Raw genomic sequence first — 72,089 nt, 5'->3', positions numbered from 1 at the left:
TTTATTCGATTTAGCTATTATCGGTTTATCAATCGGTCAACGTGGAATTCACCGTTTGATTCTGCTTTATAGATTTAGCGAAATTACTATAATGTGAAGGTAATTTACGGATTACGCACGAATCACTTTTAGTTATAACGATCGAATCGTTGGTATTAAGACTTTTTCTACGTAAAGAATGTCTTGGTGGTACACGAGGTAATTTCTCCAAAAGTACTATGGGGAATGTACATTCCGTTTGCGTGGAAGTATAGTTGGTTGTTCTTCTTAATATATTAATGTTCATTATTATAGTAAACGAATCAGTGGTTATGACAGGTGTCAAAACAGATTTGTCAATTTTGATGAATAAATTGTCAATTATTGTTGTAGAACTACATATTAGAATGTGGGTTTTTTTACCTAAAAAACAAACACAAGCTTCGAATAAATTTTGAGTTTATGTGAAAAAAATTTTGAAATAAATGTTTCAATTTTTTACAACTTCGTCATTTAACTTTTTTCTATGAAACTTCTATAAGACTGCCAAAAATCGTTATAAACCGTTTTTCATCGAACTATTATTTTTTTTGTTCCAAAAATTATCAACCAAGATTTATGTGCTGATGAATTGTAAACTTTTAATACGAGGGCGGTTCGAATATGAAGTAATAACCTTCACTGGTTACATATTTTTGGGATTTCTTCAGAAGGTTTTTGATCCTTGGACAACTTGGATAAACTCCTACATCAAGCTTCAACTTATTCACGAGCTCTTAAGAGTAGATTCGGAGAGAAGTTTGGAGTTTTGTCAAATCTTTATGAGGAATTATGATGAAAATCGAATATGGAATTATCTTAAATTGTTTTTGATGTAATCATTCAGACAAGAATCCTGAGAAAAATATCGTAGATGAACTTGAGATTTTTAGTTGGAATTCATCGAGTTTTGTTGGTTTTTATTGGAAACTTTTTGGTGTGAAAACTCTCTAATTGCCGTGGTTAACAGACGCCGCGTTTGGGGTAATACTTAGGTAAATAGTCAGACCGAAAATTACGAAGTTTAAAGAACGAAGTATGTTTTCACGGCAATTACAATTGTCTACAACATCATATCATAATCTAAAATGTTCATTATTTAGTTATATCTTTTCACTTTTTACCGTTCTGTAAAGGAAAAAAAATCCTATTCTGTAGGATTAATTCATAGAAGTTTTTATGTAATTTCAATATCAAACAAACTTGTTTGTTTAGACCGTTCCATATATGTATGCAAATCAAATTAGTTTTTCACATAAAAACACAGACAACTACTTTATTTTCATTTTTCTTTAATATCGAACAAGTTTATTTAAATTTTTTTTTTGAAAATAATTTTTAATATTTTCATAAATTTTCAAACATTACATCTCTAAATCAATTCAGAGCATTTTATAGTTTTCATTTTTCTGTAATTACTACAACTGATGATTAAAACATATACGTATTTAATTAGATCATTTCCACGGACGTTTTTCTATAAAACGAGGTTATCAATAAGAATGATCTAACGAGATAACATCTGCTATAATTCAGTTCCTACTAAAACTTCTATCCTCTACTCTAATTATTATTTTCCTATCAAAATCTATCAATGTCTCCAACAACAAACAACACAATCATTTATTATTTGTTTGTTATCAAATAATATGTCGTTAGATCCAAATTTTAATATAGTTTATGAAAAATGTTTACACCTTTAGAACTAACCGTTTCTTCTCAAAATAGGCGATTATTAATCGCAAGTGAAAATTTACATCTTGTACTATAATCATTTAATTCCACTTAGAAAAACGATTATTTAAGTTGAACGCTACTCACATGTATTTTCTAGTTGTAGGGTATGGCGCCATGCAAATTGAAGAAGTATATGTCATGTAAAATTGAAACTAGTTCTACATTGTCTTTTGCTGACTGAAAAGGCGGTTCGGAGACGTGAAAAAACTTTATGTTTATATATCAATATCCTTGAATTTCTTTACTAAAGTTTAGAAAAAAATATTCTTGAATACGACATCCTAAGAATTGAATTACAACGTTATGTAGTCAACCAGAACGTTCAGAGACGGAATTAGCAAAAAAATAACCAAACCTGAAATATGACTTTAAGGAAACTATTAATGTATCAAATACTCTGGAAATCTGGGCAAAACATCAAGTATTTTTCAATCAAGCAGCGATTAGAGCTCTAATATCTAAACTACTACCCTGCAATGGATTCCGGTACACAATGTATTAGAGGGTAACGAAATAACTGACAGAATCTCTAAATTAGTAGCAGGCATACACTTTATAGAACCTGAATCCGTCTGTGGTATTAGCTACAGAACCATAAAGAAACCGTTGAAGATGGTGGTAGATAGATGTTACTGGAACAATCTACGCAGGCAAAACTCTTCCGGAAATTTAAAATCAGAGAAAATATGTCAAATGTAAAAAGAAAGACACCTAGAAGTTGCTTGATGCTCTATCTATATTCTCTGGAGGTGTCAGATACCACCAGGAAGCGTATGTAACAGAAGACGAGGATCTGTAGAAATCCCACATAAAGATTGGGTTCCTCAGTATGTACTTACATTAGTTATCTCGAAATCCGGAAAGTGGAGGATTTCAATACATTTATATAGCTTTTAGACTTTTGTTACTTTTTTTTTGGAGAAATCCATTTATTTTTATTAGTATAAAAAAGAAGAAAAATATTTCAAGGTTATAATAAGTATGTTGGATACAAATAATCAATTGTAAAAAAAAAAGTTATTTTTTGGGGGGGTTATGTTAGGTAAATTTGACATTAACGCGTTTGATATAAATTGAAAACCGATATGTCTAGGTTAAGAAAAAAGAAGCGTTGCTTTTGCGATGCAATTAAACCGGGTTCTTTGAATTATAAACGCAAAATTATGGAAAATTTGAGAAATGATACACCCGCTACGGATAGTAATACCGATTGTAGTAGCGTCCCAACGAGTTCGAGCGCTCGAGATAATTCCAAACCAAAACCCGAAGCTACCAAAGAAGAAAACATCAAACATCGAAGTATGAAGAGATTTAAAATGCAATCGGACGGTGTTATTACATACGTCTGAAGATAATGAATTTTCTTATAAAAAAGACAATGTTAAGGATAAATCTAAGAATAGCAAAAGAGTTTTGTTAATTGAAGCACAAAATGTAGATATTCAGAATCATTATTATACAATTTCTTAAGCAATTACGATTATTTGTATTTACTAATAACTCCGGGAGTTTTTTTTCAAGCCCTTTTCAAGGTAAGTTTATCCTCAAACTTAAGATAATTTACCAATACCTTCCATTTGTAACTATTATTATTATTATACATATTAACCCCTAATTGCTCATCCCTTTTCTTTCCAAATCAATCTTCACACCATCTAATATCTTTGGATCATTATTCTCGATCATCCAACTTTTATTTTCATTCTCTTTTTTCATTGTTTCTTACATAAATGTAACTTTTGACTTTAAACAGCCCCTCAAAAAAATATTCGCTGCAATTAAATTTGGTGACTTGTAACCTATTTCGTATTTTCCAAAATTTTAAAAAAACTTGGGGGAGGTACATGATAGATTTTTGCTTAAAATTAGATTATAAGAGACTTAAAAAATATTTTCCGTACGGATGTTTGGTACAATGAACTCTATTTGTAGAAAAATCTGCGAGACTTTGAGCCGTAAGAAAATTCCTTTAAAAATCACGACATCGCCATTCAAAAGTATCTTTCTGCTATTCTCCTTATACTTCGTCCACGTTCTCTTCTTTATCCTCCTCTAGTTCTTGCTTCTCCTCTTCTTCTTGTTCTTCGTAGTCTTCGTTTGATTGTAACAGTGACAAATTGACAAGTATAAAAGAAACATTAAGAAAACGAATGACAATACCAATACTGACCACTCCACATCAGATAATACTTCGAATGACTAATGAAAATGCTTATAGAAAACAAAATGGTTAAAGTGAATCGAATAATAGAGGTAAATATTTAAATACAATAAATATATGTAAAAACTTATGGTATACATGTTGATTGGTTGATTGTACAAAGAATCGACACTGAGGACATACACACAGCTGCCCAAAATTTGTTAAAAGAACATATCCCGAAAGTAAAAGAAGATAAGAGAATACTTACATCGAGAAATCCAAGACATGTACTACTAGTTTTACCACACTGACTATTACACTGTCTGACGCCTGTTTCGATGTTCTCCGTTAGTCTCTATTGTTTTGTACAAAACAAAAAAATATTACCGAGTATAATTTGATTTAAGATCGACAGTTGATTGAATTAGTAAACTCACTAAAGGCATTGAACAAAATATGTAATTTGATCCATTTGGACTATTTCTTGAAAGAAAGACTATCATTACTCAGATTGAATTAGAACAACGTCCTAATTCAGTGGTAAGTTCAATAATTACTCATCTTGTTCTGGATAGTGTGGACAATTTAAATTTTGGTATGTCTTAAATAAATCGAGTAGATAAACTCAAATATTTGAGATCCCTTAAATCCTTTTCCGCTCTAACTCCTTCATAGTCGAACAACATTACTAACTAATTAAACCATACGATAGGATCGGGAAATATAAAAAGCTTTTCTTGGGTGATGGGATGGTTAAAAAATGTTTTTAAGAATTTAAATTTTAAAAATCTGTCCCCACTTTCATGAATAAATTCAAGGAATTTTTTTGTAAATTAGTTTTTCCTTGTCCTTGCAAAATGAAGTACCCAATAAGTCCCTTGAGTCGGGTAATTCATCAGTATTCATGTCTGTTTCCTCTTTTTATTTTTTATTGGAACCTCAATATCAGTGACATTATTAGAACATTTTTCTTATTGGTTATAAGAGAGTCTCACTCTTGGAAGCACTTAAAGTTTCAGATGAGTGTAATAATTCAATTTATGAAAATTTAGATGAAGCAGATCTTTCAGACTGATGTTAAATACAGAATATGCAATTAATATGCATATTGATGAGTATGATTTACACAAGCTAAATGCTTTTAACCTTCCATTAGGCGCGCGGATATTTCTAACGTATTTGGTCGCGTTGTATCTAGCAGATACATATATCAAATAAATTTTTTTTTCTTATTATTATTTTTAATATATTAAAACAGCAAATTTTATATGAATACTTCTTTTCTCCACTTTTAATTTAACATTTTTGCAAGTAAAAAAAATAATTATTTTATATGTAAAATGTGTAAAATTTTAATAAGGTTATCGCCAGAACTAGGTTTAAAGTTACATTATTTATTCAAAATATTTTACAAACTTCAATTTCTTTATTATAACATTTATTACAAATCATATTTGTATGAAGTTTTATACATAAATGATTTCCACTTTTTTTACAACAATATGCAGACACTGACGTTTTCTTATTTTCTACATATCATGGTTCGCATCGCTTTCTTTTACTTGGTCTAGGAGTTGCCTCTTGAACTTCTTGTTGTGCTTCCAAGGTTTTGTAATTTTTGAGCAAATCTTTGGTTTTTAGTGGAAGAATTTTTATTTGGGCCCTCACTTTTAGTTGTTCGTCTAGCAAGGCTAGTCCTAATTTTTTCAAATATTCTCTTCTTGTGACAAACGTATTTTTGTTTCCAAGAAATATCACCCGCGAGTTGATTCCAGCTACGTTCAGTAAATGGTAAAAAATTACCATAGACCACCTCTTAGTTGATCTAGCAACATTATAAGTAGCGCAAAGCTTGTCGACCACATCAACGCCGGATTTTGTGTTGTTATAAAATGATATTATTTCTGGCTTTTTTGAAGCATCTTCTTCCACTTCGTTCGACGCCACATGCATACTGGAAATAAGGAGTACGGTTTTTCTTTTTTCGGGACATATGAATCTACCGTTTCATTTTTTGTATATCCAAATAAACACTTAAAAACAATAAAATTTATGTTTGAATAATTACAAAACGTCGAAATGAACGAGAACTTATCCCAACTAAATCTGAATATAAACTGCCGCTTTTGGTCGCGCTGTATCTAGCAGGTACAAATCCGGCGGTCGGACGGGTTTAGGGTGTACAGGGGTTGTAAAAGTAAAATCAACCCATTGTACTTCTAAGAAAGGCTTCGAGATACATCTGCCGAGAACTACTGCAAATCTCCATTTTCTAGAGCTATTACATAAATAAATATTTAGCAAAAAGTTAGCCGTGTATCTCGTAGATACACGCGCGACTAATGGAAGGTTAAGAGGTTGACAATATCTAATACTAATGAATCACCTCTTCTCAAATAGTACTTACAAAGCCAGATCGATAAGTCCATCACTTTTTGAATTTAATTTCCCACCTGCCAACTGAATCGGCAACACTGCACATGTCAAAATGCAGTGTTTTTTTATTACTATATTTATACACCAAAAAATTGCTAACAATAATTTATTCAAACTGCTTAAGTTATTTAAACAACTTTTTTATAAACACTAAATATATTGGTTAAATCTGAATTAACTATCTGTCAAAAAAAACTCGCGTGAAGAACAGCAAGGGCACGGAGGTAAACATATCAATAGTTTTGGAGCTCAACAAGATTTGAAATTTTTATAATAAAATTCATGTATATCTTATATGAATGAATATTCTACATAACTTCAATTTCAAACACATATATAAACATTTTTCTTCAAAACAATTAGAAAACACAATTAAGATTTTTACTTCACCAAAGGGTTTGTGATAACCTTTTCAGAATGTAAATAAATGATTATGTTAATGTAAAACGGTCGGTTAAACTTACATTCTGGTCCTCATTTCTCAGAAGCACATTTTAAGCATTCTCCAAAGCAACCATAGCATATTAAATTCAAGCAGTCACAAAGATCCATTTCTGATTTACTTTCATAAGATGTGGAAGGCATTGCTGCGTCAAACGGGATTGATGTTCTTCGTGGAAGAATATCGTTATTTTTTTGAAAATTGTATACTAGTGTCTCTGGATGGCGATAGACATGCGGAGCCGTGTCGAAATGGTTTTTTTCATTTATTTCAATCGATGTCATACTGATTCGATGTCAGTTTGCGGTTTTGCTGTAAGTGAATATAGACATATTTTTGAGATCAAATCACACTTTCTTCTTTTTTGGACGGCTAACGTTTTCATTCAGTGCTCTGACTCCACTGGATATTGACGGTATTGCGGAATTATACCGTCATTTGATGTCTGAGTTTTGAACTTAATATACCTATACATACTTGTGTATTTAAAAATACTCACGTACACACCACAATGTTTTATGTATGATGAATATGATTTAAACAAGCTAAATGCTTTTAAGGTAATTGTTTAGGAGTTGGTGTTTGTTCTTTCCTTCTTTTATTATAATAATAATGATACACTATTGTATTTCGTAAACGCACAACTTTAATTACTTATATTATCCTTGCATCTCATATATTGATATTGAATTATTATACATTAAACGAATTTTTATAAATTTTACGTCTGTTACTCTTGTGGTGTGTATCTTAAATGCCCTGGGTTTTTGCTGTCTCTCTTCTGGGTCCTCGTGGTCGAAGCGTTGTCAGGTTTAGCTTCCATATAAAATTTAGAAGTCGGCCTTAAAAGCACCAGCTTTTAACAGAGTATATAACAGTTACTTGAACTTAGGCACACACGTTTATTTTTTTTTACGGCAAAGGGCACAGTTTGGAAAAATCTCTGATGACAGTTTCATTGTTGTGGAGAATTTCTGCAGCTCGCGAGATATTGTCACTACCCCGGAATAATTTTGTTACGCGACCCAATTTCCAGTTAAGAGGTGGAAGTTTGTCATCCTTTATAAGTACCAATATACCTTCTGCCAACTCTCCATGGTTCGTCTTCCATTTAGATCGTTGCTGAAGTTCGGAAATGTATTCCTTATACCATCTCGTCCAGAAGTGTTGCCGAGCATTTTCGATTTTTTGGTATCTGGATAACCTGCTTTCCTTTTCTAAAATCATAACTGGCTCCAGAATTGAAGTTAGTGGACGACCAATGATGAAGTAAGCTGGTGTTAAAGGAGAAGGATCTAAAGGGTTAGTAGATAGCGGACAAAGAGGACGGGAGTTTAATATGGCCTCTATCTGACAGAGCAAAGTCGTGAACTCTTCAACAGTAAAGTTAGATTTACGAGAAACACGTTTCAAGTGATATTTCATTGCCTTAACCCCAGCCTCCCATAATCCACCAAAATGTGGAGCTTGGACTGGATTAAAGTTCCAGCGTATGCCTTGATAGAATCACTAATTAAACATTCATTTTGAGTGAGAAAATCATAGAGTGCTTTCAAGTTTCTATTTGCACCAATAAAATTTGTACCGTGGTCTGAATAAATTTGAGATGGTTTTCCACGTCGACTGATAAAGCGTTTCAGAGCCAAAAGGAAATCTTCAGTTGAAAGACTACTTACAAACTCAAGATGAATGGACTTTGTAGCCAAGCATATGAACAGACAAACATAACCTTTCATGATTTTTAAGCCACGTCCCCTTTTATTAAGTACATGAAAAGGTCCGGCATAATATGTACCTGTGATTTGAAAGGGGAAACCAGATAAAAAATACGTTTCGTATATTATATAATAATTGTAATGGTCCTGCATGTAATAAGTTTTTATGCTCTTGTTCAAAAAGAAGTTTCGTGAAATGGTGTTTCGACGACAAAATCATTGGATGTTTTTTATTGAAATGAAAATTTGAATTCTGCAAACGACCTCCAACTCTAAGTATACCGCTCGTGTCCATAAACGGGTTTAAAGATAAAAGTTTACTTTTTTGTCAATTTCATTCCCAGCTTTTAAATCATTATACTCCTTATTGAACGAAGATATTTGGGATAGTTTTACAAGCAACTTCAAAGAGATATCTAATTCTGTTGTTGTAAAAACACCAAACGATCGATTTTCTTTATTACTTGAGCAATTTTTTATAAATCTTAAAATGAAAGCCATGCACCTCCTCAATCGATTCAAATTACAAAAACCTTTCGAATGGAAATTTAAATTCAGACACAGCTACCAAAGTATTTTTTATTTCTGGAAGGGGAATAGACGTCTTGTTGTCTTTTGGCCAAAGGTCATGGCTCTCTTGGAGCCAATATGGACCCTGCCACCATATATTTGAATTATTCAAACTACTAGGATAAGAGACTCTTGATAAAATGTCTGCAGGATTTTCTAAACTTGGAACATAACGCCATGAACAGATATCAGTTAATTCCTGTATTTCAGCAATTCGATTACGAACGAATGGTTTTAACAAATGAACTGGAGTTTTAATCCAACCCAACACTATTGTGGAGTCAGACCATAATGTTACAGAATTGAAATCAAGCCTCAAAGAAGTAGTAACCTTATTAACAAGTTTAGCCAGAAGATGGGCTGGGCTGCACATAATTCTAACCGAGGGATTGTTAGTGATTTAATTAGCGCAACCTTAGCTTTAGAGATAAACAAATGACAAAATGTTTCACCATAGCAATTTTTTGATCTGACATACACAGCTGCACCATATGCTACCTCAGACGCGTCTGAAAAGGCATGTAATTCTATTTGTGTGGAATTATCACAAGTAACATGTCGCTGAATTTTTAAATAATTTAATGACGGAAGTTCTTGTATAAAATTGTTCCATTTAACTTGTAATTCATGGGAAACTGGACTGTCCCAAGATAGATTTTCCTTCCAAAGTTGTTGTAACATTACTTTAGCAATTATAATGCAAGGGCCAAGTAAACCCATTGGATCAAATATTCTGGAAAGGGCCTGAAAGCATAACTCTTTTTGTTAAACATTCACCCTTCATTCCAACATCAATATGAAATATTAATTTATCCGTTTTACTCATCCACGATATACCTAGGGTTTTTGCAACATCATTTTCGCCAATGACTAGACCTTCCGAAGAATCAGCAAGTTTACCTTCTTTTAGATCATGCATTATGTCCGGAAAGTTTGATCGCCACTTTCGAAGTGGAAAGCAGCCTGATCCAAGAACTTCACATAATTTAAGACAACTTTCTCTTGCAATGTGAATGTCATCGAAACCTGTCAAAAGGTCATCGACATAGAAGTCATAAAGAATAATATTTGAAATAATCGGGAATTCTCTTTCACAAAGTTCACCTAATTCTACTAAATACCTAATAGCTAAAAATGGTGCATTTGTGGTACCATAAGTTACCGTGTAAAGTTCACAGACACTTAGTGCTTTATTTTCGTTATCTCGCTATAGAATTCTTTGCATTTTATGCTGATTTTTTGACACCAAGACCTGATGGAACATTTTTTCAATGTCCTCGGTAACAACATATTTATATTGTCTAAAGCGTAATAATATTGACACTAAATCATCTTGAATTACCGGTCCTTTTAGCTGAAGTTTATTAAAAGAAACTCCACTTTTAGATCGCGCCGAGGCGTCAAAAACTGTCCTTAATTTCGTTGTTGCGCTATGCATACGTAGAATTCCATGGTGCGGTAAATAATAGGCATCCTCATGATTTACTTCAGATACCTCTCCTATGTTTTGCATATGATTGAGCTTTTCATATTCGAGGATAAAATTCTTGTACATTCTTGAGAATTGGTATTTTTTTGAGAATTTTTGCTCAAGCGATTCACCTAATATTTTTGGACTTGCTTTCAATGGAATCGATACAACAAAACGACCTTCTAGAGTTCTTGTTGTTGTGTCTTTAAAATGAGTTTCACAGTCCATTTCCTCTTTGGACCAAGGACTGGCAGTTTTAACACTTTCTATTTCAAAGAATTTTGATAACTGGTCTTGGATATATAAATCACCTTCATTTTTAATCAAATTACAAACTATATTATTAGAAATTTTAAAGCCTTGTATTTTACCTGAAACCAACCACCCAAGCCGAGTTTCCTGTAAAACAGGACCATTTGTATTTAACTTCAATTGGTTTGGACATAAAACATTCCAAAAAATATCAGCACCTATCAGCATCTCGATTGGTCCGGGCTTTTGGAAGTTTTTATGTTGAGATTTAAATTTTAAACAACATTTATATTTCACATTAGAGACGGCACTGTTCAAACCAGAAACAGCGAAATTTATTGTTTGCTTTGGAATATTTAGTTTTGAGTGAAGAGACTCAGTTATAAAGGAAGACATTGATCCTGAATCTAGAATAGCTCAAACAGGTACGTAAGCACCATAACTGTTTAAAACATCTACTACTACAGTGGATAACAGAATTTGAAAATGTTCCGAACTTGTAGTTAGGGAAACATTTTCTTGATTTATATTTTGATTTGCTTGATTTTTGTTTTCTATGTGTAAAAGAGTATTGTGTTTACCCTTACATGTTTTACATGAAGCATACAATCTGCATTGGTTGGTTTTGTGGCCACTTCGAAGACAGTTTAAGCATAACTTTAGTCTTTTGGCTTGTTCCATGCGATTTAGCACAGACATTGACTTGAATTTGTCGCACATAAACACTCTGTGATCGCCACTGCATATGGCACACTTGAAACCTTGAAAAGAGGTTTTGTTTTCATGTGAATTATTTTCTGAATCGGCAGAAAGTAAGCCCCTGGTTTTCCCTGACTTGGATCCCTGTTCAAGTTTGTTCAACTCTAATCGCTCTAGCAAGTCTGATCTACTTCTTAAAAATTCATACATATCCTCAAGAGAAGGCAAATCTTTTTTGGGCTTGTATTCCTCCCATTTACTAACAGATCCATCGTCCAAACTTTTGGCCATTAAATGTAAAATTAGAATATCTCACTGATCTGTGGGAAGTTTAAGAAGAAGTAGTTTACAATGAATTGATGAAGAATGTTGCCAGTGAGTTGATATTCATTATTTTCATTACTAAAGTGGAGTTTATTACTTCATTCTATTATAATCCTTTTTTTTTCGTGTTTAAAACTTATCGGATTGATTCCTTAACATATATAGCTGTCATAAAAACTCCCCATCTCTTTTTTTACATTGCTGACTTGCTGTACTATTATGACAAAAACTTTTTATTAATTACTGATATCCAACCCAATTTTACTTAAAAAATTTTTGAATTGCTAAACAAGATATTTTCTAAAACGACTCATTTCTTCAATAATTCACTTTATTTTCTTCAATTTTCCTGATTTTCATGTCTCTTCTTATTTTAACTTATGCAAGAAGTTATAACTTCATAACTTTCTCAGTATGTAATGTATCTTAAATATTCATATTATTACAACAATTCATGTGTTTAAAAAAAAGTAAAGGTGATAGGAAGCTTTTGTTTTTTTATAAACATCGCTAGAGTATAGATTTTCTAACGATATATAATTTGTTTCGATATCTTTTTGTTAACCAGAGTTGTAATTGGACCATTTTGACGAAATTCCAAGTTGCATGATTTGCGAAATTTATCAGTGCAAAGATGGAAACAATGTAACGGCTTTTTGTGATGGTTATTGAGCAGCTAGATTTTTTTTCATTCTCACTCAAACATAATAGCTATGAAAATTAAATTGGCAACCCAAATTTTAAGTACAACAGATGTTCTTTATTTATCGAGAACAGATATTAATACATATTTCCATAATGCAGGTGCTACAGCTGCATTTCCTCCAATTTTAATTGATTTATTATTCTTAAATCTCGTGGTAGATTGGCAAAATAAATATTTTAAAAACCACTTAGCTCAACAACAAAATATTTAATTGCATCAATTTATTATTTTCAAAACTACCTTAAATCACATATTACGAAATATTTGTAGTAATGTGAAGAGCCATGATGAGGAAAATGATGCTGAAAAGAAGTAAGAATGCTTATAGTTTGAAACGTGTATGAGCATAATTTCTTTCTGGACTTGAATGGTACAATCATACATAATTTCGAATTGTATAAGTATGAAGAAGAATTGGAAAAGAGAGCCGTAGATACCTTCAAATGGTTGATAGGATTGCATAGTGACAAATTGGGAAGTGTCAAATAAGCATTAAGAAAACGAATGGCAATATCAATACTGACAATTCCAAATCAGATAATACTTCGAATGGCTAATGAAGATGATAATAGAAAACAAAAGGGGAAAAGTGATGATTATTGCATAAAATACGTGAGAACAATTTGTGTGCTGCATTTACTACCACTACCACCACACTCACTATTACACTGTATGACGCTTGTTTCGATGTTCTCTAGTTTCTATGTGTTTTGTATAAAAACAAAGATCATTACTCAGACTGAATTAGAACAATTTTCAAATTCAGTGGTAAATTCAATAATTACTCATTTTGTACTGGATATTGTGAACAATTTAAAATTTGTTTATCTCTTAGATAAACCCCAACAAATTGGTATTGTGTGTCACATAACCCTAAAGTGATGAAAATGTTATTTCCGAGTAGATAACCTCAAATATTTGAGAATCCCAAAGTGGAGGGTCATTGTCGTCCCCCATTTGAACTATACGACGATGTATTGATAAGTTGGTGGCCTAGACCAGTTCCATGCATAAACAAAATATTGCGTTACAATAGCGACGAAAAATAACTTATTAAAAATGTCAGTGTTAAGTTTTACGTCAAAAATGAAAACCAGAGTTACGCAATAAATTGAAAGAAAAAATATATCCACCGAAATTGTGAAAATCGACAAATTGGAGTATCAAGCCATCATCAAGTACCTGTATTTAGAAGCGTTAAGAGGTGAGCAGATTTACGAGGTAAATTTTCCATTGAAGATGATGACCGATCATGAAGGCCAGCTCCTGTGTCAGTCGTCGAAAATATCGATACAGTTTATGACATGATTTTATCAGACTGTTGAATTGGGCTTAAGCCCATTGTTACTACGGATGAGACGGGTACATTTCTACAATCCAGAAACAAAGCAACAATGGATGGAGTGGCGACACTCTGGTTTTTCCAGACCTAAGAAGTTTCGTGTCCAAAAATGTGCTGGAAAAGTTCTTGCTCCAGTTTATTGGGATTGCCATGGAGTAATCATGATTGATTTTTTTAATAAGGGTAGAACAATAACTGGAGATTACTATTCGACGTTACTGACCACTCAACTGAAAAAAAGTTCAATAGGTCGTAAATTTTCTCCCAACGAGGAGGTAATAAAAGCTGTGGAGGTCTGGTTGCGCAATAAAACATTTTGACATTGAAATTTTGTTTGGTTCTATAGTAAGCTAAGAATTTTTCAATATATCCTCGTATCACCACAGAATTGCATAACGCAATAAATAACTAAAAGAATTTCTTGGTTGTCCAGGGGTACTTTTCTGCTTAAAACGCCGGTTAGAAAGAAAACACTTTTATTACAGAATTTGTGCTTCGCCGTAGGATGGAGTAGAGCGATAATCTCGATCCTACAATCGGCCATCAGGCTCAGAATCCGCCTCGGATTCGTCTCTTTCATAGCTGACCCATGGATTTATATATTCAGCGCATGTTGTCGTTCGATTGGGTCCCTCGTGATCTCCGATTTTAACAACGTCATATCTATCATTTTCTTTAACCTTAACAATTTCGTGAGAATCAAAAAATTTTCTCTTCAATTTTGGATCAGTTGTATATACTTCAAAGGGTGTGGTACTTATGCTTCGCTGATAGGTGGTATTCGAGGCAGTGTGTACTTGGTTAACGTATTTGTACCACTTTCCTGGCTCTTCCAAACTGAGTTTTGTTAAGACTAGTATAAGGGTCCTATTTACCCTTTCCACTTCTCCATTACCGCGTGGGACTCCACAAATTGTTAACACATGTTTAATATTTTCTTCTCGGCAATATGATTCGAATTTTTCAGAACGGAACGCGGATCCTCTGTCAGATATTATCCTTGACGGGCTTCCCAATATTTTACACTAAGACACCAAATCACTTCTTTCGTCGTGCTTGATTATGTTGATTTTAGGATGAAGCATTCCTTCTTTCTTTCCTACAGGACGAGGTGATATATTTTACGCTATTTTTCAAACAACATGTCACTTCTTTCGTCGTGGTTTATTTTGTTGGGTAAAGCCACACAAATTTGGAAAAGTCATCAACTACCACAGAAATGTGCTGATAATGTTTTTTGTTGATTTCATTGGTCCTAATTGGTCGACGTGATACGTCTCTAGCGGACCTTCTAGCTTATGTATAGGATGAAGCATTCATTCTTTCTTTCCTTCTTTTTTATTCTATAGTATAAGGTATACCTACCGTTATTTTTAATCGTTTCTATTTTGTCTTTTAGTCTTGTTATGTAAAATTCCTTGTTTACTACTTCTGTTTTTTTCTTTCAAAAATATCCTATCTCGAGGGCTTCTATTATTATTTTTTAAGTCTGCATGTTCTTTGGAATGACAAGTAATTTAAACCATTATCGTATATATAAATATAAATGTATTGAAATTCTCCACTTTCCGGTTTTCGAGATAACTAATGTAAGTACATACTGAGGAACCCAATCTTTATGTGGGATATCTACAGATCCTCGTCTTCTGTTCCATACGCTTCCTGGTGGTATCTGACACCTCCAGAGAATATAGATAAAGCATCAAGTATCTTCTAGGTGTCTTTATCAAAATAAAAAACAAACAATATTATCACCTTTGCATGAAAAAGTACCAAATCAATACTCAACGAAAAGTACATCAATCAGTTGTTCAACAGTTTACAGACTAGGTACCTAATCATTATAATACCTAATTATAAAATAATCTTTCTGGCTTTCTGAGTGGCAAATATATCAATCATTTCCGTGAAACCTATTTTTTCACAGATTTCGAATTTAATTTGAAGAGAGATTTTCTTTGAAGAACCACTCTATTTTTCAGAATACTCATATTTTTTCTTGGCCTTCATCAGTGCATCAAAATCAGAATTGCTGAGATTTTCTGCAAAGTTTCTAATTTTGTTGGAACCTTAATACCATTGACATTATAAGAACATTTTTCTTGTTGGTTACTAGAGTTATTCATACTTTCAGAAACACTTAAAATTTCAGGTGAGTGAAATAATATAAAGTATACATGAATTTTTTTATAAAAATTCAAATCTTGTTGAGCTCCAAAACTATTGATACGTTTACCTCCGTGCTGTTCTTCCCGCGAGTTTTTTTTTTACAGATAGTTAATTCAGATTTAATCAATATATTGAATGTTTATAAAAAAAGTTGTTCAAATAACTTTTTGGTGTATAAATAAAGTAATAAAAAAAACACTGTATATTGACATGTGCAGTGTTGCCGTTTCAGTTGGCAAGTGGGAAATTCAAAAAGTGATGGACTTATCGATCTGGCTTTGTAATTACTATTTGAGAAGAGGTGATTCATTAGTATTAGATATTGTCAACCTCTTAAAAGCATTTAGCTTGTGTAAATCATACTCATCAATATGCATATTAAATGCATATTCTGTATTTTACATCAGTCTGAAAGATCTGCTTCATCTAAATTTTCCTAAATTGAATTATTACACTCATCTGAAACTTTAAGTGCTTCCAAGAGTGAGACTCTCTTATAACCAATAAGAAAAATGTTATAATAATGTCACTGATATTGAGGTTATGTAGAAAATAAGAAAACGTCAGTGTCTGCATATTGATGTAAAAAATGTTGAATTCGTTTATATATAAAGCTCCATACAAATATGATTTGTAATAAATGTTATAATAAATAAATTGAAGAGGGTGATTACTCCAAATATATTGAATAAATAATGTAACTTTAATTCTAGTTCTGGCGATAACCTAATTAAAATTTTACACATTTTACATATAAAATAATTATTTTTTTTACTTGCAGAAATGTTAAATTGAAAGTGGAGAAAAGAAGTATTCATATAAAATTTGCTGTATTATTATATTAAAAATAATAATAATAACAAAAAAAAATTTATTTGATATATGTATCTGCTAGATACAACGCGACTAAATACGTTAGAAATATCCGCGCGCCTAATGGAAGATTAAATAATCGTTTTCTAAGTGGAATTAAATGATTATAGTACAAGATGTAAATTTTCACTTGCAGAAGAAAAATGTTCATTAATAATCACCTATTTTGAGAAGAAACGGTTAGTTCTTAAGGTGGAAACATTTTCCATAAACTATATTAAAATTTGGATCTAAAACGACGTATTAGTTGATAACAAACAAATAATAAATGATTGTGTTGTTTGTTGTTGGAGAAGTTGATAGATTTTGATAGGAAAATAATAATTAGAGTAGAGGATAGAAGTTTTAGTAGGATCTGAAGTATAGCAAATGTTATCTCGTTAGATCATCCTTTTTGATAACCTCGTTTTATAGAAAAACGTCCGTGGAACTGATCTAATTAAATACGTATATGTTTTAATCATCAGTTGTAGTAATTACAGAAAAATGAAAACTATAAAATGGTCTGAATTGATTTAGAGATGTAATGTTTGAAAATTTATGAAAATATTAAAAATTATTTTCAAAAAAAAATTGAAATAAACTTGTGCGATATTAAAGAAAAATGAAAATAAAGTAGTTGACTGTGTTTTTATATGAAAAAATAATTTGATTTGCATACATATTAAAGAAAATGAAAATAAAATAGTGTTTTTATGTGAAAAACTAATTTGATTTGCATACATATATGGAACGGTCTAAACAAACATGTTTTTTTGATATTGGAATTACATAAAAACTTCTATAAATTAATCCTACAGAATAGGATTTTTTTTCCTTTACAGAACGGTAAAAAGTGAAAAGATATAACTAAATAATGAACATTTTAGATTATGATATGATGTTGTAGACAATTGTTATTGCCGTGAAAACATACTTCGTTCTCTAAACTTCGTAATTTTCGGTCTGACTATTTACCTAAGTTTTACCCCAAACGCGGCGTCTCTTAACCACGGCAATTAGAAAGTTTTCACACCAAAAAGTTTCCAATAAAAACCAACAAAACTAGTTGAATTCCAACTAAAAATCTCAAGTTCATCTACGATTTTTTTTCAGGATTCTTGTCTGAATGATTACATCAAAAACAATTTAAGATAATTCCACATTCGATTTTCATCATAATTCCTCATGAAGATTTGACAAAACTCCCAACGTCTGTCCGAATCTACTCTTAAGAGCTCATGAAGAAGTTGAAGCTTGATGGAGGAGTTTATCCGAGTTGTCCAAGGATCAAAAACCTTCTGAAGAAATCCCAAAAATATGTAACCAGTGAAGGTTATTACCTTATATTCGAACCGTCCTCGTTTTAAAAGTTTACAATTCATCAGCACATAAATCTTGGTTGATAATTTTTGGAACAAAAAAATAATAGTTCGATGAAAAACGGTTTATCTCGATTTCTGACAGTCTTATAGAAAAAAGTTAAATGACAAAGTTGTTAAAAATTAAAAGATCTATAACTTTTATTTCCACATTTTTTTCACATAAACTTAAAATTTAATCGAAATTTGTGTTTGCTTTTTACGTAAAAAAACCCACATTCTAATATCTAGTTCTACAATAATAATTGACAGTTTATTTATCAAAATTAACAGATCTGTTTTGACACCTGTCATAATCACTGAATCGTTTACTATAATAATGAACATGAATATATTAAGAAGAACAATTAACTATACTTCCACGCAAACGGAATGTACATTCCCCATAGTACTTTTGGAGAAATTAACTCGTGTACCACCAAGACATTCTTTACGTAGAAAAAGTCTTAAAATATCTATAAAGAAGAATCAAACGGTGAATTCCACGACCGACATCGATAAACCGATAATAACTAAATCGAAGAAAACCGTTAGATTTGTGAGTCCAGTCGAAAGAAGCGTTGAAGATTTGAATGTATCTATCATGTTAAGCAAACCTTCTAGTTATAAACAAGAAGATCTCAAACTGGGTACTATTATTGAAAACGATAACGAAGATACGACAATACCTCAACTAGAATTAGCTTTCGATGAAGAAGCTGTCGATACTTCTAATCGTGTAGAAAAACCAGACAATGATTCCGAAAATTTAGATGTTTAAATAGTTACTATTAGAGCTCATACTGTTACTATTAATAATCATTTTTTCAAATAAATAACTTTAATTTGTTAAATTGTATGAATAAATTTATTTAAATATATATATATATATATATATATATAATATATATATAATATATATATAATATATATATATATATATATATATATATATATATATATATATATAATATATATAATTGTTGTTGTTGTTTTTTTTGAACATTATACAAAATTATAGTTTCTGAACATCGCTGTTACTTTAACAGCTTCATTCTACCACCGTCTGCAACTTTTATTACGAATTTCCATGTTTTATAGATTACATACATTATTGTTTTTGGATGTTTTTTTGTGATAAAATGTATACCAGTTTTTTTATTACATTTTTAATTAATCAAAATGCATATTTATTCCTCTCGCAATGAAAAGATGGATACATAAACACGAACCAATCAACTCTAATTGGAAAAGTGTAATAGAAAATAAATACAAAAAGCTCGCGTGCACCATAAAAAAAGCAAATTGATGTGAAACGGGGAGTGATTATTTAACCGATAAACGTGTTTGGTTTTCTATATTTTACTAAAAATTTGTTTTATCCATTATGAGCCATTGTTACTGATTTTTTTAACTTTTTCAACGTATACAGGGTGATGAATTTTAGGTTGGAACTCAACAACAACGAAACTACCATTTTTTAAAATAAATTTTACACTGTTAAATATTTTTCTTTGACTTTGTGTAACGTAACACTTACACGTTACTTTTATTTTTGTTTTTGTATATTTTTGTACGTTCTTAGACGTCCTTTTATAAAATTTTTACTACTAACTACATATATAGTATGATTTTTGTTTATTTTTCGACATTATTTCAATTTAATTTTGAAATACTAATAAAAATTTGACGTTTTTTAAAATAACAGATTCCAAAAATCAAGAAAATTTAGAAGTATGAACATATTAAAAGGTCTAAAAAATAAGAAATTAAATAAACATATACAAAAGTCAGGTAAAGCTTTTGAAAAGCTGAAACGCGCGTCAATCTATATCGGCGTAAACAATGTATTTAGTCTGTTTGGTTATATAGCCACTGCTTTTTATAAATAAATCCCTTGTAGTACGCTGTATATCAAAATAAACTTGTACATTTCGTATAAACAGTATGTAATGAATTAACATAATAATTCATTCAGTTTTACGAATTGAGAAACGTTTGGCTAAAAATCGATTATGAACAATTATTCGAGTGGTAATCGTTTGTCAAGATATGCCAAAGCGTTTCATTACACAATGAAATTCGAATGTGCAGAAAAGTGGCTTAAAATATAAGGAGTAGACATGTCTAGGTCAGGCTAGGTACTGAAAATTTCTCTAATACGACCTCGTTGTGAACTTTTTTATTCGGAATATTTTTCGCAACGTATTTTATTTTGGGGGATATTTTATGTCTTTTTTCCAGGACATACATGAAGTTCTAACGGAGTGTAAAACTTTACGTTGTATACGTTTTTATTAATTTTGTATTTTTGTAACTTTTCATTAAATTAAATCGTTGAATACAATCTATTGTTGGTTTGATAGTCGAAATTATTTTATTTTGAAAATGGACGTTCACATATATTGTTTGATATATAAAATAATCTTGGATCTTATTTTTCTTCTTCTTCTTCTTATTTTAAGACTGTGTCTTGTGTTTTCAAAGAGGCAGCCTAAGTTCTCACTGCGAGGACCAGCTCTCATACCAGCGCTTTGGTGGTCTTCCAGGCGGTCTACTTGTATTGGGTCTCTCTTCCTTTGCGATTTTCGCCAGTCGATCGTTGTTCATTCTATTGACATGATCTCTCCATGCTCTTCTTCTAGTTCTGACCCATCTCACTATATCCGGAACGTCACACATTCTTCTGATTTCATTGCTCCTTATTCTGTCTCTTAGTGTTTTCCCTGTGATTGAGCGTAATGTCTTCATCTCGGTTGTTCTAAGAATCCGTTTAGTAGTTGCAGACTCCGCCCTCGTTTCTATGGCGTATGTCATTACTGGTCTGACACAAGTTTTATATATCCGTGTTTTGCTTTCGATACTTAAAAATTTATTCCTCCATATCACGGTTCGGAGGAATCCTGATATCCTAGATGCTGCTGTTCTTTGCATTTTGACTTCTTGTTTCAAGTTCCTATTGCTCGTGATATTAACCCCTAAATATTTAAAAGACATAACCTGTTCTACACTTTTATTATAAATTTCCAGTTTGCATCTTCTTGGTTCTCTCGCTATTGTCAAGGATTGTGTCTTTTGTTTCGATATGATCATATTGAATTCTCCTGCAACTGTTTCAAATCTGAGTAGCAGTTTTTGCAGATTATCCTCATCTTCAGATATCACAAGCGCGTCATCAGCGTAGCAAACTATCTTAAACTCATATTTTCCCATTCTGTATCCTCTGCCTGCCGTTTTGACTTCTTTTATGATTTCGTCCATTATAATGTTGAAGAGTATTGGGCTGAGACTATCTCCTTGTCTGATCCCTGTTGATACTGGCATTTTACTGGAGAGTTCGTTGTTTACTCTTACATATGTGCTATTTCCGTTGTTCATGTCCCGAATGATCTCTATTGTCCTTTGGTTTACGCCTCGTTTTTTTAGTAGCTCAATGACGTCATGTAATCTCACTCTGTCAAATGCTTTTGTTAAGTCTATGAAGCACATAAACGCGGTTTTATTGTACTCTATGGCCTTTTCGGCAATCTCTCTTAAGATGAATATAGCGTCTATGGTTGATCTATTTTTTCTAAATCCCTGTTGTTCTTCGCTCATGCCGCTACTTGAGATTTCTTCTGCAATAATTTTTGTTAGTAATTTTGAAGTCGTGCTTAGGAGGTTGATCCCTCTATAATTATTTGGATCTTTCTTTTCCCCTTTTTTAAAGACGGGGATCGTTATGCTAACTTTCCATTCCCCTGGTACTTTTCTCTGGTCGTATATCTTGTTGAACACGACATGCATTTGGTGTATTAATTCATTGCCACCATATTTAAGAAGCTCGTTATTAATGTTATCCAGCCCTGGTGATTTCCTATTTTTCATCTTGCGCATTGTTGCTTCAATTTTGTCTTTTGATATTAATTGTTGTTGGATGTCTTCTCCTTCCTCAGATATATTTTCTTGTTTCTGTTCTGTGGATTGGCTTCTTATTATGTCGCCGTAGAGTTCATGGAAATACCTTTCCCATTCTTTTAACGTTATTGTTTTCGTGTGGATGTATTCATTGATTGGTCTTTTGATGTTCCTTATCATATTCCAGATCTTTTTTTGTCCCCCATATAAGTCGTTTTCCATGTCTGATGAGTATTTCTCCCAGAATTGTCTCTTAATCGTTTGTATTTCCATATTTGTCCTATTCCTCACGACTTTATAATCAGCATATGTTATTGTTTGACTTCTATATTGAAGATATGCTTTCCTTTTTTCTTCCGCAAGTGATTTGATTTCGTGTGTGAACCATGGTTTCGTGTTGGGCTTTCCGTTTACCTGTTTTCCTGTTCACCTTTCGTTTGCCTAATGCTTCTTCTGCAGCTGTCCTTATATTAGTACTTAATCTTTTCCATGCTAGTTCTACGGTATCATCTTTCAAGATCTTGTTTTCATTTATTGCCTTCCTTAGTCTTTGCTGGTAAAGGTATTTTGTGGTATCATCGCTAAGGCTTTCTATGTTCAGCTTTTCTGTCACTTTCGGTTTGTTCTGGGTTTTCCTTTGTACGCAGTTCCGCATTATGGCTAGCACCATATGGTGGTTAGTCCCTGTGTTTACTGAGGTTAATGTTCTGACATCTATATTTTTGAAGGATGAATATTTCTGTTTGTAATAATGTAGTCTATAATCGATTTATGTCCTCTTGTGTTCTCGAACGTATACTTGTGCTGTTGTTTATGGGAATAAAACGTGTTGTTAATGCGTAGTTCATTATGTGCACAGAATTGTATCAGTTGTTCTCCATTGCTGTTGAGTGTTTCTTCGTTAAACCTATTCTTAATTCCACTAATAACCTCGTTATCAATCCTTCCATTAAAATCCCCCAGTATCATAATTTCGTCTTGCTTCGGTATCTTATCCATGGTGATCTGCAGTTCATCATAGAATGAGTCTGTTTCTTCTTGACTTTTACTGGTATCAGGAGCATACACGCTTAATATATGGGTTTTAGTTGTTTCTGTAAATTTAAACGTGGATTGTAGCAGTCTATCGCTTATAGAATTTTTATTTTCTTCAACTTGCTGCCACTATGTACTTTCAGTTCGACTATTCTTTGCTAGATGGCACCAGTTCGTGTTTTAGTTTGGCACTTGTCCGGCAGAGGGCGGTAGTGTCTATAGAATCGTGCTAGGTTTGGCATCTGGCCGGCGGGGGGCGCTAGTGTGTTTAGAAATCAAACACAAATGAAGTTTCATTTAGTTCAACTTGCGGCCGCTAAGTTTGTTGAGATTGATTGTTACGACTTCTAAATTTTATATGGAATCTATACCTGGCAACGCTGCGACCACGAGGGCCCAGAAGAGAGACAGCAAAACCCCAGGGCATTGTTGGGTAAAGCCACACAAATTTGGAAAAGTCATCAACTACCACAAAAATGTGCTGATATTTTTTTTTGTTGACTTCATTGGTCCTAATTGGTCGACATGATACCTCTCTAGCGGATCTTCTAGCTTTTGTATAGGATGAAGCACTTATTCCTTCTTTCCTTCTTTTTTATTCTATAATTTACAAGGTATACAGTTATTTTTAATCGTTTCTATTTTGTCTTTTAGTCTTGGTATGTAAAATTCCCTGTTTACAACTTCTGTTTTTTTCTTTCAAAAATTTCCTATCTCGTGGACTTTTATTATTATTTTTTGTACTTTGTTGTTCATGTTCTTTGGAATGACAAGTAATTTCGTTTTTACAGCAAAAGAAAAACCAAATTATCCTCAAAAATGTCCGTTACAATCAATACAATATAAACTTATTATTCACCTTAGCTACAGAAAATATTTTGTAATTCAGATAAACTAATTGATTTCGATAATTATAGTTTGTACAAATGTATTCTGCCCTTTTTTTATACAAGTATTGTTAGAATGTATCTAAAAAAATTTGCAGCCTTCCGCCACTGATCACTAGTTCGTGGACTTCGAAAAATACTTCTCACATCAGGCTTCCTCCAGATTTAAACTGGCAATTTCACTTATTTTCGATTCCAGTAACCTCGAGTAGATCAGCTCGGAATATGAACAGTGTAGTCTTCTTCAAAAATCAAGCAAATTTCTCGTAACACTTTATTTTACAATGTTCTGCTGTAGCGTACAGCTCCAAAAACCATTTTAACCACGGAAAGTCTATTAGAAGAGCAATCGCAAAGTGAATGTAGTGGAAAAGCCAGTCCTTCATCAAGTGGATTTGAGGATAACTTTGTGAATGAAGAGGTAAGATGAAAATACCAATTTTTAATATAATAATTTCTAAATTTGTATGTAGGAAAATGTTGCATCTGGTGACTCTGTGTAAAACAAGGTGTAAAGAAATGCTCGAAGCTATGTTGACCTTAATGAAACAACTTCCTGCACTCCCCGCTCTTCTAGAAGCTCTTGATAGTTCAACTGAAGGTAGAGGAAGTAATGAATGTGCTTTCCTGCACTCTAGTCTCTCGTAAATGTTTTCAGTCAGTGTCTTAGTTCTGTCTGAGACACTTGGAATAACTTTACCTTCAACTCCAAGCAGAGTACATGGATGTGCACATAGCTTCTCAACTCAGATACAGAAAATTCAGGAAAAACGAGTCAACATTTGTCCTTACTTTTATACGTTACATCTACAACTTTTCTTGAAATAGGGTGTCCAGTAAAAATTGAAAATCAAGTACTAGTCTCCTCCCGATTTTTCCAGGTTGGTTTTCACATTTTCCCAGTCGAAATTCCGTTAATTTACTATCACCCTCCTATTATGATGAATATTAATTTTAGAAAATACAAGTATAATACAACAACCAAATTTTTTTAGTTTAAATAATTCTTCGCTCACTGCTGTTTTTGAGAGTCTCCAAAAATTTTCTATCTATTCTTTTTATGATACGCAACAATATTCTACCCTAAATGTTGAAATTCTTTGATTTGTGCATCGAAATTACGCGAAAAAAATTGCTATTTTCAAGTTGTTTTATTGGAATTTATTGAAAAATAAATAAAATTGATTGACTTGGACATAAGAAACATTATCGGCTTGACAGTTAACGTGTTGACAGTTGAACAATGAGTTTAGTCATATTTATGAAATTTTTATGCCAAATGGAATTGGGCATCAAATTGACGGAAAGGGGCATAAACATGTTTGGCTCTGCGGTCAACGTGTTAATCAAAGAAATAATTTAAGTAACAAGTTGTATTTATTGAGGAAGCTGTATCAGTATAGACTTGAAAATAAACCAATGCATGAATACATTAAAGAAATTCTAGAATTAGTTGAAAGACTACGAGGAGTTGGTGAGACTATTAAGGATTTCCATGTAGCTGCATTATTGTTAGGTGGATTGCCAGAAAGTTATTCCACATTAGTAACAGCATTAGATGCTAGGCCAGATGATGAATTGACTCTTGAATATGTAAAGGGAAAACTAATGGATGAGTATAAAAGAAAAGAAGATACCAGTTCAACAGGGACGGCATTAAACACAAATAAAAAGTTTCCAAAGGAGATGAAAGAAAAAATAGAATGTTATTATTGTCATAGAAAAGGTCACTACAAAAAAGATTGTTTTTTCATGAAGAAAGACAGAAATAAGGGAAAGCAACATGCCAAAGTAACTGTTGAAGGTGATGAGTTGTCTGACTCAGTTTTTTGTTTCAATGTTTCCGATAACAGTAAAAATAATCTAGAATGGTATATTGATTCAGGGGCTACAAGTCACATGTCAAATAATCCAGAATTATTTATTAAATTGGACTATTCAAAGTTAAATAAAATTATAGTTGCAAATGGACAGGAAATGCAAGTAAAAGGTAAAGGTGATATTTTAGTAAAAACAGAAATTTCAGGTGAATGCATAAGTTTAAAATTTAAAGATGTTTTATTTGTACCTGAGCTAAGCAATAATCTGTTATCGGTGTCTAAAATTACAAAAGCTGGTTATAACATAAAGTTTGATGATTGTAATTGTTATATAGAAATTAATAATTTTATTATAGCCACAGGAAAATACTGTAATGGTTTATATAAATTAAACATATTTTCAGAAAAAGTAAATATTGTAAAAACGTGTGAGGAAATGAATAATTGTATACATACATGGCATAGACGTTTAGGTCACAGAAGCCCTGATGATATAAAAATGATAGTAAGTAAAGATTTAGCTATTGGCATAAAAATAAATGATTGTGGTCAGAAAAAACAATGTGTCACTTGTATTGATGGTAAATTAATGAGGAAATCTTTTCCTAAAAAATCAGAAAGTAAGACGTTTAAAGTTCTTGATATAATCCATAGTGATATATGTGGACCTATGAAAACCCCTACTGTTGGTAAAAAGAAATATTTTTTGACTTTAACTGATGATTTTTCAAGATATACCACTCTTTTTTATTAGAATCTAAAGATGAAGTATATATTAAACTAAAGGAATTCATTCTAGAAGTCAAAAATATTTTTGGGGTCTATCCAAAAACATTTAGAAGTGATAATGGAGGGGAATATACAGGGGTAGCTGTGCAGAAGCTACTCAAAAGTTTTGGTATAAGCTTTCAGTCGACTGCACCATATTGTCCAGAGCAAAATGGTGTGTCGGAGAGGAAAAATAGAACATTGATGGAATCGGCAAGGTGTATGTTATTAGATGCTAATTTACCCCATAAATATTGGGGGGAAGCAGTAACAACTGCTAACTACATTTCTAATAGACTACATACTAAAAGTAAAGAAAATACACCTTATGAGTTATGGGTCGGAAAGAAACCTGATTTATCATATTTCATTACATTTGGTTCTCAGGCTTTTGTTTACATTCCAAAAGAAAAAAGATCTAAACTAGAGAAAAGAGCAAAAACAGGTATTATGGTGGGATACAGTGAAAATAGTAAAGCTTATAGAATTCTAGATACAGATAAAATTATTATAAGTCGTAATGTAAAATTTAATGAATTTCTGAATCAACCTTTTAAAAATATAAATAATTTTAAGGCTGAAACTAGCAACTCAGATCCTGATTCAGCAATTACAGTTGACCTACAAACAAAAACTAAACCTGGAGTGGATGATAGTGACATGAATGAAGAAGGTGGAGGATCAAATAATAATATCAATGAAGAAGAAAATGAAATTCCAGAAGAAACTGGAGGTGAAAACTTTGAGGAAATTAATGATCAAGAAAGGTTACATTTCATACAATGTGATGAATAAGGAAACTTATAATGAATTGCAAGATCCAAAGACCGTAGATGAAGCAATGTCAAGAAGTGACCGAAGAAATTGGGAAAAAGCAATGGAACGAGAGTACGAATCATTAATGAAAAATGAGGCATGGATTTTAGTAGACCGTCCATCAAACAAAAATGTTGTGCAAAATAAGTGGGTGTTTTGTTTAAAAAGGAATTCAAATAATGAAATACGATATAAAGCACGGCTAGTTGCAAAGGGTTTCACACAAACCTTTGGTATAGATTATTTTGAAACTTTTTCACCTGTAATTAGATACTCTACAATAAGAATATTGTTTGCTTTATCTGTAGAATTAAGTTTAGATATTGACCACTTAGACGTAGAAACTGCATTTTTAAACGGAAACTTGGATGAAGAAATTTACATGGTGCAACCTGAGGGGCTTATTCTAAAAAATAATGAAAATAAAGTATGTTTATTAAAAAAGGCTATATATGGATTAAAACAATCCTCCAGAATTTGGAATATTAAAGTAAAAAATGTCTTAAAAGACTTAGGTTTTCAGCAATCAAGTTTTGAACCATGTATATTTTTCCAAAACAAGGACAAATTTATAATTCTAGTGGCCTTTTATGTTGATGATTTTTTAATTTGTTCAAATTCCTCAGTTTTTAAAACCAACCTCAAACAGGAATTGTCAAAACAATTTAAAATTAAAGACTTGGGGCCAATCAAATATTTTTTAGGTTTAAATATTGATTTTGACAAACAAAACAATATGATTAAAGTTAATCAGAGGAACTATATTTTAGAATTATTAGAGCGTTTCAAGTTAGGTGATGCTAAAACTGTTTTGACTCCTATTGAAGTCGGTTTAAAATTGAAGCCATATTTGTTAGTGGTTTTTTAAATGAGTTTTGTGAGACTAAGCCCGTAATTCTTTTCAATGACAGCCAAAGTGTACAACAATTGTTAAAAAACCCTGTTTACCATAACAGAACTAAACATATAGACACTAAGTACCATTTTGTAAGGGAAGTAATTGAAAAAAAATTTGGTTGAAATTAAATACATGCCTACTGAAAAAATGGTAGCAGATCTTTTAACAAAAGGGCTGCATAATCCCAAGCATATTTTTTGTACTAAAAATATTGGTCTAAATTAATTGCTGGTTTAAGGGGTAGTGTTGTAAAAAATTACTGAACGTAACCTAGCAATTAAGTTGGCAAGGATGATTATTATGTCAAGAAAAGAAAAAAAAAATGGTTACTTTCAGATTCAAGTCATTTTGTGTAGTTTTACTTCTAATATAATAAAAGTATAGAAGAACCTGTATAAATTTCTTTTATTTATACTATAGAAGAAACGAATATTACAACAAAATCTGTCACACTGGGATTTTCTAGAAAACCAAAATAACTTCACTAATACTTCACTTCAATAATTATTTTTGTCCGTACATTAAAATTAGGATTTAGTTACATATTCACTGAGAAGTTCAATCAAGACAGATAAAGTGTGTTACGTAAATGGATTACAAAAACATTTGTGTGAAGATCAATTATAGAAACTAGCACTATTATACAAAATCAGAAACAATTTTTCTATATAGAGAAAATTCTAATTTCAAATTAACTTCCGCTAACAATGTGATTTTTAATTATAAGAAATTTTTTAATCAAGAAAAATGGCAAGTAACAAAAGCAGTTCTATACGATTCCCATTATATTATTATCGAAAAAAATTTGAGAGCATTCATTTGCTAAGAGCACAAACTTGAAAATAATTATAATAATAATTTCAAATTGTTCACAGTATCTAGTACAAGGTGAGTAATTATTGAACTTACCACTGAATTTTAGAGTTGTTCGAATACAATTATTTTTCACATTTTCTACACATTTAACTAAGTAATTTGATAAAAATACTCACGTACACACCACAATGTTTTATGTTGATGAATATGCTTTTAAGGTGTTGGCAAGTATTAGAATATCTTTTTTAATAACAAGTATAGGTACTACACCAATACTGGAAGTAGTTTACAAATAATTTATTTTTAGGTAAAGGAGCGTGATTTCTCATTTACCAAAATGGCCTCTAATAAAAAAGAATTGTATGTACTCTAACACATTTACTAATTTCGCTATGGTAGCTTGATCTGAACTGGGCCTGGAAATTTGGAGTGTAACGTCTGTGAATGTCAAGTTACAAAAAAAGAATTAGATTATTGAAGTATCAACAAGAGAACCGCATCTACCCGGCTTTGAAGATTTTTGCAGTGATTCTATCATTTAGGAAATATTTTTGGAAATTTGATAAAACAGTCCCCAACAACACATTTTTTTATAAATATTTACCTGTATATAATGATTGATATAATAGGAGCGTTTGGATGGATTCACATGGGGACCTTTAGTAGTTTTGGAGTACCTACCTTATGGAATTGCAAGATAAAGATCATTCAAATGAACTGTGGTATTTCTGCACAATAAATAAATGATAGAAAAGATCCTCGTATTGTTCTGACACATGTTACTTGTTTTATTCATATTTCTGAGGTAAGAAAATAAAATATTGAGTAATTTTTGATTGGTTTGATTTAAAGAGACTCCACCCCAATTGTGCAGAATAAGTAACTTGTAGTTTACAAAGAATTGATGAAAAATGTTGCCAGTGAGTTGATATTTGTCTAAATATTAATATTTTTCTAATAAATTTACTCTTAATCAAAATAATTAGTAGTTGCTCATCAATATTTGATATTAAATCATATATTTTGTTAAGTATTTTAGGTGACTTCCTTTGAAAATCTCAAACTAGTCTGAAAAAAATAACTTTAGCAATGTCATGTTTCCATCAAATTATTGTCTTACCAGTTTTTGAATAAGAACTTTCAAGTCACTTACCATTTCATCACTTTGTACAAATTCAACACTATATCTGCCAATGAAACTGAATGAGTAATGAAGAATTTTCCTGAAAAGTCCTGTATGCATATGACTTGGTTGAGTGTAAATTTAGCTTAGCGAATACATTGTAATGCAACTTAATGGTTTATTGCACTCCATGTTTAAGGTATTTTAGAGTTGTTGAATATTGAAGAAACATGTTTGTTTGAATTGGGTGAGGTAATGCCATTTCTACTGATACATACCCACACACTTTTGTTTTCTTTTTTACCTTCTCAACAACCAGTTGAAAGTATATTGTTATCAAGTCATTCTAATGGAAACAAAAACGTTGAGAGAACGAAAAGGGAACAGTATTCTTTTCAAAACAAGTCCTAAACATCAAAATGTAGGCTTACAGCTGTCCTATGGAAGGTATCTATTTTATATTAATTACATGTATAAAGAATTTTGAGGGGACCACATTTCTAAATGTTTTCTCACATTTGTTCTTAGCTTTTCAACTCTCTGGCATCCTTTACTGTTACGAGATATATAGAATAATTGTAGATAAGTATAATTTTGAATATGCCTCTTTCTGTTACTCTTTTTAATTTTGTTGGTACATGTCTTCTTTTTCCCTCGATGTATTTTTTATAGATTATCTTCTAAAGCAGAAGATCAAAATTCATTATTTTCATTATTAAAGTGGAGTTTATCACTCCACTCTATCATAATCCTTTTTTTTTCGTGTTTAAAACTCATCAGATTGATTCCTTATCATATATAGCTGTCATAACAAATCCTGATCTCATTTTGTACATTGCTGACTTGCTGTACTATTATGACAAAAACTTTTTGTAAATTACTGACATCCAACCCAATTTTACTTAGAAAATTTTTAAATTGTGAAACAAGATATTTTCTAAAACGACTCATTTCTTCAATAATTCACTTTATTTTCTTCAATTTTCCTGATTTTCATGTCTCTTATTATTTTAACTTATGCAAGAAGTTATAACTTCATAACTTTCACAGTATGTATTATATCTTATATATTCATATTATTACAACAATTCATGCGTTTAAAAACAAGTAAAGATGAGGTGAAGTAACCAGAGTTGTAGTTGGACCATTTCGACGAAATTCCAAGTTGCATGATTTGCGAAATTTATCAGTGTAAAGGTGGAAACAATGTAACGGTTTTTTGTGATGGTTATTGAGCAGCTGTTCCTCTTTATTTATCGAGAACGGATATTAGTACATATTTCCATAATGCAGGTACTACAGATGAATTTCGTCTAAATTTTAATGATTTATTTAATATACTTAAATCTCGTAATAGATTGGCAAAATAAATATTTTAAAAACCACTTAGCTCACGATCAAATTATTATTATTATATATTTGTAGTAATGTGAAGAGCCATGATGAGGAAAATGACGCTGAAAAGAAGTAAGAATGCTTATCGTTTGAAACGTATATGAGCATGATTTCTTTCTGGACTTGAATGGTACAATCATACATAATTTCGAATTGTATAAGTATGAAGAAGAATTGGAAAATGGAGCCGTAGATACCTTCAATAATGATCTCAAATCTGAATGGATATAATTATAGAATAAACGGTTGATTGGATTGCATAGTGACAAATTGAGAAGGGTCAAATAAGCATTAGGAAAACGAATGACAATATCTGGCTGGCGGGAAGCGCTAGTGTCTATAGAATTGAATTTTATTTGGCATCTGGCCAGCAGGGTGCGCTAGTGTCTATGGAACCGTGTTTAGTTTGGCGTCTGGCCGGCAGGGGCGCTACTGTCTATGGAATCGTATTTAATTTGGCGTTTGACCGGCAGGAGGCGCTTGTGTCTATGGAACCGTATTTAGTTTGGTGCCTAATTGGCGGGGGGCGCTAGTGTGTATAGAAATTGAACACAAAGAGAATTTTTATTTAGTTTAACTTGCGGCCGCTAAGTACTTTCAGTTCGACTATACCTCGCTAGATGGCGCTAGTTCGTGTTTTAGTTTATCGTTTGGCCGGCAGAGGGCGGTAGTGTGTATAGAATCGTGTTTAGTTTGACGTCCGGCCGGCAGAGGGCGCTAGTGTCTATAGAATCGGGTCTAGTTTAGCGTCTGATCGGCAGGAGAAGCTGATGTGTATAGAAATCAAACACAAATAGTATTTTTATCAAGATGAACTTGCAGCCGCTGGGTACTTCCAGTTTGACTATTCCTCGCCAGATGGCGTAAGATCGTGTTTAGTTAGTTTGGCGATCGGTCAATAGAATCGTTTTTAATTTGACGTTTGGCTAGCGGGAGGCGCTAGTGTCTATGGAATCTTGTTTAGTTTGGCGTCTGGCCGGCAGAGGTCACTGGTGTCTACAGAATCGTATTTAATTTGGCGTTTTGATAGCGAGAGGCGCTTTTGTTTATGGAACCGTGTTTAATTTGGCGTCTGCCCTTAGGGGGCGCTGGTGTCTATAGAATCGTGTTTTAGTTTGGCGATTTGTTGAAATAGATTTATATGTCTATAGAATCGTGTTTAATTTGACTTTTGGCTAGCGGGAGGCGCCAGGGTCTATGGGAACTTGTTTAGTTTGGCGTTTGGCCCGCTGGGGGCGCTACTGTCTATGGAATCGTGTTTAATTTGGCGTTTGATTGGCAGGTGGCGCTAGTGTCTATAGAATCGTTTTTAATTTAGCGTTTGAGTAGCGTGAGGCGCTAGTGTCTAGGAAATCTTGTTTAGTTTGGCGTCTAACCAGCAGGGGGCGCTACTGTCAATGGAATCGTGTTTAATTTGGCGTTTGGCCGGCGAAAGGCGCTTGTATCTATTGAACTGTGTTTAGTTTGGCGTTTGGCCGACAGAGGTCACTGGTGTCTACAGAATCGTATTTTAATTTGGCGATTTGTTGAAATAGATTTATGTCTATAGAATCTTGTTTAATTTGACTTTTGGCTAGCGGGAGGCGCCAGTGTCTATGGGAATTTGTTTAGTTTGGCGTTTGGCTCGCTGGGGGCGCTGCTGTCTGTGGAATCGAGTTTAATTTGGCGTTTGACCGGCAGGAGGCGCTAGTGTCCATAGAATAGTGTTTTAGCTTGGCGATTGGTCGACAAAGATAGATAGTGTCTATAGAATCGTGTTTAATTTGGCGTTTGGACAGCGGGAGGCGCTAGTGTGTATAGAAATTAAACACAAATAGAATTTTTATTTAGTTCAACTTGCGGCCGCTAAGTTTTGTTAAGACTGGTATAAGGGTCCTATTTACCCTTTCCACTTCTCCATTACCTCGTGGGACTTCACAAGTTGTTAACACATGTTTAATATTTTCTTCTCGACAACATATCACATCTTTCGTCGTGGTTTATTTTGTTGGGTAAAGCCACACAAATTTGGAAAAGTCATCAACTACCACAAAAATGTACTGATATTTTTTTTTTGTTGACTTCATTGGTCCTAATTGGTCGACGAGATACCTCTCTAGCGGATCTTCTAGCTTTTGTATAGGATGAAGCACTCATTCTTTCTTTTCTTCTTTTTTATTCTATAATTTACAAGGTATACAGTTATTTTTAATCGTTTCTATTTTGTCTTTTAGTCTTGGTATGTAGAATTCCTTGTTTACTATTTCTTCTGTTTTTTTCTTTCAAAAATTTCCTATCTCGTGGACTTTTATTATTATTTTTTGTTCTTTGTTGTTCATGTTGTTTGGAATGACAAGTAATTTTAATCCATTAACGTATTTATACAATATATCATGCTCTAAATAAAAATCTTCATACTCTTCTGTAGTCAATATCCTTTTTATTGCCATTTGTGTACCTCGGTTCGGCCATCCTTTTTTCTCACTAGTCCAATAGGACTAGCGAAATTCGAAAAACTCGGTTTGATTATTAAATCTTTTAACCATTCCTCTATCTGTCTATCTACTTCTTCTTTTTCCGATGCCGATAGTCTTCTTGGTCGCTAATAAATCGGTTCTTCGCTTTTCAGTACAATTTTCACCTCAATATTCGTTATCTTCGCTTTGAGTGGTTTTTAGTTTTCTATTAATTTCTTCACTTCCTGCCTATTGAACCACGGAAAAGCATGTAGCGCCTAACGAGTTCTCCACGGTTCGCAGTCTTTAGAAAAACAAATGTAAAACTTTTATAACTTTGAGTTTTGCATACTTAATGTTGTGACCAATTCTACCTACAGAACTTAACGTTGTCATGATTGATTCTACGCAAAATATATAAAGTTTGAAAAAAAATATGCCCTATAAAAAAATATCTCGTTTTTACAGCAAAGGAAAAACCAAATTATCCTCAAAAATGTCCGTTACAATCAATACAATATAAACTTATTATTCACCTAACCTACAGAAAATATTTTGTAATTAAGATAAACTAATTGAATTTCGATAATTATAGTTTGTACAAATGTATTCTGCTCTTTTTTTTTTAAACACGTATTGTTAGAATGTATCTAAAAAAAATTTGCAGCCTTCCGCCACTGATCACTAGTTCGTGGACTTCGAAAAATACTTCTCACATCAGGCTTCCTCCAGATTTAAACTGGCAATTTCACTTATTTCCGATTCCAGTAACCTCGAGTAGATCAGCTCGGAATATGAACAGTGTAGTCTTCTTCAAATTAGCAGATTTCTCCTAACACTTTATTTTACAATGTTCTGCTGTAGCGTACAGCTCCAAAGACCATTTTAACCACGGAAAGTCTATTAGAAGAGCAATCACAAAGTGAATGTAGTGGAAAAGCCAGTCCTTCATCAAGTGGATTTGAGGATAACTTTGTGAATGAAGAGGTAAGATGAAAATACCAATTTTTAATATAATAATTTCTAAATTTGTCTGTAGGAAAATGTTGCACCTGGTGATCTGATAGAAAAAACCAATCGCGATCAAGTAGAATATACGGATACATAAAAAAAAAGCAAAATAAATAATAAATGAAATTACTGATTCTAGAGCTACTGAGAATATTTACAATACTCCATCTATTAGTATAACAACCAATAATATGAGTAGTTCAATTGAATCTTCGCCAAATTGGACATTGATCTCTGATTCTTCACATTCCCAACCAGATTTTGTGAAATTAGGATAAAACAATTGGATTATCTATGGAAACTCTAGTTCGAAATACACTTTGATTAGATAAGTAATGTTCGCCAAAAGCTCCAGGATTAGAATGTTCTATGACTTTGTTCAATAACCGTTGATGAGATCCGGGTATTTAAATTTCCATAGATAGTGAATATTCATATCATTAAATTTGTAATTTGGATTGTAAATAAAGTGAATTTGACTTATATTTTGGATTGATTGATGTCTTATACCTTTTTATTTTCAAACTAAAACTATTTAGATGATGTTTCTGTTTGCCATTTAATAGTAGAATTTTTCAGAAAATGGGAAAGTTTTGAAATTAAGAAAAATTACTTCACACACTTTCGCTAAATATCCATAGGTTTCTTCAAGATTTTTGCCAACAAAAACCGTTTCGTAGATTGCACCTCAATTAAGCTTATTCCAATTATTAAATGGTGGTTTCATGTTGTGTCCAAAACGTATTATATAGAAGATGAAATTATAGATGCAACTGGGAGATGTTTCGGCCAAGGGAATTTCACAATATATCTCGCTTCAGAATTTGCGCCGAAGTAAATCGAATCGAAAAGTGGAATAGTTAAGAAAGTCCAGTATTTATGACGTTTTAAGACAATATAATTGAATTTTTCTTTGAAATTTAAGGAAAAGGCATGAAAATGATAAAATTTGGCATAATGATTTGCATAAAACTAATGGTAAAATAGGATTTTTCAACAAACTTTATTGAGAAAATTACAAATTTTTATCAAAAATTAGAACGGAAATTTGAATTCCGACAGAAAATTTTTTAAAAATCACGACACCGCTATTCAAAAGTATCTTTCTGCTATTCTCCTTATACTTCGACCTTCTTCTCTTCTTCATACTCCTCTACTTCTTATTCGTAGTCTTCGTTTGATTGGAATGTCACAGTGACAAATTGACAAGTGTAAAAGGAGCATTAAGAAAACAAATGGCAATACCAATACTGACAACTCCACATCAGATAATACTTCGAATGGCTAATGAAGATGCTAATAGAAAACAAAATGGGGAAAGTGAATCGAATAATAGAGGTAAATATTTAAATACAATAAATATATGTAAAAACTTATGGTATACATGTTGATTGGTTGATTGTACAATGAATCGAAACTGAGGTCATTCAGACAGCTGACGAAAATTTGTTGAATGAACATATATTCACATATTCACTTTCATGAATAAATTCAAGGTATTTTTTTTGTAAATAAGTTTTTCCTTGTCATTGCAAAATGAAGTACCCAATAGGTCCATGTATTCATGTTTGTTTCCTGTTTTGATTTTTTATTGGAACCTCAATATCAGTGACATTATTAGAACATTTTTCTTATTGGTTATAAGAGAGTCTCACTCTAGGAAGCACTTACAGTTTCAGATGAGTGTAATAATTCAATTTAGGAAAATTTAGATGAAGCGTCTCTTTCATGCATTGTTGTAAAATACAGAATATTCAATAAATATGCATGAATGATTTACACAAGCTAAATGCTTTTAAGACGTTGGCAATATCTAATACTAATGAATGAATCACCTCTTCCCAAATAGTAATTACAAAGCCAGATCGATGGGTCCATCACTTTTTGATTTTCCCACCTGCCAACTGAAACGGCAACACTGTACATGTCAAAATACAGTGTTGTTTTATTACTATATCTATACACCACAAAATTGCTAACAAAATTTATTCAAACTGCTTAAGTTATTTAAACAACTTTTTTTATAAACATTAAATATATTGATTAAATCTGAATTAACTAACTGTCAAAAAAGAACTCACGTGAAGAACAGCAAGGGCACGGAGGTAAACGTATCAATAGTTTTGGAGCTCAACAAGATTTGAAATCAACAAAGGGTTTGTGATAACCTTTTCAAAATGTAAATAAATGATTCTGTTAATGTAAAACGGTCGGTTAAACTTACATTCTGGTCCACATTTCTTAGAAGCACATTTTAAGCATTCTCCAAAGCAACCATGGCATCTTAAATTCAAGCAGTTACAAAGACCCATTTTTGATTTATTTTCATAAGAAGTTGACGGCATTGCTGCGTCAAACGGGATTGATGTTCTTCGTGGAAGAATATCGTTATTTTTCTTCAATTTGTACACTACTGTCTCTGAATGGTAATAGGCTTGCGGAACCATATCGAAATGGTTTTTTTCATTTATTTCAATCGGAATCTTATACAGATTCGATGTCGGTAGACTTGCGGAATCAAGTCGCCATGATCTTTCTCTATTTATATCAGTTTGTGGAGAATTTTGACTGGATGCTTTAGGTCTGAAGGATTTAAATCGGATTAATGTTTTTCTTGAAAGCATCTTGTAAGATTTTTCAGTTTGTGGTTTTGTTGTAAGTGAAAATAGATATATTTTCGAGATCAAATCTTACTTTCTTCTTTTTTGGAGGGCTAACGTTTTCATTCAGTGCTCTGACCGCACTGTCTTAACTAGACATGATTTTTTCCTTAGAGGTTTATCGTTATTTTCCTAAATAAAAATATTTTCAAGACCAAGAAACTAATTTTGATGAAAAAGTTTATGAAAATATATAAGCTAAGCAAAATCGTTATGTATCTGTATTCGTTTGCTGCCTTTGTTTACTAAATACCAAAAAAGCATTTTGAATAGATTTGTTGGAGTGAAATATTTTTGAGTGTTTAGATATTGTTCAAGTGATATATTAGTCTTAGTTTCAATTTTTAGTAAAGCTTTTTATATTTCCCCATTCCAGTCATATGGTTAAATTAGTTACTTACAAAACTCTACAGAATAGGATACTCGAATAATTTATATTTTGACTTATAATATTATTATGAGGAAAGCAGTAGTCAAAAACAAGATGAAAGTAATGTGAAGAAGAGCCATGATTAGGAAAATGATGCTGAAAACAAAAAACAAGAAACAGAAAAGTCCAAAGTGTAAAATGAAGAAAGAAAGAACAAGAAATAAGGAAATAAAGAAGATAAAATTATGCCCCATCGCGTAATTTTACAACAAAAACAATCAATTCATTAACAAGCCCAAACAATCTTGACAGCACTTTCACTCATTTCATCGCACAGAATGGCAAAAAGTCGGGATTGCTTAGGCTGCGGCTTAATGAAATTTACATTCTTCACTGTATTATCAATCGCCGTTGGCTAAATTATTTTTCTGTTCAAGGTCAAATGCCTTTAAATTTATTGTTATGCTGCAGTTTTGTTATTTTTCAGTTTTTAGCGAAAAATAGGTATGTTTATCGTATTCCTACATCACAATCGTTGTGAAGAAGTGATTCATGAGTAAAAATGCAATGCAATAAAATTTGAAAACATTATTTTTTTGGCCAGCTTATATAATATCAACAAAATACTTCATCAAAATAAAAAACATACAATATTATCACCTTTGCATAAAAAAGTACCAACTCCATACTCAACGAAAAGTATGTATATCAATCAGTTGTTCTACAGTTTACAGACTAGGTACCTAATCATTATAATTACCTAATTATAAAATAATCTTTCTTGCTTTCTGAGTGGCAAATTTATCAATAATTTCCTTAAAACCTATTTTTTCACAGATTTCGAATTTCATTTGAAGAGAGATTTTCTTTGAAGAACCACTCTATTTTTCAGAATACTCATATTTTTTCTTGGCCTTCATCAGTGTATCAAAATCAGAACTGCTGAGATTTCCTGCAAAGTTTCTAATTTTGTTGGAACCTTAATACCAATGACATTATAAGAACATTTTTCTTGTTGATTACAAGAGTTATTCATACTTTCAGAAGCAGAAGAAGAAGTTTCAGGTGAGTGAAATAATTAAATTTCTAAAAATTTGGATGAAGCGAATCTTTCAGACTGATGTAAACTACAAAATCTGCAATAAGTATGCATTAACAACATTTTTCCAACAGACAATAAATACCTTTCAGATGTTGAACATAAACACTGCCAAGAAGAACCCGGTTTATTACTCCCAAATTAAACATAACTTTTTGCCCGAAAACAAAATTATTTTCTTGGTCTTGAAATTATTTTTGTTTAGATTAAATGTGGAAAATATTGCCCATTAACCAAATTTAGTGAGAACTGAAGCCAGATCATAATGATTTTAATTATATTACGATTTATAAATAAATATTTGACAACATGGAGGTTTACTGTCAAACCACAAGTTCACAAAAAACGTGTAAAAATGAGACAGCAACTGAAATAAATGAAGAAAAACCATTTCGATTCGAGCTACCAGTCTAACAACATTCATAGAGAAAAGACTATTGTGCAGATTGGGAAATACAACGATAACCTTCAACTAGGAACATCAATCCAATTTAATACCGCAAGAGGAAAATAACGATAAACCTCCAAGGAAAAAATTATGTCTAGTTAAGATGCCTCGGTATAATTCCGCAATCCCGCTATTATCCAGAGGAGTCAGAGAACTGCATTGAAACGTTAGCCCTCCATATCTATACCCACTTACAACAAAACCACAAACTGAAAATCTCACAAGATGCTTTCAAGAAAAAGATTAATCCGATTTAAATCCGTCAGATCTACAGCATCCAGTCAAAATTATCCACAAACTGATATAAATAGAGAAAGATCATGGCGACTTGATTCCGCAAGTCTACCGACATCGAATCAGTGTAAGACACAGATTGAAATAAATGAAAAAAACCATTTCGATATGGTTCCGCAAGCCTATTACCATTCAGAGACAGTAGTGTACAAATTGAAGAAAAATAACGATATTCTTCCACGAAGAACATCAATCCCGTTTGATGCAGCAATGCCGTCAACATCTTATGAAAATAAATCAGAAATGGATCTTTGTAACTGCTTGAGTTTAAGATGCCATGGTTGCTTTGGAGAATGCTTAAAATGTGCTTCTAAGAAATGTGGACCAGAATGTAAGTTTAACCGACCGTTTTACATTAACAGAATCATTTATTTACATTCTGAAAAGGTTATCACAAACCCTTTGTTGAAGTGAAAATCTTAATTGTGTTTTCTAATTAGTTTGAAGAAAAATGTTTATATATGTGTTTGAAATTAAAGGTATGTAGATTATTCATTCATATAAGATATACATGAATTTTTTTATAAAAATTTCAAATCTTGTTGAGCTCCAAAACTATTGATACGTTTACCTCCGTGTCCTTGCTGTTCTTCACGCGAGTTCTTTTTTGACAGTTAGTTAATTCAGATTTAATCAATATATTTAATGTTTATGAAAAAAGTTGTTTAAATAACTTAAGCAGTTTGAATAAATTATTGTTAGCAATTTTTTGGTGTATAGATATAGTAATAAAACAGGCAGGTGAGAAAATCAAAAAGTGATGGACTTATCGATCTGGCTTTGTAATTACTATTTGGGAAGAGGTGATTCATTCATTAGTATTAGATATTGCCAACGTCTTAAAAGCATTTAGCTTGTGTAAATCATATTCATGCATATTTATTGAATATTCTGTATTTTACAACAATGCATGAAAGATCCGCTTCATCTAAATTTCCCTAAATTGAATTATTACATTCATCTGAAACTGTAAGTGCTTCCAAGAGTGAGACTTTCTTATAACCAATAAGAAAAATGTTCTAATAATGTCACTGATATTGAGGTTCCAATAAAAAATAAAAACAGGAAACAAACATGAATACATGGACCTATTGGGTACTTCATTTTGCAAGGACAAGGAAAAACTAATTTACAAAAAAAATGCCTTGAATTTATTCATGAAAGTGGGGACAGATTTTTAAAATTAAAATTCTTTAAAAACATTTTTTAAACATCTCATCACCTAAGAAAAGCTTTTTATATTTCCCGATCCTATCGTATTGTTTAATTAGTTAGTAATGTTGTTCGACCTGGAAATGATGAAGGAGTTAGACCGGAAACAAAAATTAAAACAATACATATTTTCTACGAAAAGGATTTTAGTGATCTCAAATATTTGAGTTTTTATACTCGAAAGTGGTTTTTTCATAACTAGGGGGTTTTATATAAAATCATATGATTTGTTGGGATTTATTTAAGAGATACCAAGATACAAATTGTCCACAGTATCCAGTAAAAGATGAGTAATTATTGAACTTAGCACTGAATTTGGAAGTTGTTCTAATTCAATCTGAGTAATAGTAGTCTTTCTTTCAAGAAATAGTCCAAATGGATCAAAGTACATATTTTTTTCAATGCCAGAGTGAGTTTACTATTTCAATCAACTGACTATCTTAAATGAAATTATACTCGGTAATATTTTTTTGTTTTGTACAAAACAATAGAGACTAACGGAGAACATCGAAACAGGCGTCAGACAGTGTAATAGTAAGTGTGGTAAAAGTAGTAGTACATGTCTTGGATTTCTCGATGTAAGTATTCTCTTATCTTCTTTTACTTTCGTGATATGTTCATTTAACAAATTTTGGGCAGCTGTGTGTATGTCCTCAGTGTCAATTCTTTGTACAATCAACCAATCAACATGTATACCATAAGTTTTTACATATATTTATTGTATTTAAATATTTACCTCTATTATTCGATTCACTTTCCCCATTTTGTTTTCTATTAGCATCTTCATTAGCCATTCGAAGTATTATCTGATGTGGAGTTGTCAGTATTGGTATTGCCATTTGTTTTCTTAATGCTCCTGTTACACTTGTCAATTTGTCACTGTGCAATCCAATCAAACGAAGACTACGAATAAGAAGTAGAGGAGTATGAAGTAGAGAAGGAGGTCGAAGTATAAGGAGAATAGCAGAAAGATACTTTTGAATGACGGTGTCGTGATTTTTAAAAAATTTTCTGTCGGAATTCAAATTTCCGTTCTAATTTTTGAAAAAATTTGTAATTTTCTCAATAAAGTTTATTGAAAAATACTATTTTCCCATTAGTTTTATGCAAATCATTATGCCAAATTTCATCATTTTCAAGCCTTTTCCTTAAATTTCAAAGAAAAATTCAATTATATTGTCTTAAAGCGTCATAAATACTAGTAATTCCATGATTAACACGTTGACCGCAGAGCCAAATATGTTTATGCCCCTTTCCGTCAATTTGATATCCAATTCCATTTGGCACAAAAATTTCATAAATATGACTAAACTCATTGTTCAACTGTCAACACGTTAACTGTCCAGCCAATAAGGTTTCTTATGTCCAAGTCAATCAATTTTATTTATTTTTCAATAAATTCCAATAAAACAACTTGAAAATAGCAATTTTTTTTCGCGTAATTTCGATGCACAAATCAAAGAATTTCAACATTTAGGGTAGAATATTGTTGCGTATCGTAAAAAGAATAGATAAAAAAATTTTTGGAGACTCTCAAAAACAGCATTGAGCGAAGAATTACTTGACTCGTTTTTCCTGAATTTTCTGTATCTGAGTTGAGAAGCTATGTGCACATCCATGTACTCTGCTTGGAGTTGAAGGTAAAGTTATTCCAAGTTTCTCACACAGAGCTAAGACACTGAATGAAAACTTTTACGAGAGACTAGAGTGCAGGAAAGCACATTCATTACTTCCTCTACCTTCAGTTGAACTATCAAGAGCTTCTAGAAGATCGGGGAGTGGAGGAAGTTGTTTCATTAAGGTCAACACAGCTTCGATTCGATTTACTTCGGCGCAAATTCTGAAGCTAGATATACTGTGAAATTCCCTTGGCCGAAACAACTCCCAGTTGCATCTATAATTTCATCTTCTATATAATACGTTTTGGACACAACATGAAACCACCATTTAATAATTGGAATAAGCTTAATTGAGGTGCAATCTGTATAGTATCTTTTAAGGACTTTTACTTTTGTAATATGTTCATTCAACAAATTTTCGTCAGCTGTCTGTCAGTTTCGATTCATTGTACAATCAACCAATCAACATGTATACCGTAAGTTTTTACATATATTTATTGTATTTAAATATTTACCTCTATTATTCGATTCACTTTAACAATTTTGTTTTCATAAGTATTTTCATTAGCCATTCGAAGTATTACCTGATGTGGAGTTGTCAGTATTGGTATTGCCATTTGTTTTCTTAATGTTTCTTTTATACTTGTCAATTTGTCACTGTTACAATCAAACAAAGACTACGAAGAACAAGAAGAAGAGGAGAAGTAAGAAGTAGAGGAGGATAAAGAATAGAACGTGGACGAAGTATAAGAATAGCAGAAAGATACTTTTGAATGGCGATGTCGTGATTTTTAAAGGAATTTTCTGTGGGAATGCAAATTTCTGTTCTAATTTTTGATAACAATTCCTTAATTTTCTCAATAAAGTTTGTTGAAAAATCCTATTTTTTCATTAGTTTTATGCAAATCATTATTTATGCCAAATTTTATCATTTTCATGCCTTTTCCTTAAATTTCCAAAAAAAAAATTCAATTATATTGTCTTAAAGCATCATAAATATGAGTAATTCCATGATTAACACGTTAACCGCAGAGCCAAACATGTATGCCCCTTTCCGTCAATTTGATGCCCAATTTCATTTGTCACAAAAATTTCATAAATATGACTAAATTCATTATTCAACTGACAAGCCGATAATTTTTTTTTGTACAAGCCACTCAATTTTATTTATTTTTCAATAGCAATTTTTTTCGCATAATTTCGATGCACAAATCAAAGATTCTCAACATTTTTTTCCGCTACAATTAGGGTACAATATTGTTGCGTATCTTAAAAAGAATAGATTGAAAATTTTTGGACTCTCAAAAACAGCAGTTAGTGAAGAATTACTTAAACTAAAAAAATTTGGTTGTTGTATTATACTTGTATTTTCTAAAATTAATAATCATCATAATAGAAGGGTGATAGTACATTGACGAAATTTCGACTGGGAAAATGTTGTAACCTGGAAAAATCGGGAGACTAGTACTTGACTTTCAATTTTTACTAGACACCCTATTTCAAGAAAAATTGTAGATGTAACGGATAAAAGTATGGACAAATATTGACTCGTTTTTCCCGAATTTTCTGTATCTGAGTTGAGAAGCTATGTGCACATCCATGTACTCTAGTAGGAGTTGAAGGTAAAGTTATTCCAAGTTTCTCAGACAGAACTAAGGCACTGAATGAAAACTCTTACGACAGAATAGAGTGCAGGAAAGCACATTCATTACTTCCTCTACCTTCCGTTAAACTATCAAGAGCTTCTAGAAGAGCGGGGAGTGCAGGAAGTTGTTTCATTAAGGTCAACACTGCTTCGAGCATTTCTATACACCTTGTTTTACACAGTGTCTTTGAACTATATTTACCTGGCTCAATTCAATCGGAAATATGGACAGTTGCTGTATACTGCAAGAGGTTAAATCTTGGAAATTCTGGTTTGGACTTTCTTAATTATTCCACTCATTTTCATCTGCCATTATTGTGAAAAAATCTAGACTCTTTTCGATTCGTTTTTGTTGGCAAAAATATTGTAGAAGCCTATGGATATTTAGTGTCAGTGTGTGAAGTAACTTTTCTTAATTTCAAAACTTTCCGATTTTCTGAAAAATTCTCCTATTCAATGGCAAACAGAAACATCATCTAAATAGTTTTAGTTTGAAAATAACAAGGTTTAAGATATCAATCAATCCAAAATATGAGTCAAATTCACTTTATTTACAATCCAAATTAAAAATATAATGATATGAATATTCACTATCTATAGAAATTTAAATACCCGGATCTGATCGACGGTTATTGAACAAGTCATAGAACATTCTAATCCCGGAACTTTTGGCGAACTTTATTTAATCAAAGTGTATTTCTAACTAGAGTTTCCATAGATAATTCAATTTTTTTATCCTAATTTCACAAAATCTGGTTGCAATTGTGAAGAATCAGCGATCAATGTCCAATTTGGCGAACAATCAATTGAACTACTCATATTATTGGTTGTTATACTAATAGATCGAGTATTGTCGATATTCTGAGTAGTTCTAGAATCACTAACGTCTCTCCGAATCAAGTCCTAAGAGCTCGCGAAGAAGTTGAAACTTGATGGAGGAGTTTGTCCGAGATGCCCAAGGATCAAAAACCTTCTGAAGAAATCCCAAAAATATGTAACCAGTGAAGGTTGATACCTTATATTCGAACCGCCCTCGTATTAAAAGATTACAATTCATCAGCTCATAAATCTTGGTTGATAATTTTTGAAACAAAAAAAATAATAGTTCGATGAAAAACGGTTTATTACGATTATTGGCAGTCTTATATACTTTTATTTCAAAATTTTTTTCACAAAAATTCAAAATTTAATCGAAATTTGTGTTTGCTTTATGCGTAAAAAAAACCACATTCTAATATCTAGTTATAGAACAATAATTGAGTTTATATATCAAAATTGACAGATCTGTTTTGACACCTGTCATAAATTCTGATTCATTTACTATAATAATGAACATGAATATATTGAAAAGAAGAACCAGCGATACTTCCACGCAAACGGAATGTACATTCCCCATAGTACTTTTGAGAAATTACCTCGAGTACCACCAAGACATTATTTACGTATAAAAAGTCTTAATACCAACGATTCGATCGTTATAACTAAAAGTAAATCGTGCTTAATCCGTAAATTACCTTCTCATTACAGTAATTTCGCTAAATCCATAAACAAGAATCAATCGGTGAATTCCACGTTGACAGACATCGATAAACCGATAATAGCTAAATCGAAGAAAACCGTTAGATTCGTGAGTCCAGTTGAAAGAAGCGTTGGAGATTTGAATGTACCTATCATGTTAAGCGAACCTTCTAGTTATAAACAAGAAGATCTCAAACTGGGTACTATTATTGAAAACGATAACGAAGATACGACAATACCTCAACTAGAATTAGCTTTCGATGAAGACTCTGTCGATACTTCTAATCGTGAAGAAAAACCAGACAATGATTCCGAAAACGTAGATGATGTTGGAATAGTTACTATTAGAGCTCATACTGTTATTATTAATAATCATTTTTTCAAATAAATAACTTTAATTTGTTAAATAATATGAATAAATTTATTTAAATATATAGAAATGTTCTTTAAGACACTTTTAACTTTTTTAAAAAGTACTTTTATTTACAATAAACGACTTATAATTTCTACAGAAGATAAATTTACAGACAAATCAATATTTTAACAATGAACAGTAACAAAACAATGAATGAACTCTAATTTAATGCAATGAACTTATATTTATTTGATACGTATTTTGGAATCCGCTGACTATGTGAATATTGTTTATTGCACTTTGGAATCCGCTGGTCGTGTGGCGGTGTCGGGGACCTTTCACATTTCTCCTCCCTCCTTTGGTGTTGACTTCGTCCTCGAAGTCTCTGAGAACAAATCTTGAGAATCTGGATTTGAGTGGGTTGTAGTTTGGGACCATATAAGAATCTGGAAATTCTTTTTCGTTTCTTTACAGAGACTGTTATTAAAATAGCTAAAATAATCAAAATTGTAATTAAAGAAACAATACTGAGTCCTGCGGAAAATTGCGGCAGGAGTGGGATTGGTTCAATGGGTTGAACTTGTCCGTGCGTTTCTGGAAATTGGAGTTTTTCAAGCATAATTTCGTGTTTCGGATGCAGCTTGATTGGGACTACTTGCGGCACTGTAATTTCTTGCACAATTTTCTTATTGTATCGTATTCCTTCTATAGTAATTGGCTCGTTTGTCATTAAGATGCTACTTCTCCTAATTTCTTGGTTTTGAATTATGGTTGGATGAACTATTCCTAATAGAATTACTTTGCTGGTTTCTTGTGAAAAGTTCTCTGTTGTGATTGACTTGGTGCTTCGTGAGTGGCTTCGTAAAAATTTTCGACCTGGACGTCTGGATGAGAATTTTCGTTTTCAAAATTGTCATTTGTATCGTCAAAGTCTAAAGTATCGTTAGGGTTGAAGTATTCATTTTGATGGGAATCAACATTAAAATTAAAAGTTTTTCTCGTGGAAGAACTCATTGGTTGATTTTTTACTATAAATACTTTGTACACCACTCATTGGTTGTGGGACATTTCGAGTAGTTAGAGAATTTCTTTGGTGTTGTGGAGCAAGGGGGTTTGGATTATTTCCAAAAGAATTGTTTGAAAAAGAGTTATTTCGTGGGGGACTTGGGTTAATAATAGGGTTTCGAGTGAAAGTTTGATTAAATCTATTGTGGTTTGAAGGAACAGAACTTTGTTTTGATTTTTGGATAGAGGGTAGTCTTCTATTTTGTTGACTCCTCAAAAAGTTCATATATAATTGTTGATTTTTATGATTATCGTAGGAGATACATTTGTGCAGGGCTTCATCGAGAGAATTTATTTGAAAATGTGATAAATATTCACAATATGGCTCGTTAATGCTAGTGCAAAACGTTTTGAGAGCAATATTTTTAAAGTATGGGGTTTTGAAATTTACAGTTTCTTATTATCATTAAGAGCTATGTGTTGAAGCAAATCATTTAAATTATTAGAGATTCTTTGGTGATATTGGTCATACGTCTCATTATCGTACTGAACTGTTGTAGATAATTGAGTTAGTAAAATATCTTCGGAGCGTCGATCTCCGTATTTAGATAGTAATGCTGGACGTGCATCAGTCCAAAGTGTTAAATTTGAGTAGTTTAAAAAATCTCTAGGTTCACCTTTTATACGAGAAATAATATTGGCATTTAATATGAATTCTTGAGATTGAGGGAGATTCTGTGACCGAAGGAACGTAATTAAGTTATCTACCGATTTTATAAATGTTGAAAGATTATCTTTCGAACTAAATTCAGGTAGAGTGGCACAGAGGCTGGAGATAACATTGTTTTGAAGAGACATATTCAAGCTAGCAGTGTTTCGAACTTTTAAAATTTGATTTTTAAAAAATCGAGAACTATTAGCTGAAGTAGAACTGTTTATAGAGTGATTTGACAATAATAAATGTAAGTTACTTTCAGAAATATCGCTAAAAGTGCTCATAAATAAGGTGAAAAGGAATGTTGTACTTACAAGAGGAATGAGGATGATCACTGGTGATGTCTTCTGCATACTACGTTTTTCTCGCCTTGGTTCGATGGTTCGCAGCGCCAGAAATGTTCTTCAAGACACTTTTAACTTTTTTAAAAAGTATTTTTATTTACAATAAACGACTTACAAACTTTACAGACAAATCAATATTTTAACAATGAACAGTAACAAAACAATGAATGAACTCTAATTTAATGCAATGAACTTATATTTATTTGATACGTATTTTGGACTCCGCTGACTATGTGAATATTGTTTATTGCACTTTGGAATCCGCTGGTCGTGTGGCAGTGTCGGGGACCTTTCACATTTCTATATATATAAGTTGTTGTTTTTTTTTGAACATTATACAAAATTATAGTTTCGGAACATCGCCGTTACTTTAACAGCTTCATTCTTCCACCGTCTGCAACTTTTATTACGAATTTCCATGTTTTATATATTACATACATTATTGTTTTAGGATGTTTTTTTGTGATAAAATGTATACCAGTTTTGTTATTACATTTTTAATTATTCAAAATGCATATTTATTCCTCTCGCTATGAAAAGATGGATACATAAACACGAACCAATCAACTCAAATTGGAAAGTGTCGTAGAAAATAAATACAAAAAAGCGCGCGTGCACCATTAAAAAAGCAAATTGATGTGAATCGGGGAGTGATTATTTAACTGATAAACATGTTTGGTTTTCTATATTTTTCTAAAAATTTGTTCTATCCATTATGAGCAATTGTTTTTTTCATTTTCAACATATAGAGGGTGATGAATTTTGGGTTGGAACTCAACAACAACGAAACTACCATTTTTTAAAATAAATTTTACACTGTTAAATATTTTTCTTTGACTTTGTTTAACGTAAGACTTACACGTTACTTTTATTTTTGTTTTTGTACGTTTTTAGACGTTCTTTTCTTAAATTTTACTACTAACTACATATATAGTATGATTTTTGTTTATTTTTCGACATTATTTCAATTTAATTTTGAAATACTAATAAAAATTTGACGTTTTTTAAAATAAAAGACTGCAAAAATCAAGAAAACTTAGAAGTATGAACATATTGAAAGGTCTAAAAAATAAGAAATTAAATAAACTTATACAAAGGTCAGGCAAAGCTTTCGAAAAATCAGATATCTATGCGGGAGGTTTCGAGGGCGTAAATGCTCTTAGAATAAACAGTTTATCTTCAGTTTCTGAAGATAATATAACTTGGTTATCGAAACGCGCGTCAATCTATATCGGCGTGAACATTGTATTCAGTCTGTTTGGTTATATAGCCACTGCTTTTTATAAATAAATCCCTTGCAGTACGCTGTATATCAAAATAAACTTGTACATTTCGTATAAACAGTATGTAATGAATTAAAAACCGAAATTGCAGGATATGTTGTGATGTCTCCTAGTCAAAACCGGATATTTTAAATTTCAAAAAGTCATAAAAAAACATCACGAACTCTTAATAAAACAAACAATATCCAATAGAAAGTTTGAATATTAAATTTTATACAACAAATATTGAAACATAATAATTCATTCAGTTTTACGAAATGAGAAACGTAATTGGCTAAAAATCGATTATGATCGATTATTCGAGTGGTAATCGTTTTGATTGTCAAGATATCCCAAAGCGTTTCATTACACAATGAAATTCGAATGTCCAGAAAAATGGCTTAAAATATAAGGAGTAGACATGTCTAGGTCAGGCTAGGTACTTGTGGGAGCTACCACTCCACTGAAAATTTCTCTAAAACGACCTCGTTGAGAAATTTTTTATTCGGAATATTTTTCGCAACGTATTTTATTTTGGGGGATATTTGATGTCTTCCTTTTTTTCCAGGACGTACATGAAGTTCTAACGGAGTGTAAAACTTTACGTTGTATACGTTTTTATCAATTCATCCTCCCAAATAAATAAAAGCGTGGAGGGAAAAAAGTTGGAAATGGAAATCAAAAGGTGAACCTCCTCATCGGCTTTATAAACTGTGTTACAGAGAAATTTTGTTGTAACTGTTCATTAAATTAGTTCGTTGATAAAATTATTGTTGATTTGATAGTCGAAATTATTTCATTTTGAAAATGGACGTTCACATGTATTGTTTCATATATAAAATAATCTCGGATCTTATTTTCCTTATAGGTAATGTATCTCTCCCTAAGTCCACTTATTTCTGGTTCCTAGAAATCCACCAACATTTTTTTATGATAAATGACAATTTCTTGTTGGAAAAAACGGTTTCTATAAACAAATTTCGTTTTTTCGTATTTCGTATTTTTGGAAAAAACAAAACAAGTTTCGTTTGTTTTTTCGAATACGACAGTTCTGAAAACCAAATGTCGGTTTATTTTTGAAAAACAAAGTTTCTGAAGACCAATTTTGGTTTGTTTTGAAAAATAAAATTTCTACAAATAAAATTTGGTTTCTAATTGCAGAAGAAGTCTCTTGTGACAATATTTTTTTGTTTTCGAAAAACAAAGTTTCTAAAGACGAATTTTGTTTTTTATCGAAATGGCAATTCCCGACGTCAAATTTTGGTTTGCTTTTTGAAAAACAAAGTTTCTAGATCTAGTTTCTAGACGAATCTCATCTTATTTTTGGAAAATTGAAGTTTGTACGAACAAATTTTGATTTCTAATTGAAACAGAAAGTCTCTTAAGACGAAAGTCTATTTTTCGACTCACCAATTGGTTTCAAAGAAGAATCTATCAAAATTGTTACAAAACCAAAGGAAAACCACCTCTACGTCGAAGGAATGAAAGTTTTAACTACAAAACAGAACCATGTTCTAAATAAAACTGTTTACTTATGTAAAATACGAGAAGAAAAAGATGAACCCTTTTTGATCATGAAGTTCTGTTCGGGAAAGATGTGCCTTGGTAGCTGATTCCTCGGAATTGCACTTCCCCATTAATAGTAATCCCCTAGTCTCTACCTGTCGAATAAGTCTTGGAGAAATTGCTCTAGGTGCGGATTTTGTTGGATAAAGTTGATCGAATTTGGACCTCGTAGAATCACTATCGATTTTTGATCTTGAAAAATACTTTGTACAGCTTCCTCAGCTAAATCGACAACATTCACAAATACACTGATGGATTCGCGTTTATATAACCATGTTGTCGTTTACAAAAACTGAAGTCAAACATTTCAGTGGATTATCATTATAACAATCGTCGTTTTATATAAACTCCTTTCATACAATATATTTATTTTCGTAATCACATCGACAATCGTTCTATTGGTAACATATTCTGCGAGTCCAGATTGAAAGAGATAAAAAAAAGTTATTTTCTGACGTATATTCCATATATCTTACGATAAAACGGGAATGGTTTGGAAGTTGATACGGGACCTCGTTGTAATGCAGCCAATTTACGGTTTTCTGATGACGATGATCCACTTAAACAGCGTCGGGAATAACTCCTAAACTAAGTAATCTTATGGTAGAACTGAGACAGTGTTTAGTTGAAATTGCAATGAAAAAAATATCGACTTGACCCATTTCGTTAAACCACAAACTGAAAATGCGCGAGAAAGACTCATTAAGTAAATAAAAAAGAAGTAAAAAGAGTTAAACCAAATAAAAAAAAGGACGAAAGTATGGTCAAATCGTTTGACATAGATAAATCAACAACAACCAATGAAAATAAAACATTTTGGGTGTCCCATACTCCCCACTAAAAACTTTATTGGGATACGTAAATATACTTTAGCCCAACTTTATTGGAATACATAAATGATAGTTATACTTCAGCACAACTTTATTGGGATACATAAATGATAGTTATACTTTAGCCCAACTTCCTGGGGATACATAAAGGATAGTTATACTTTAGCCCAACTTTATTGGGATACATAAATGATAGTTATACTTTAGCCCAACTTTATTGGGATACGTAAATGATAGTTATACTTTAGCCCAACTTCCTGGGGATACATAAAGGATAGTTATACTTTAGCCCAACTTTATTGGGATACATAAATGATAGTTATACTTTAGCCCAACTTTATTGGGATACGTAAATGATAGTTATACTTTAGCCCAACTTTATTGGAATACATAAATGATAGTTATACTTCAGCACAACTTTATTGGGATACATAAATGATAGTTATACTTTAGCCCAACTTCCTGGGGATACATAAAGGATAGTTATACTTTAGCCCAACTTTATTGGGATACATAAATGATAGTTATACTTTAGCCCAACTTTATTGGGATACGTAAATGATAGTTATACTTTAGCCCAACTTTATTGGAATACATAAATAATAGTTATAATTTAGCCCAACTTTATTGGGATACATAAATGATAGTTATACTTTAGCCCAACTTTATTGGGATACATAAATGATAGTTATACGTTAGCCCAACCAGGTTTGAATCACAGTCCTACCAAGTTTAGGACACTTTGTCCAAGTCTGGGCTTATACTGGACCCATCGTAAAATCCCATATGGGAAACAATAAGATGCTTTGAATATGGAGCTCCTCGAGGAAGTCTTGAGATTAAAATTTGTTATAATACAAGTATATAGAAACGAAATTTTATAATAAAACTGTATTTGCATTACAACTAATTTCGTATTGAAACACGAGAGAATTCTCTTTCGAATTTATCCTTGGAGAAACTGGCAAAACTACACACAAAGTCGATATTCTTTGGGGATGAACAAAATATTCGCAAGAGTTATTATGAAATGTTAAATTTCTGTTACGAAGCTTTATCGAATTGAAATGCCCGCTTTTTTTGCTTAACGATTTGACAAGTGCTATTCGTTAAATGTAAAATTCATTCCAATGATATATCAACAAACGGAAACTTCACTTATTTACTTACAAAGTTTTCTCTGACTAATTTTAAAAAAATCAATTGTAACTTTATTCGATTTAGTTACCCCAAGGAATTAATTTTTTGTGTACTGTTGTTGTTTATTCATACTTTTGAATAATCAACTGATTCTGAAAATTAAATATTTCGATGTTTACCTGGAAAAGTTGTTTACTTTTCAGTTCGCGGGGAAGCGTTAATTATCTTTTGAGATTTTCGTCATTGCACGAACAGTTTTATAAATTCAAAATCCAGTTTGTTTTTTGTTAATTCTTTTTCGCGCGATTTATGAGTTATTTGATCACAATTCTCAGAAAAAATATAAAAGCTCCTTAATAATATTTTTTATCGTGAAACAAGTCAATTAAAGATCAAACAACTTGAGGAAGACAATCCAAACAATTTTTATAGCCGTTTATTGTATTTATTTTTGGAAAAAAATTCACATAATTTCAAGCATTATTTCGAGATAAATTGTACAGTCCAAAAGCTCATTATCAAAAATAAAAATTAATAACGTCATATCTCGAATTCAGTATCAAAATGTATCGTGTTGAACAACGCGCGGTGATTTAATTATTGAGTTAACCTCAAATCAAAAGTTCGTAGGTTTAAATTGTCCACAAATGAACATTTTCAAAATTTGAAGAATCCTTTCTGTTCAAGAAACGTCAATTATTTAATTCTTCTTTTTGATTGGGTAATTTAAAAATGGTAATGACTGCGCGTCGTCGTTTTATAACCCAACAGCTCCTACATGATTATTAACATATAATAGTTGGAAAACTCAGTTTTGTGATCAGGTATATTTCTGACACAACAGCCTTGGAAATCGCGCGCGGAGTTGTGCATACAAAAGCTAATAGTTTCCCTCGTTAACACAGTTATAATAATTTAAAATCCCTTACCGCTCAAAGTCCCGCAGATTTTTTTACAACTAGAGTTCATTGTACCAAACATCCGTACGAAAAATATTTTTTTAGTCTGTTATAATCGAATTTTAAGTAAAAATCTATCATGTACCCCCCGAGTTTTTTTTAAATTTTGGAAAATACGAAATAGGTTATAAGTGACCAAATTTAATTGCTTGCGAATTTTTTTTTGAGGGGCTGTTTAAAGTGAAAAGTTTAGGTTACATTTATATAAGAAACAATGAAAAAAGAGAATGAAAATAAATGTTGGATGATCGAGAATAATGATCCAAAGATATTAGATGGTGTGAAAATTGATTTGGAAAGAAAAGGGATGAGAAACTAGGGGTTAATAAGTATGGATAGGTACAAATGGAAGGTATTGGTAAATAAGCTTAAGTTTGAGGATGAACATACCTTGAAAAGGGCTTGAAAATAAACTCCCGGAGTTATTAGTAATACAAATAATCGTAATAGTTTAAGAAATTTTATAATAATGATTCTGAATATCTACATTTTGTGCTTCAATTAACAAAACTCTTTCGCTATTCTTAGTTTTATCCTTAACATTGTCTTTTTTATAAGAAAATTCATTATCTTCAGACGTATCGCAATTAATATATGTAATAACACCGTCAGATTGCATTTTAAATCTCTTCATACTTCGATGTTTGATGTTTTCTTCTTTGGTAGCTTCGGGTTTTGGTTTGGAATTATCTCGAGCGCTCGAACTAGTTGGGACGCTACTACAATCGGTATTACTATCCGTAGCGGGTGTATCGTTTCTCAAATTTTCCATAATTTTACGTTTATAACTCAAAGGGCCTGGTTTAATTGCATCGCAAAAGCAACGCTTCTCTTTTCTCAACCTAGACATATTGGTTTTGAATTTATATCAATATTTGACATACAAACGCGTTAATGTCAAATTTACCTAACATAACCCCAAAAAAACATTTTGTTTATTACAATTGATTATTTGTATCCAACATACTTATTATAACCTTGAAATATTCTTCTTCTTTTTTATACTAATAAAAATAAATGGATTTCCCCCCAAAAAAGTATTAAAAGTCTACAAGCTATATAAATGTATTGAAATCCTCCAGGGACTCCCGGAGTCCGAATGGTGGCTTCCCGGATTTCGAGATAACTAATGTAAATACATACAAAGGAACCCAATCTTTATGTGGGATTTCTACAGATCCTCGTCTTCTGTTCCATACGCTTCCTGGTGGTATCTGACACCTCCAGAGAATATATATAGAGCATCAAGCATCTTCTAGGTGTCTTTCTTATTACATTCGACATATTTTCTCTGATTTTAACTTCCCGGAAGAGTTTTGCCTGCGTAGATTGTCCCAGTAATTTCTATATACCACCATCTTCAACGGTTCCTCTATGGATCTATAGCTGATACCACAGACGGATTCAGGTTCTATAAAGGGTATGCCCGCCACTATTTTAGAGATTCTGTCAGTTATTTCGTTACCCTCTAATACAGTATGTCCTCGAATCCATTGCAGGGTAGTAGGTTAGATATTAGAGCTCTAATCGCTGCTTAATTGAAAAATGCTTGTTTTTCTGCCCAGATTTCCAGAGTATTTGATACATTGATAGTTTCCTTAAAGTCATATTTCAGGTTTGGTTATTTTTTTTTGCTAATCCATCACTGAACGTTCTAACATTGTAATTCAATTCTTAGGATGTTGTATTTAAGAATATTTTCTTCTAAAGTTTAGTAAAGAGATTCAAGGACGTTGATATATAAACATAAAGTTTTATCACGTTTTCGAACCGCCTTTTCAGTCAGCAAAAGACGATGTAGACTAGTTTCAATTTTACATGACATATACTTTTTCAATTTGCATCGCGCCATATCTTATAACTAGAAAATACACGTGAGTAGCGTTCAACTTAAATAATCGATTTTCTAAGTGGAATTAAATGATTATAGTACAAAATGTAAATTTCAACCATTTTCATATTTATTTGTTGCAGATTAGGCAACATTTTTATGACGATTCACACTTAGTCCACTACTAAACTTCTAATACGAAAAAATAATAAAGACAGTGGGTTTTAAACGGTAGAAATGCTCAAGAAGGCAGTTTAGTTAGCTGGAAAAAAGATTACGATCATTTTTTTGGAGACTATGTTTATCAATTATCTTATTAAAAGAGAAAAAGAAAGTACTTTGAATTTATTCGCGGATTGGTTTACCAACCACCTTATTAACCAGATTTAGCCTTCCGCGACTGTTATTATGACCCGATCTCAAATTTTCACTTGCAGAAGGAAAATGTTCAGCAATAATCGCTTGTTTTTAGAAGAAACGGTTAGTTCTTAAGGTGGAAACATGTTCCATAAAGTATATTAAAATTTGGATCTAAAACCACGTATTAGTTGATAACAAACAAATAATAAATGATTGTGTTGTTTTATGTTGGAGACGTTGATAGATTTTGATAGGAAAATAATAATTAGAGTAGAGGATAGAAGTTTTAGTAGGATCTGAAGTATAGCAGATGTTATCTCGTTAGATCATCCTTTTTGATAACCTCGTTTTATAGAAAAACGTCCGTGGAACTGATCTAATTAAATACGTATATGTTTTAATCATCAGTTGTAGTAATTGCAGAAAAATGAAAACTATAAAATGCTCTGAATTGATTTAGAGGTGTAATGTTTGAAAATTTATGAAAATATTAAAAATTATTTTCAAAAAAAAAATTGAAATAAACTTGTACGATATTAAAGAAAAATGAAAATAAAGTGGTTGACTGTGTTTTTATGTGAAAAACTAATTTAATTTGCATACATATATGGAACGGTCTAAGCAAACGTGTTTTTTTGATATTGAAATTACATAAAAACTTCTATAAATTAATCCTACAGAATAGGATTTTTTTTCCTTTACAGAACAGTAAAAAGTGAAAAGATATAACTACATAATGAACATTTTAGAGTATGATGTGAAGTTGTAGATAATTGTAATTGCCGTGAAAACATACTTCGTTCTTTAAACTTCGTAATTTTCGGTCTGACTATTTACCCCAACCGCGTCGTCTCTTAACCACGAGAATTAGAAAGTTTTCACACTAAAAAGTTTCCAATAAATACCAACAAAACTAGTTGAATTCCAACTAAAAATCTCAAGTTCATCTACGATTTTTTTCTCAGGATTTTTTTCTGAATAATTGCATCATAAACAATTTAAGATAATTCCATATTCGATTTTCATCATAATTCCTCATGAAGATTTGACAAAACTCCAAACGTCTCTCCGAATCTACTCTTAAGAGCTCGTGAAGAAGTTGAAGCTTGATGGAGGAGTTTGTCCGAGTTGTCCAAGGATCAAAAACCTTCTGAAGAAATCCCAAAAATATGTAACCATTCAAAGTTATTACCTTATATTCGAACCGCCCTCGTATTAAAAGTTTACAAATCATCAACACATAAATCTTGGTTGATAATTTTTGGAACAAAAAAAATAATAGTTCGATGAAAAATGGTTTATCTCGATTTCTGGCAGTCTTATAGAAGTCTTATAGAAAAAAGTTAAATGACAAAGTTGTGAAAAATTAAAATATCTATAACTTTTATTTCCACATTTTTTTTCACATAAACTCAAAATTTAATCGAAATTTGTATTTGTTTTTTACGTGAAAAAACCCACACTCTAATATCTAGTTCTACAACAATAATTGACAGTTTATTTATCAAATTGACAGATCTGTTTTGACACCTGTCATAATTACTGATTCGTTTACTATAATAATGAACATGAATATATTGAGAAGAAGAACCAGAGATACTTCCACGCAAACGGAATGTACATTCCCCATAGTACTTTTTGAGAAATTACCTCGAGTACCACCAATACATTCTTTACGTAAAAAAAGTCGTAATACCAAAGATTCAATCATTGTAACTAAAAGTAAATAGTGCGTAATCCGTAAATTACCTTCACATTATAGTAATTTCGCTAAATCCATAAAGAAGAATCAGTTGGTGAATTCCACGTTGACCGACATTGATAAACCGATAATAGCTAAATCGAAGAAAACCGTTAGATTCGTGAGTCCAGTTGAAAGAAGCGTTGGAGATTTGAATGTACCTATCATGTTAAGCGAACCTTCTAGTTGTAAACAAGAAGATCTCAAACTGGGTACTATTATTGAAAACGATAACGAAGATACGACAATACCTCAACTAGAATTAGCTTTCGATGATGACGCTGTCGATACTTCTAATCGTGAAGAAAAACCAGACAATGATTCCGAAAATTTAGATGTTTAAATAGTTACTATTAGAGCTCATACTGTTATTATTAATAATCATTTTTTCAAATAAATAACTTTAATTTGTTAAATTGTATGATTAAATTTATTTAAATATATATATATATATATATATATATATATATATATATATATATATATATATATATATATATATATATATATAAAGTTGTTTTTTTTTGAACATTATACAAAATTATAGTTTCTGAACATCGCCGTTACTTTAATAGCTTCATTCTACCACCGTCTGCTGCAGCTTTTATTACGAATTTCCATGTTCTATATAAAAGTACACTGAGAAACATATAACAAATTAAATTACCAACTCTATCTTTTTTATTTTTTATTGTTGTTATTACGAAAAAAATTATTCTTTATAAAATGTTCTGCGTGGTTTAAAATCTAAAATGCAATCAATAGATTTAAAAAAAAATTCATTCGTATACGAGATATGATGAATAATATGAATTTCATACAACTTAACCTAACAAAAGAGCAATTTGATAAAATATCGGTCAAATTTTTATTAGTTTTAACTATTATTTGTTATTTTTCTATTTATATTCGTTTTGAAACTTCCTTTTCTATGATGTTTTGTTTGTTTCTAGACCGTTTCTACCATAGTCATTCGAATAAATCATTCGATTAAAATGATTAGTTTTTCAACATTTCTCTCCGTGTAGTTTTTAAACGTAGAACTCGGCATTGTATGATTCTATTTAATATCGGGGGTCGTAAAAAGCACTTTTACGTCAAGTTGTAACATTCATTCTTTGAATCTTATAGATACTAGCTAGAGAAAATTATGTATAGCGAAGTTTTCAAAATGGTTTTAGAAGTGAGAAGAAAATTTTGCGTAGGATATTGACTATAAAACTGTCTGAAATCTCGTGGATCGTTCAGTTTATTTATAGCAAACATACTCGACATTTACATCGTGTTTTAACTGAAAATTGTGACATTAGAAAGTTGTGTACAAGATGGATGCCGTGTTTGCGGACATTGAAACAAAACCATCGACGCGAAGATGTTTCCATCAAGCGTTTAACAATGTTTCACAGAAATAAAACCGTTTTATATGTTATAGATGAAACGTGGGTTCATAACAACACCATCGAGATTTGGTTTCATCAGCGAATTCATCAACATTCTGTATTTAGTTTAATCTACGTCGAAAATCGTAGTAAACAACACGTTAACCATTACAAATGTCAAACTTTATGATGACAATGACAAATTTGACATATTCACATCAGTGTTGCCGTAACACGAAACTTAAGTTGTTGAATGTTTTTTTGTGATAAAATGTATATCAGTTTTGTTATTACATTTTCAATTATCCAAAATGCATATTTATTCCTCTCACTATAAAAAGATGGATAAATAAACACGAACCAATCAACTCTAAATGAAAAAGTATCGTAAAAAATAAATGCAAAAAGGGCGCGTGAACCATAAAAAAAGCAAATTGATGTGAATCGGTGCGTGATTATTCAACCAATAAACGTGTTTGGTTTTCTATATTTTTCTAAAAATTTGTTATATCCATTATGAGGAATTGTTTTTGATTTTCTTATCGTTCTCAACATATAGAGGGTGATGAATTTTAGGTTGGAACTCAACAACAACGAAAGTACCATTTTTTAAAATAAATTTTACACTGTTAAATATTTTTCTTTGACTTTGTTTAAAGTAAGACTTACTCGTTCATTTTTTTTTGTTTTTGTATATTTTTGTATGTTATAGACGTTTTTTTATTAAATTTTTATTACTAACTACATATTTAGTTTGATGTTCGTCTATTTTTCGACATTATTTTAATTTAATTTTTGAAATACTAATAAAAAATTGACGTTTTTTAAAGATAAGACTCCAAAAATCAAGAAAATTTAGAAGTATGAACATATTAAAAGGTCTAAAAAATAAGAAAAGTCATAAAAAAACATCACGAACCCCTAATAAAACAAACAATATCCAATAGAAAGTTTGAATATTAAATTTTATACAACAAATATTGAAACATAATAAATCAATCAGTTTTACGAATTGAGAAACGTAATTGGCTAAAAATCGATTATGATCGATTATTCGAGTGGTAATCGTTTTGATTGTCAAGATATGCCAAAGCGTTTCATTACACAATGAAATTCGAATGTCCAGAAAAGTGGCTTAAAATTTAAGGAGTAGACATGTCTAGGTCAGGCTAGGTACTTGTGGGAGCACCCACTCCAATGAAAAATTCTGTAAAACGACATCGTTGAGAAACTTTTTATTCGGAATATTTTTCACAACGTATTTTATTTTGGGGGATATTTTATGTCTAACGGAGTGTAAAACTTTACGTTGTATACGTTTTTATTAATTTTGTTGTAACTGTTCATTAAATTAGATCGTTGAATACAATCTATTGTTGATTTGATAGTCGAAATTATTTTATTTTGAAAATGGACGTTCACATGTATAGTTTGATGAATAAAATAATCTTGGATCTTATTTTTCTTATATGTTATGTATCTCTCCCTAAGTCCACTTATATCTGGTTCCTAGAAATCCACAAACATTTTTTTATGATAACTGACAATTTATTTTTGGAAAAAACAAAACAAGTTTCGTTTGTTTTTTCGAATACGACAGTTCTGAAAACCAAATGTCGGTTTATTTTTGAAAAACAAAGTTTCTGAAGACCAATTTTGGTTTGTTTTGAAGAATAAAGTTTCTTCAAACAAAATTTGGTTTCTAATTGCAGAAGAAAGCCTCTTGTGACAATATTTTTTTGTTCTCGAAAAACGAAGTTTCTAAAGACGAATTTTGTTTTTTATCGAAATGGCAATTCCCGAAGTCAAATTTTGGTTTGCTTTTTGAAAAACAAAATTTCTAAAGACGAATCTCATCTTATTTTTGGAAAAATGAAGTTTGTACAAACAAATTTTGATTTCTAATTGAAACAGAAGTTTCTTAAGACAAATGTCTAGCTAAATCGACAACATTCACAAATACACTGATTGATTCGCGTTTATATAACCATGTTGTCGTCTTCAAAAACTGAAGGTAAACATTTCAGTGGATTATCATTATAACAATCGTCGTTTTATATAAACTCCTTTCATACAATATATTTATTTTCGTAATCACATCGACAATCGTTCTATTGGTAACATATTCTGCGAGTCCAGATTGAAAGAGATAAAAAAAGTTATTTTCTGACGTATATTCCATATATCTTACGATAAAACGGGAATGGTTTGGAAGTTGATACGGGACCTCGTTGTAATGCAGCCAATTTACGGTTTTCTGATGACGATGATCCACTTAAACAGCGTCGGGAATAACTCCTAAACTAAGTAATCTTATGGTAGAACTGAGACAGTGTTTAGTTGAAATTGCAATGAAAAAAATATCGACTTGACCCATTTCGTTAAACCACAAACTGAAAATGCGCGAGAAAGACTCATTAAGTAAATAAAAAAGAAGTAAAAAGAGTTAAACCAAATAAAAAAAAGGACGAAAGTATGGTCAAATCGTTTGACATAGATAAATCAACAACAACCAATGAAAATAAAACATTTTGGGTGTCCAATACTCCCCACTAAAATCCTCCAATCATATTAGAATAAAACACCACAATATATTACGCGTAGTGAATAACTCTCAAAACAAACTTTATAAAAAACGTTAGAGCAACTTTATTGGGATAAATAAATGATAGTTATACTTTAGCCCAACTTTATTGGGATACATAAATGATAGTTATACTTTAGCCCAACTTCCTGGGGATACATAAAGGATAGTTATACTTTAGCCCAACTTTATTGGGATACATAAATGATAGTTATACTTTAGCCCAACTTTATTCGGATACATAAATAATAGTTATACGCTAGCTCAACCAGGTTTGAATCACAGTCTCACCAACTTTAGGCGACTTGGTCCATGTCTGGGCCTATACTGGACCAATCGTAAAATCCCATATGGGAAACAATAAGATGGTTTGATTATGGAGCTCCTCGAGGAAGTCTTGAGATTGAAATTTGTTATAATACACGTATATACAAACATAATTTTATAATAAAACTGAATTTGCATTACAAGTAATTTCGTATTGAAACACGAGAGAATTCTCTTTCGACTTTATCCTTGGAGAAACGGGCAAAACTACACACAAACTCGATATTCTTTGGGGATGAACAAAATATTCGCAAGATCATGGCGACTTGATTCCGCAAGTCTACCGACATCGAATCAGTATAAGACACATTGAAATAAATGAAAAAAACCATTTCGATATGGTTCCGCAAGTCTTTCACCATTCAGAGACAGTAGTGTACAAATTGAAGAAAAATAACGATATTCTTCCACGAAGAACATCGATCCCGTTTGATGCAGCAATGCCGTCAACATCTTATGAAAATAAATCAGAAATGGATCTTTGTAACTGCTTGAATTTAAGATGCCATGGTTGCTTTGGAGAATGCTTAAAATGTGCTTCTAAGAAATGTGGACCAGAATGTAAGTTTAACCGTCCGTTTTACATTAACACAATCATTTATTTACATTCTGAAAAGGTTATCACAAACCCTTTGGTGAAGTAAAAATCTTAATTGTGTTTTCTAATTGTTTTAAAGAAAAATGTTTATATATGTGTTTGAAATTGAAGGTATGTAGATTATTCATTCATATAAGATATACATGAATTTTTTTATAAAAATTTCTTGTTGAGCTCCAAAACTATTGATACGTTTACCTCCGTGCATTTGCTGTTCTTCACGCGATTTCTTTTTTGACAGTTAGTTAATTCAGATTTAATCAACATATTTAATGTTTATAAAAAAAGTTGTTTAAATAACTTAAGCAGTTTGAATAAATTATTGTTAGCAATTTTTTGGTGTATAGATATAGTAATAAAACAACACTGAATTTTGACATGTACAGTGTTGCCGTTTCAGTTGGCAGGTGGGAAAATCAAAAAGTGATGGACTGATGAAACATACAAAATTATCACCTTTGCATAAAAAAGTACCAACCCAATATTCAACGGAAAGTATGTATATCAATCAATTGTTCTACAGTTTACAGACTAGGTATCTAATCATTATAATTACCTAATTATAAAATAATCTTTCTTGCTTTCTGAGTGGCAAATTTATCAATAATTTACGTAAAACCTATTTTTTCACAGATTTCGAATTTAATTTGAAGTGAGATTTTCTTTGAAGAACCACTCTATTTTTCAGAATACTCATATTTTTTCTTGGCCTGCATCACTGTATCAAAATCAGAACTGCTGAGATTTCCTGCAAAGTTTCTAATTTTGTTGGAACCTTAATACCAATGACATTATAAGAACATTTTTCTTGTTGGTTACAAGAGTTATTTATACTTTCAGAAGCAGAAGAAGAAGTTTCAGGTGGGTGAAATAATTAAATTTCTAAAAATTTGGATGAAGCGAATCTTTCAGACTGATGTAAACTACAAAATCTGCAATAAGTATGCATTAACAACATTTTTCCAACAGACAATAAATACCTTTCAGATGTTGAACCTAAACACTGCCAAGAAGTACCCGGTTTATTACCCCCAAATTTAACATAACTTTTTGGCCGAAAACAAAATTATTTTCTTGGTCTTGAAATTATTTTTGTTTAGATTAATTGTGCAAAATATTGCCCATTAACCAAATTTAGTGAGAACTGAAGCCAGATCAAAATGATTTTAATTATATTACGATTTATAAATAAATATTTGACAACATTGAGGTTTACTGTCAAACCACAAGTTTACAAAAAACGTGTAAAAATGAGACAGCAACTGAAATAAATGAAGAAAAACCATTTCGATTCGAGCTACCAGTCTAACAACATTCATAGAGAAAAGACTATTGTGCAGATTGGGAAATACAACGATAACCTTCAACTAGGAACATCAATCCAATTTAATACCGCAAGAGGAAAATAACGATAAACCTCCAAGGAAAAAATTATGTCTAGTTAAGATGCCTCGGTATAATTCCGCAATTCCGCTATTATCCAGTGGAGTCAGAGAACTGCATTAAAACTTTAGCCCTCCATATCTATACCCACTTACAACAATACCACAAACTGAAAATCTCACAAGATGCTTTCAAGAAAATGATTAATCCGATTTAAATCCGTCAGACCTACAGCATCCAGTCAAAATTATCCACAAACTGATATAAATAGAGAAAGATCATGGCGACTTGATTCCGCAAATCTACCGACATCTAATCAGTATAAGACACAGATTGAAATAAATGAAAAAAATCATTTCGATATGGTTCCGCAAGCCTATTACCATTCATAGACAGTAGTGTACAAATTGAAGAAAAATAACGATATTCTTCCACGAAGAACATCAATCCCGTTTGACGCAGCAATGCCGTCAACATCTTATGAAAATAAATCAAAAATGGGTCTTTGTAACTGCTTGAATTTAAGATGCCATGGTTGCTTTGGAGAATGCTTAAAATGTGCTTCTAAGAAATGTGGACCAGAATGTAAGTTTAACCGACCGTTTTACATTAACAGAATCATTTATTTACATTCTGAAAAGGTTATCACAAACCCTTTGTTGAAGTAAAAATCTTAATTGTGTTTTCTAATTGTTTTGAAGAAAAATGTTTATATATGTGTTTGAAATTGAAGGTATGTAGATTATTCATTCATATAAGATATACATGAATTTTTTTATAAAAATTTCAAATCTTGTTGAGCTCCAAAACTTTTGATACGTTTACCTCCGTGCCCTTGCTGTTCTTCACGCGAGTTCTTTTTTGACAGTTAGTTGATTCAGATTTAATCAATATATTTAATGTTTATAAAAAAAGTTGTTTAAATAACTTAAGCAGTTTGAATAAATTATTGTTAGCAATTTTTTGGTGTATTTTGACATGTACAGTGTTGCCGTTTCAGTTGGCAGGTGGGAAAATCAAAAAGTGATGGACTCATCGATCTGGCTTTGTAATTACTATTTCGGAAGAGGTGATTCATTCATTAGTATTAGATATTGCCAACGTCTTAAAAGCATTTAGCTTGTGTAAATCATATTCATCAATATGCATATTTATTGAATATTCTGTATTTTACAACAATGCATGAAAGAGCCGCTTCATCTAATTTTTCCTAAATTGAATTATTACACTCATCTGAAACTGTAAGTGCTTCCAAGAGTGAGACTCTCTTATAACCAATAAGAAAAATGTTCTAATAATGTCACTGATATTGAGGTTCCAATAAAAAATAAAAACAGGAAACAAACATGAATACATGGACCTATTGGGTACTTCATTTTGCAAGGACAAGGAAAAACTAATTTACAAAAAAAATGCCTCGAATTTATTCATGAAAGTGTGGACAGATTTTTAAAATTCAAATTCTTTAAAAACATTTTTTAAACATCTCATCACCTAAGAAAAGCTTTTTATATTTCCCGATCCTATCGTATTGTTTAATTAGATAGTAATGTTGTTCGACTTGGAAATAATGAAGGAGTTAGAGCGGAAACAAAAATTAAAATTATACATATTTTCTACGAAAAGGATTTTAGTGATCTCAAATATTTGAGTTTATCTACTCGAAAATAGCTTTTTCATAACTACGGGGTTTAATATAAAATCATATGATTTGTTGGGATTTATTTAAGAGATACCAAGATTCAAATTGTCCACAGTATCCAGTAAAAGATGAGTAATTATTGAACTTACCACTGAATTTGGAAGTTGTTCTAATTCAATCTGAGTAATGATAGTCTTTCTTTCAAGAAATAGTCCAAATGGATCAAAGTACATATTTTGTTCAATGCCAGAGTGAGTTTACTAATTCAATCAACTGACTATCTTAAATGAAATTATACTCGATAATATTTTTTTGTTTTATACAAAACACATAGAGACTAACGGAGAACATCGAAACAAGCGTCAGACAGTGTAATAGTGAGTGTGGTAATAGGATTTCTTGGATTTCTCAATTTGAATATTCTTCTTATCTTCATAGTATCTTTTAAGGACTTTTACTTTTGTAATATGTTCATTCAACAAATTTTCGTCAGCTGTCTGAATGACCTCAGTTTCGATTCATTGTACAATCAACATGTATAACACAAGTTTTTATATATATTTATTGTATTTAAATATTTACCTCTATTATTCGATCCACTTTCCTTATTTTGTTTTCTATTAGCATCTTCATTAGCCATTCGAAGTATTATCTGATGTGGAGTTGTCAGTATTGGTATTGATATTTCTTAATGCTCCTTTTACACTTGTCAATTTGTCACTGTGCAATCCAATCAAACGAAGACCACGAATAAGAAGTAGAGGAGTATGAAGAAAAGAAGGAGGTCGAAGTATAAGGAGAATAGCAGAAAGATACTTTTGAATGGCGGTGTCGTGATTTTTAAAAAATTTTCTGTCGGAATTCAAATTTCCGTTCCAATTTTTGAAAAAATTTGTAATTTTCTCAATAAAGTTTGTTGAAAAATCCTATTTTCCCATTAGTTTTATGCAAATCATTATGCCAAATTTTATCATTTTCATGCCTTTTCCTTAAATTTCAAAGAAAAATTCAATTATATTGTCTTAAAGCGTCATAAATACGAGTAATTCCATGATTAACACGTTGACCGCAGAGCCAAACATGTTTATGCCCCTTTCCGTCAATTTGATGCCCAATTCCATTTGGCACAAAAATTTCATAAATATGACTAAACTCATTGTTCAACTGTCAAGCCGATAATGTTTCTTATGTCCAAGTCAATCAATTTTATCTATTTTTCAATAAATTCCAATAAAACAACTTGAAAATAGCATTTTTTTTCGCATAATTTCGTTGCACAAATCAAAGAATTTCAACATTTAGGGTAGAATATTGTTGCGTATCATAAAAAGAATAGATAGAAAATTTTTGGAGACTCTCAAAAACAGCAGTGAGCGAAGAATTACTTAAACTAAAAAAATTTGGTTGTTGTATTATACTTGTATTATCTAAAATTAATATTCATCATAATAGAAGGGTGATAGTAAATTAACGAAATTTTGACTGGGAAAATGTGAAAACCAACCTGGAAAAATCGGGAGGAGACTAGTACTTGATTTTCAATTTTTACTGGACACCCTATTTCAAGAAAAGTTGTAGATGTAACGTATAAAGGTATGGACAAATGTTGACTCGTTTTTCCTGAATTTTCTGTATCTGAGTTGAGAAGCTATGTGCACATCCATGTAGTCTGCTTGGAGTTGAAGGTAAAGTTATTCCAAGTGTCTCAGATAGAACTAAGACACTGAATGAAAACTTTTACGAGAGACTAGAGTGCAGGAAAGCACATTCATTACTTCCTCTACCTTCAGTTGAACGATCAAGAGCTTCTAGAAGAGCGGGGAGTGCAGGAAGTTGTTTCATCAAGGTCAACACAGCTTGGAGCATTTCTATACACCTTGTTTTACACAGTGACTTTGAACTATACCTGGTTCAATTCAATCGGAGATATAGACAGTTGCTGTATACTACAAGAAGTTAAATCTTGGACTTTCTTAACTATTCCACTTTTCGATTCGATTTACTTCGGCGCAAATTCTGAAGCTAGATATACTGTGAAATTCCCTTGGCCGAAACAACTCCCAGTTGCATCTATAATTTCATCTTCTATATAATACGTTTTGGACACAACATGAAACCCCCATTTAATAATTGGAATAAGCTTAATTGAGGTGCAATCTGCGAAACGGTTTTTGTTGGCAAAAATCTTGAAGAAATCTATGGATATTTAGCGTCAGTGTGTGAAGTAATTTTTCTTAATTTCAAAACTTTCCCATTTTCTGAAAAATTCTACTATTCAAAAAGGTATAAGACATCAATCAATCCAAAATATAAGTCAAATTCACTTTATTTACAATCCAAATTACAAATTTAATGATATGAATATTCACTATAAGACCAAGAAGACTATCGGTATCCGAAAAATAAGAAGTAGATAGACAGATAGAGGAATGGTTAAAAGATGTAATAATCAAACCGAGTTTTTCGGATTTCGCTAGTCCTATTGGACTAGTGAGAAAAAAGAATGGCCGAACCGAGGTACACAAATGGCAATAAAAAGGATATTGACTACAGTAGTGTATGAAGATTTTTATTTAGAGCATGATATATTGAATAAATACGATAATGGATTAAAATTACTTGTCATTCCAAACAACATGAACAACAAAGAACAAAAAATAATAATAAAAGTTCACGAGATAGGAAATTTTTGAAAGAAAAAAACAGAAGAAATAGTAAACAAGGAATTTTACATAATAAGACTAAAAGACAAAATAGAAACGATTAAAAATAACTGTATACCTTGTAAATTATAGAATATAAAAGAAGAAAAGAAAGAATGAGTGCTTCATCCTATACAAAAGCTAAAAGATCCGCTAGAGAGGTATCACGTCGACCAATTAGGACCAATGAAGTCAACAAAAAAAAATATCAGTACATTTTTGTGGTAGTTGATGACTTTTCCAAATTTGTGTGGCTTTACCCAACAAAATAAACCACGACGAAAGAAGTGACATGTTGTCTTGAAAAATAGCGTAAAATATATCACCTCGTCCCATAGGAAAGAAAGAAGGAATGTTTCATCCTAAAATCAACCACGACGAAAGAAGTGATATGTTGTCTTAGCGTAAAATATTTGGAAGCCCGTCAAGGATAATATCTGACAGAGGATCCGCGTTCCGTTCTGAAAAATTCGAATCATATTGTCGAGAAGAAAATATTAAACATGTGTTAACAACTTGTGAAGTCCCACGAGGTAATGGAGAATTGTAAAGGGTAAATAGGACCCTTATACCAGTCTTAACAAAACTTAGCGGCCGCAAGTTGAACTAAATAAAAATTCTATTTGTGTTTAATTTCTATACACACTAGTGCCTCCCGCTATCCAAACGCCAAATTAAACACGATTCTATAGACACTATCTATCTCTGTCGACCAATCGCCAAGCTAAAACACTATTCTATGGACACTAGCGCCTCCTGCCGGTCAAACGCCAAATTAAACACGATTCCATACACAGTAACGCCCCCAGCGAGTCAAACGCCAAACTAAACAAATTCCCATAGACACTGGCGCCTCCCGCTAGCCATAAGTCAAATTAAACACGATTCTATAGACATATAAATCTATTTCAACAAATCGCCAAACTAAAATACGATTCTATAGTTACTAGCGCCCCCTACCGGCCAGACACCAAGTTAAACACGGTTCCATAAACAAAAGCGCCTCTCACTAGCAAAATGCCAAATTAAATACGATTCTGTAGACACCAGCGACCTCTGCCGCCCAGACGCCAAACTAAACAAGATTCCATAGACACTAGCGCCTCCCGCTAGCCAAACGTCAAATTAAACACGATTCTATTGACCGATCGCCAAACTAACCAAACACGAACTTGCACCATCTGGCGAGGAATAGTCAAACTGGAAGTACTTAGCGACTGCAAGTTGATCTTGATAAAAATACTATTTGTGTTTGATTTGTATACACACCAGCTCCTCCTGCCGGTCAGGCGCAAAACTAGACAAGATTCTATAGACACAAGCGCCTCCTGCCGGTCAAACGCCAAATTAAATACGATTCTATAGACACTAGCGCCTCCCGCCAGCCAGATATTGTCATTCGTTTTCTTAATGCTTATTTGGCACTTCTCAATTTGTCACTATGCAATCCAATCAACTGTTTATTCTATAATTATATCCATTCAGATTTGAGATCATTATTGAAGGTATCTACGGCTCCATTTTCCAATTCTTCTTCATACTTATACAATTCGAAATTATGTATGATTGTACCATTCAAGTCCAGAAAGAAATCATGCTCATTTACGTTTCAAACGATAAGCATTCTTACTTCTTTTCAGCATCATTTTAAGGTAATTTTGAAAATAATAATTTGTTCTTGAGCTAAATGGTTTTTAAAATATTTATTTTGCCAATCTATTACAAGATTTAAGTATATTAAATAAATCATTAAAATTTAGAAGAAATTCATCTGTAGTACCTGCATTATGGAAATTTGTATTAATATCTGTTCTCAGTAAATAAAGAGGAACAGCTGCTCAATAACCATCACAAAAAGCCGTTACATTGTTTCCACCTTTACACTGATAAATTTCGCAAATCATGCAACTTGGAATTTTGTCGAAATGGTCCAATTACAACTCTACTTAGCAAAAAGATATCGAAACAAATTATATATCATTAGAAAATCTACACTCTAGCGATGTTTATAAAAAATCAAAAGCTTCCTACCACCTTTATTTTTTTTAAACGCATGATTTGTTGTAATAATAGGAATATTTAAGATATAATACATACTGTGAAAGTTATGAAGTTATAACTTCTGGCGTAAGTTAAAATAAGAAGAGACATGAAAATCAGGAAAATTGAAGAAAATAAAGTGAATTATTGAAGAAATGAGTCGTTTTAGAAAATATCTGGTTTAACAATTCAACAATTTTCTAAGTAAAATTGGGTTGGATGTCAGTAATTTACAAAAAGTTTTGGTCATAATAGTACAAGTCAGCAATGTAAAAAATGAGATAACAGCTATATATGATAAGGAATCAATCTGATGAGTTTTAAACACGAAAAAAAAAGGATTATGATAGAGTGTAGTGATAAACTCCACTTTAGTAATGAAAATAATGAATTTTGATCTTCTGCTTTAGAAGATAATCTATAAAAAATACATCGAGGGAAAAAGAAGACATGTACCAACAGAAAGAGGCATATTCAAAATTATATTTATCTACAATTATTCTTGTTGTGATACTTAAATATAATGCTTCCCTTATACTTAAGAAAAAGAAGAAGAAGATTGTAAGAGGTTAAGTTGAAAGAAAAATGTACGTCTATGTAGTAGAATGTATTCTATGAGCTACGATGTAAAATATATATTATAAATATATCATCAAGATAACCAATAAGAAAAATGTTCTAATAATGTCACTGATATTGAGGTTCCAATAAAAAATTTCCAACAGGAAACAAACATGAATACATGGACCTATTGGGTATTTCATTTTGCAAGGACAAGGAAAAACTAATTTACAAAAAAAATACCTTGAATTTATTCATGAAAGTGGGGACAGATTTTTAAAATTCAAAATTTTTAAAAACATTTTTTAAACATCTCATCACCTAAGAAAAGCTTTTTATATTTCCCGATCCTATCGTATTGTTTAATTAGTTAGTAATGTTGTTCGACTTGGAAATAATGAAGGAGTTAGAGCGGAAACAAAAATTAAAACAATACATATTTTCTACGAAAAGGATTTTAGTGATCTCAAATATTTGAGTTTATCTACTCGAAAGTAGCTTTTTCATAACTACGGGGTTTTATATAAAATCATATGATTTGTTGGGATTTATTTAAGCTATACCAATATTCAAATTGTCCACAGTATCCAGTAAAAGATGAGTAATTATTGAACTTACCACTGAATTTGGAAGTTGTTCTAATTCAATCTGAGTAATGATAGTCTTTCTTTCAAGAAATAGTCCAAATGGATCAAAGTACATGTTTTATTCAATGCCAGAGTTAGTTTACTAATTCAATCAACTGACTATCTTAAATGAAAT

The 72,089-nt window shown here is 31.6% G+C and overlaps 1 protein-coding gene across 1 annotated transcript; it reads right to left on the bottom strand.

Moving 5' to 3' along the window:
• Positions 1-14,385: 14,385 nt before the first annotated feature.
• LOC130451922 (craniofacial development protein 2-like) lies at positions 14,386-58,081 on the bottom strand. The gene is made up of 4 exons (XM_056791278.1): positions 58,021-58,081; positions 22,934-23,228; positions 22,565-22,892; positions 14,386-14,535 (listed from the first exon to the last, which is right to left on the bottom strand). The coding sequence occupies exons 1-4, from the start codon at positions 58,079-58,081 to the stop codon at positions 14,386-14,388; spliced, it is 834 nt and encodes a 277-aa protein (XP_056647256.1).
• Between the last annotated feature and the right edge of the window lie 14,008 nt (positions 58,082-72,089).

Source organism: Diorhabda sublineata, chromosome Y, assembly GCF_026230105.1.
Source record: "Diorhabda sublineata isolate icDioSubl1.1 chromosome Y, icDioSubl1.1, whole genome shotgun sequence".
NCBI classification, from domain to species: domain Eukaryota; kingdom Metazoa; phylum Arthropoda; class Insecta; order Coleoptera; family Chrysomelidae; genus Diorhabda; species Diorhabda sublineata.
Note: the sequence above shows the minus strand (reverse complement) of the source record. Positions and strands in the feature narration are given on the sequence as shown.

Excerpts from the sequence above, each read along its gene's own strand:
- LOC130451922 (XM_056791278.1), bottom strand. The coding sequence starts at position 58,081 with ATGATTGAATCTTTGGTATTACGACTTTTTTTACGTAAAGAATGTATT. Across the intron at positions 22,893-22,933 it reads TCCCATAAACAACAGCACAA|ACTACATTATTACAAACAGA; the intron begins GTATACGTTCGA and ends AATCGATTATAG. Across the intron at positions 14,536-22,564 it reads AAGCATTAGGCAAACGAAAG|GTTAAAGAAAATGATAGATA; the intron begins GTGAACAGGAAA and ends GAAATTGTTAAG.